Source organism: Rhineura floridana, chromosome 11 (assembly GCF_030035675.1).
Source record: "Rhineura floridana isolate rRhiFlo1 chromosome 11, rRhiFlo1.hap2, whole genome shotgun sequence".
NCBI classification, from domain to species: Eukaryota; Metazoa; Chordata; class Lepidosauria; order Squamata; family Rhineuridae; genus Rhineura; species Rhineura floridana.
In genome coordinates, this window is record NC_084490.1 from 5,598,469 (window position 1) to 5,659,704 (window position 61,236).

The 61,236-nt window shown below is 46.8% G+C and overlaps 3 protein-coding genes across 4 annotated transcripts; all 3 read left to right on the forward strand.

The window, feature by feature from the left end:
* The first annotated feature begins 1,040 nt into the window (after positions 1 to 1,040).
* IL25 (interleukin 25) lies at positions 1,041 to 5,994 on the forward strand. The gene is made up of 3 exons (XM_061590336.1): positions 1,041 to 1,052; positions 4,612 to 4,820; positions 5,709 to 5,994. Exons 1-3 carry the CDS (start codon positions 1,041 to 1,043, stop codon positions 5,992 to 5,994), a joined length of 507 nt encoding a protein of 168 aa, XP_061446320.1.
* A 13,989-nt stretch (positions 5,995 to 19,983) lies between these two features.
* Positions 19,984 to 38,170, forward strand: EFS (embryonal Fyn-associated substrate). The gene is made up of 6 exons (XM_061589950.1): positions 19,984 to 22,779; positions 28,439 to 28,771; positions 29,613 to 29,711; positions 32,231 to 32,914; positions 35,477 to 35,566; positions 36,302 to 38,170. Exons 1-6 carry the CDS (start codon positions 22,774 to 22,776, stop codon positions 36,713 to 36,715), a joined length of 1,626 nt encoding a protein of 541 aa, XP_061445934.1. The 5' UTR covers positions 19,984 to 22,773; the 3' UTR covers positions 36,716 to 38,170.
* A 2,052-nt stretch (positions 38,171 to 40,222) lies between these two features.
* SLC22A17 (solute carrier family 22 member 17) lies at positions 40,223 to 59,098 on the forward strand. 2 transcript variants are annotated; one of them, XM_061591116.1, is made up of 10 exons: positions 40,223 to 40,469; positions 41,844 to 42,189; positions 43,687 to 43,790; positions 44,562 to 44,716; positions 47,601 to 47,766; positions 49,226 to 49,359; positions 49,901 to 50,006; positions 52,764 to 52,987; positions 55,886 to 55,997; positions 57,084 to 59,098. In XM_061591116.1, the coding sequence occupies exons 2-10, from the start codon at positions 41,854 to 41,856 to the stop codon at positions 57,397 to 57,399; spliced, it is 1,653 nt and encodes a 550-aa protein (XP_061447100.1). In that variant the 5' UTR covers positions 40,223 to 40,469; positions 41,844 to 41,853; the 3' UTR covers positions 57,400 to 59,098. The 2 variants fall into 2 exon arrangements, with proteins under 2 accessions (XP_061447100.1, XP_061447099.1); XM_061591115.1 differs by lacking the exon at positions 40,223 to 40,469 and adding an exon at positions 40,521 to 40,833.
* Positions 59,099 to 61,236: the final 2,138 nt, after the last annotated feature.

Genomic DNA, 61,236 nt, shown 5'->3' on the forward strand with positions numbered 1-61,236 from the left:
AAGGCACATGACCACTACTTTGCTGAAGCTAAGCAGGTCTGGGTCTGGTCAGTGCCTGGATGGGAGATCGCCTGGGAACCACATGTATGCCCCCTTGGGTTCCATGGTGAAAGAAAGGCGGGGTATAAATGTATAAATAAATATAATAAATAAATAAAGAGAACCTCCAGGTTCAGAGGTAATATATCTTTGAATGCTATGTGCCAGGGAGGAAATGGCAGGGGAGATCTCGTGCCTTTGCGGCTTCTTTGTGGTTTCCCGTTGCAGTGTCCACTCGTGGAAGGGAGGACCCGGCTGGACTCGTTGAACAATTTGGCCTGGTCCAGCACAATGCTTCTTATGTTCACAGAGAGATTGCAAAGTGAGCTTGTCACGGAGGTGTCGTTCGAACTGAGAATTTCTAGCTCATCCTATCCAGTGCTGCGCCAACAGAAGCTTATGGGTGAGACTCTGAAACCAGAAATTCTCATAAAAAGGCAAAACAAGTTACGAATAGCTGGAGGAATCCTGTGATTTGAAAGCCAATCCTGACCGTTCCAGAGCTGGCGGAAAGTATGATTTGAGTTTTCGTAGGTTCCTTTGCCACATCTTAATCTATCTCCTTTATCCCAGGCTACCCATTCAACAAAAGCCAGTGTGGTGTAGTGGTTAAGGTGCTGGACTACGACCTGGGAGACCAGGGATCGAATCCCCACACAGCCATGAAGCTCACTGGATGACCTTGGGCCAGTCACTACCTCTCAGCCTGAGAGGAAGGCAATGGTAAACCCCCTCTGAATACCGCTTACCATGAAAACCGTATTCGTAGGGTCGCCATAAGTCGGTATCAACTTGAAGGCAGTACATTTACATTTACCCATTCAACATAAAATAAACAAAACAATGGAGCCATTGATTATATGCGGGTCAGGGAACAGGTGGCTAGCCGCAAATTTTGCATCTAATAAATGAATAAAATAGGCATCCCAGGCCTTGGAGTGATAGACAGTCACCTGAGCTGTATACAGACAGGAGCGTGTAGGAGGGAATCTGATATGGACATGACTCTGCTGGTAAGTTGCAAGACTCTGTTTCTCCCAACTTGGGAAGGGGAGTGGGCTTTACGGAAAAGGCGGGAATTGAAGGGAGGCCATAGGAGACCCTTTGGGGTTCTACTGCTAGCTCTGTAATTTTGGGAGACTATAAATTATGGCTATTTCTTCCAAGTATGATGACAAGCTTTAACCCTTTCTTGTAAGGATGTAAGCAAGGCCCTGTTGGATACGGGGGGGGGAATCCATCTAGTCGAGCCCCCCAGTAGTGACCAACCAGATTGTCTTTTGGAAGCACACAAAGCAGGACACAGAGGGAACCTCCCTCTCCCATTCTTACTCTCCAATAACTGGCATTCAAAGGCATAGTGCTACTGTCCATGGAGGCTACGTTCTTAAGATTTCTCTAGTCCGAAACATTCCCTGGTCTTACCAGCTCTTGTAAAGTGCTGCCAGCCTAGATACAGGCACATGAGCTTGTGAGGGAAGGAAGGAAGCTGATGCACTCAAACTTCAGGGCATTTATTTATATAGATTCTGAGAACCTCATGTGAAGGTAATAAGTCACTCTCCCATAAATTAGGCTCACAGTCTAAATGATTGTTTCTGAACATTCCCACAATTTTAACATATACCAAGGTTTACTCATGCTCACTAAATTACTTTCCCTAAACGTCCCTAGGAGACAGATATATGAGATGCAAATATTTATTTGAGAGAAGGTGAATTCTAAATTTACTTTGTTTGTCAAGCCTTAAACCTAATATTAATGTATCACGTTTTTGGTTATTCTTATCATGACATCCATATATTCAACTTATTTTGTTTACACATTCTTTAACCTCAAATTTATTGACCAGTAATTGATGAACAAAACTTTACTAGCCTACCTTTATGATCCTGAACGATAGATTGAGCATTCCCCAAATTTCAGATAAACCTTTAACCTCAAACATTGGATTTTATGATCCAACATTCTTCTGTGTTTACAAAAACAAACCATTCCACCTTATGAATTAAGCTGATATTGGTTACCCAAAATTCATTCATTACAAGCTTGCTTTGAGTCAGTATCCTTCCTTAATACAAGTGTTGCTTTTACGTATTTACCTCTTCAGATTCTTACTTTGTTGTTGTTGTTATGTGCCTTCAAGTCAATTACGACTTATGGCGACCCTATGAATCAGTGACCTCCAAGAGCATCTGTCATGAACCACCCTGTTCAGATCTTGTAAGTTCAGGTCTGTGGGTTCCTTTATAGACTCAATCCATCTCTTGCTTGGCCTTCCTCTTTTTCGACTCCCTTCTGTTTTTCCCAGCATTATTGTCTTTTCTAGTGAATCATGTCTTCTCATGATGCGTCCAAAGTATGATAACCTCAGTTTCATCATTTTAGCTTCTAGTGACAGTTCTGGTTTAATTTGTTCTAACACCCAATTATTTGTCTTTTTTGCAGTCCAGGTATGCGCAAAGCTCTCCTCCAACACCACATTTCAAATGAGTTGATTTTTCTCTTATCCACTATTTTCACTGTCCAACTTTCACAGATTCTTACTTATTTCTCATGAACTATTCCCATTTGTCTACAGCTTGCTTTTGTTACAACAAAATATATTCTGTTCCTTATTTGGAAATTAATTAATAGATACTCCTATCAGTAGATGTTCCCAGCAATTCCTGGAGAACCAAAGCAGTTCTGCTGCGATATCTGTCACACCGTCATTAAGAACATTAGAACAGCCTGTTTTCACAGTGGCCAGCCAGATGCCCCAAAGGGAAACCCACAAGCAGGACCTGACCTCAAGAGCCACTCTCCCCTCCTGCGGTTTCTAGCAACTGGTATTCAGAAGCATAGTGCTTCTGACAGTGGAGGAAGAGAGTAGCCATCATGGCTAGTAGCCACGGATAGCCTTTACCTCCATGAATTTCTCACACTGGCCATGCTGGCAAGGGCTGATGGGAGTTGTAGCCTTAAAAAAATCTGGAGGGCAGCAGTCGGGTTGCCAGGTCCATGGCCTGAGACTGATCCTGTATCTTTAGGAGAACAGAAAGTCAGCCAAGTGCAGGTGTTCTTGCAACGCTGTAATGGGAAGAACCACAAGGTGGAATTCTCCCTTCCCCTTGCACAACTTTTAAAGCAGGGCCGGCGTAACACAGTAAGCAAGGTAAGCATGGCAGGAAGGCGCAATGCTTGAGCGGTGCCAGAGACGCCCCTAAGCCCAGAAACTTTTTTTAAAACACCTGGAAAAATTAAAAATAAATTACTAACATTTGAATTGAAAAATGAACACAAAAAATCATAAAAGGTAAGGGCGCCAATTTATAATTTGCAGGGGGCGCCAAACGCCAGTGCCGGCCCTGTTTAAAGATACAGAAGATTGCCAGGCCCAGCCTCCAAGAGGGCTGTCTGTTATGCTGGCCCGAGTGAGTGTCAATTGCAAGACAGACTTCATTAGTTCCGACTTCAATTTTGTGCCAAGAACATGTTGCAGAATGCACCCGCAATAAAACACCAGTCTCTGGAGGGGGCCTGTTTAATTTCTGTCCGCCTGGTTGCACCCTAGACCGGGGAGAGGGAGGGAGAAGATGGCAGCCATATTGTATTTTGGAGATGGGAAAGCAATAAAACTCGGGTCACACTGTCTGATGGCTCTGGGTCTACTTCCCAGCAACAAGCAGCCCTTGGCTTGTTCACATAAGAGAGAAAGTAAAGGCCAGTTTTCAACAATTGGCAACACCTCCCTGGATGGAGTGTACCATTTCAAACTGCAGGGGTGGGGTGTGGATTGTGAGTCTGAATCCCTCCCCATTGAAGCGTGAGCTCACTATATGTTATTGTTTTTTAAGTAGAATGCCAGGAAAATAGGACCAACCTAGCCTTGTTCCTGACATGCTATATTTCAATATGCAGGGAGTTGTGTTTCTTTTTCTTTTTCTTCCATCCTTCCCCTGGGGAGCATTCAAATTTCATTCCAAATGATTATCATTCAAATACATGTAACATTGAAAATATATTTTCAATCTATTTCATTTCAATTATTTAAATATTTTATTTATTTATTTATTTTAAATGTAGAACCCCAGTAGGTAGAAATGACACATTCCAGGAAAGACTGTACCATTTTATTCTCTCAGTTTTGCAAGCTGGCTGTAACTTGAAGCCAGGCATGCCGGGGCCCTTGGGCACCAGTCTGCCCCAGGCCTGGCACATGCATGCACGCCCCACCTACCTCTCCATGAAGGACCCCTCCTTAGGGTGAGTAGGTAGTGTTCCCTTCCGCAATCTGCACCACGGATCGTGGGAGGAAGCGCTACCCACCCACCCTGAGGAGCCCTTCAGGGGACCCAGGGGTCCTCGGCCAGGGCCCAACCTGGCCACCCTCTGGTGACGGTCCTGCCCTTGCCCAGATTTTTCTAGGAATGTTCCAGCCAACAAAGTTTGCATGGATGCAGGGGAGTGGAAAAATGGGCTACTAGATTTCTCTGCAAGGCAAGCTCAACTTTTTGAGCAGCCCAGTTTGGGTTGTCCCACCACAGACAGCTGGGAATGACGCCCCCTGTCCTCTCTTCCCTCTCACAGGCTGTGATGTGCATTGCGCTCTCAGCGTTTCTGCCCAGCCAGGCATTCAACTGCATCTCACACTGCTGTAACAAGAAGGAGATTGATGACATCGGGAACCGGCTCACCATCAGTTATCCCAAGCCCCCAAACATGTCTTCCACCCAGGATTGCCATGCCTTTTCTTCTGGAACCGACAACAAGCGATCCACTTCCCCTTGGAAATATGTGTAAGGAAGGAGAGGACGATCAGACCTTTTGTTCCCTGTCCCTTGGATAATGCTCCATTCCACACCTCTGCCTGACACAGCAATCCCGTATCTTAATGGTTATTAATTCCACCTGTCTTATCTATCCACCGCCCGCAGTATCCACCATAATAATAAATAAAACATCTGCCTTACCTGGCCTTACACAATGGATGCTGAAAAAATATTTGACTTGGAGGAGCAGGAGGAGAAGGTTGCTCAATGCCTGTTACCCATGGTGCCCAAGCAACAGTATAGTCGTCCGGGATCTCGGGGGTGTGTGTGTCTTAGACCCCTTACTTTTTTGGGAGCAGGGTCCCTAGGTCTCCAGCATTCTATGAGCCAATCAGCATGAAAGGGGAGTGTGTTAGTCGCTGACAAGAGTCTTCAAGCATGCTTGCTTGTCCTTTCCTGATGATCGGAGCCAATCAGACTGAAAGGAGGCGAGTCAGCCACTGAGAAGACTCTTCTCAGTAGCCAACACACTCCCCTTGCATACTTATTGGCTCGTAGGGACGTCTGTTGTTGTGGGAGAAGGCATTAACAAGGATCTCACTCTCAACTCAGCAGTAAAAAAGGCGTGTGTGTGTGTGTGGCTGTGACTGTCATGAAGGGACCGTGCACTTCTGAATTTGCCACTACACTTCTGCGGCTAAGAGTATTCAGTATGCCTCAGTTACTGCAGAGTGTCAGCAGGGAGGGGCTGCTGCCTTCACACTCTCTTTCCCAGAGGCGTCTAGGACACTGGACTCGATGGACCCTTGGCTGGTCCAACAGGGCTGCTCTTAGGTTCAAAAGGTTGCTGAGGTTTTGATCTCTGGCTGTTTGAAACCAAAGGGAAAAACCTGTCGTTTCTGTTTCCTCCTGCAGGGAAGATTTCAACGGCACACGGTACCCTCAGCGCCTCTGGAGAGCCGAGTGCAGCTGCCCTTCTTGCATTTCCTTGAGAGAGTTTGTACAAGAGGATCATCAAAGAGTCTTCAGTACGTGGGAACTGAATGGAAACAGCATCCTTGTTACGTGCAACACCCTCGTCTACAATCGGGTGCCCTGCAAGAAGAACCCCAACTTGTTCTCCCTTCAGCCGGCATATTATCAGTTGCCTGTCTCTTGCACCTGTCTGGCAGCTCGGCTTTCGTCCCACAAGAGGAAGTGAAGCTTTTTAACATGTGCATAGCAGGGGGCAAAGAGATCTTGACAGATGAAAGCTTTCCCCATCGCTGATTTCCATGTTGTGCATTTTCTATCTGTCATGATGCTGAAAAAAGTAGAGGAGCAATGGCAGGAAAAAAATTGGCAACCTAACCCAGTGACAGCACTCCTGTTATTTATTTATTTAGAAGAAAAATTATAGACCACTTAATCAGAAAAATGCTGAAGCAGTATACATAACAAAATAGTTGCCACCTTCCTTGCCCCCACGTGTCCTTGCTCCTATGTCTGTAAACCCCCCCTTTGACAAGGAGAAATGTCAAAATGAAGCTTTCCCCACCACTTTATCTCCATGACAGGAAAAATGCTTCACCTATTTAGTTTCTGTACATCAGGCAGGCTACCATTAAGGGCATCGGAGCAGGGCCCACAAAAAAGATGGCAACTCAGTGCGGCCTGAGAGTATATATTTAGTGAGAGGCAAATGAAAGGGCAAAGAAGGGTGATGGAGCAAATTTGGTTTCTTGTACAAGAATTGTTATGGGAATGACTTGTTATGGCAGAATATCCACGGATAAGCCATTTTATCAGCCATCCTGTCTTGTCTTCCTCACTCCTGTAGCCGGCAACACCTACATTTATGTGTCGGGATCACTTTTGACCAACTTGCGTGCGTGTACCAAATCCACTGTGTTTTGTGTATTGTCGCAAAGAAGCTGAAAATCCTGCCTTATTTGTTTTTCAATAAAAAAAACTTTTCACCAAAAGAGGAATGTGTCAAGCCTTCCTCATGCAGCAACCCCTACTGGTAGAAAATGGAAGTCCCTCTCCCTGAGCCTGATGCGCCCATGCGCCCTCCTCTGCTCACCACCTCCCCTTGTGTGCTGTTTTGTGGCATAATACTCCCAGATCTGCCTCCAGGTTCAGGGCTTATCAAACACACCCAGATAAAGAAATATCTCTTTCCCTCCACTTTCTCTCTCTCTCTAAAATTTGCTCAGTGGTCTTAGATGTTTCAGAATTTTAAATTTTAGATGATTCCCTAATAAAGGTCTAATGCTGTTGTTCCTTTTCGAATATTCCTAATGGGTGAGCACACCTACCAGCAAAATTTAATTTCTCCCTGCCTCATAGCTGATTAAGGCACCAGAGCCTGGCAAGGAATAAAGTGGTAACCTGCTGTCTAACCACTGGACCATGCTATCCCTCAAGGTATTTGCAGCCTCTACAGCTCTGGTAGCCCACACACAACAGTGTCGAGCCATGGACTGAGCTGGATCATTCATGCCTTAAGTTCTCCAGCATCTGTGATTAATATATATGCAAAGCAAGAGCAGTTGGAAGAGCCTGGAACCACCGACCCTTGTGTGTAGGTCACAACTACTCAGTGATGGGGGGTGGGGGTACTCTGCATGCTCACAGAGGCCCTGCCTGGGTTGCTACTGCATATATTCTGGGTCGGAGATTCGACTTGGAAACAGATTCTAGGACTGAGGCTTGATAAGTCAGCCCAAAGGCTGTTCTGGCCCAGAGAAAATGAGAGAGCACTGGCCTGCCCCCCATGCCCCATAGTTCCCACACACACACCCTCAGGGATCGCCGTCCTTGGGATCCCCCCTCTGTTTACTTTGCTAAGGTTACCCTTCCTGCTATCAACTAACTGCACAGGTATTTTCCTGCCCATCTGAACCGCGGAGTGAGATGCAAATCTCCTGCAATAGCCATGGAAAGCTGTCTGGGATTTCTCTCCGAAACAAAGCAAAATGCCTGTCACTGGGAGACGGGAGGGACCCACACGAGATTGGGGGGGGTATGTGTGGGGGAGTATATGGGGGAAAGGGCTATTTCTCACCAGCATCTTTTCTACAGAAATGCCTCAGTGACAGATAAGGAAACAGGACGTACAATTGTTCAAATACGCCTTTCCCTCCAAATAGGACGTAATGTGAGTGAGGGCTGAACCCTGGAGATGGACAGACAGGAATTATGTGGTTATGATGGGAGGCATAGGTTAAAAACCTGTTTTCCTCTGCCTCGTGGACACAGCCAATAGAAATACGTACATATTCTAATGTTGACTGTACGGGGAACAATCTCCACTCATGTGAAAAACTTCTCTTGGGCTGACATAAGAACATAAGAACATAAGAAGAGCCTGCTGGATCAGGCCAGTGGCCCATCTAGTCCAGCATCTTGTTCTCACAGTGGCCAACCAGGTGCCTGGAGGAAGCCCACAAGCAGGACCCGAGTGCAAGAACACTCTCCCCTCCTGAGGCTTCCGGCAACTGGTTTTCAGAAGCATGCTGCCTCTGACTAGGGTGGCAGAGCACAGCCATCATGGCTAGTAGCCATTGATAGCCCTGTCCTCCGTGAATTTGTCTAATCTTCTTTTAAAGCCATCCAAGCTGGTGGCCATTACTGCATCTTGTGGGAGCAAATTCCATAGTTTAACTATGCGCTGAGTAAAGAAGTCCTTCCTTTTGTCTGTCCTGAATCTTCCAACATTCAGCTTCTTTGAATGTCCACGAGTTCTAGTATTATGAGAGAGGGAGAAGAACTTTTCTCTATCCACTTTCTCAATGCCATGCATAATTTTATACACTTCTATCATGTCTCCTCTGACCCGCCTTTTCTCTAAACTAAAAAGCCCCAAATGCTGCAACCTTTCCTCGTAAGGGAGTCGCTCCATCCCCTTGATCATTCTGGTTGCCCTCTTCTGAACCTTTTCCAACTCGATAATATCCTTTTTGAGATGAGGCGACCAGAACTGTACACAGTATTCCAAATGCGGCCGCACCATAGATTTATACAACGGCATTATGATATTGGCTGTTTTATTTTCAATACCTTTCCTAATTATCGCTAGCATGGAATTTGCCTTTTTCACAGCTGCCGCACACTGGGTCGACATTTTCATCGTGCTGTCCACTACAACCCCGAGGTCTCTCTCCTGGTCAGTCACCGCCAGTTCAGACCCCATGAGCGTATATGTGAAATTAAGATTTTTTGCTCCAATATGCATAATTTTACACTTGTTTATACTGAATTGCATTTGCCATTTTTCTGCCCATTCACTCAGTTTGGAGAGGTCTTTTTGGAGCTCTTCGCAATCCCTTTTTGTTTTAACAACCCTGAACAATTTAGTGTCATCAGCAAACTTGGCCACTTCACTGCTCACTCCTAATTCTAGGTCATTAATGAACAAGTTGAAAAGTACAGGTCCCAATACCGATCCTTGAGGGACTCCACTTTCTACAGCCCTCCATTGGGAGAACTGTCCGTTTATTCCTACTCTCTGCTTTCTGCTTCTTAACCAATTCCTTATCCACAAGAGGACCTCTCCTCTTATTCCATGACTGCTAAACTTCCTCAGAAGTCTTTGGTGAGGTACCTTGTCAAACGCTTTTTGAAAGTCTAAGTACACTATGTCCACTGGATCACCTCTATCTATATGCTTGTTGACACTCTCAAAGAATTCTAATAGGTTACTGAGACAGGACTTTCCCTTGCAGAAGCCATGCTGGCTCTGCTTCAGCAAGGCTTGTTCTTCTATGTGCTTAGTTAATCTAGCTTTAATAATACTTTCTATCAGTTTTCCAGGGACAGAAGTTAAGCTAACTGGCCTGTAATTTCCGGGATCCCCTCTGGATCCCTTTTTGAAGATTGGCGTTACATTTGCCACTTTCCAGTCCTCAGGCATGGAGGAGGACCCAAGGGACAAGTTACATATTTTAGTTAGCAGATCAGCAATTTCACATTTGAGTTCTTTGAGAACTCTCGGGTGGATGCCATCCGGGCCCGGTGATTTCTCAGTTTTTATATTGTCCATTAAGCTTAGAACTTCCTCTCTCGTTACCACTATTTGTCTCAGTTCCTCAGAATCCCTTCCTGCAAATGTTAGTTCAGGTTCAGGGATCTGCCCTATATCTTCCGCTGTGAAGACAGATGCAAAGAATTCATTTAGCTTCTCTGCAATCTCCTCTGACCCGCCTTTTCTTTAAACTAAAAAGCCCCAAATGCTGCAACCTTTCCTCGTAAGGGAGTCGCTCCATCCCCTTGATAATTCTGGTTGCCCTCTTCTGAACCTTTTCCAACTCTATAATATTCTTTTTGTGATGAGACGACCAGAACTGTACACAGTATTCCAAATGCGGCCGCACCATAGATTTATACAATGGCATTATGATATCGGCTGTTTTATTTTCAATACCTTTCCTAATGATCCCTAGCATGGAATTTGCCTTTTTCACAGCTGCCGCACACTGGGTCGACATTTTCATCGTGCTGTCCACTACAACCTCGAGGTCCCTCTCCTGGTCGGTCACCGCCAGGAGCGTATATGTGAAATTAAGATTTTTTGCTCCAATATGCATAATTTTACACTTGTTTATATTGAATTGCATTTGCCATTTTTCCGCCCATTCACTCAGTTTGGAGAGATCTTTTTGGAGCTCTTCACAATCCCTTTTTGTTTTAACAACCCTGAACAATTTAGTGTCATCAGCAAACTTGGCCACTTCACTGCTCACTCCTAATTCTAGGTCATTAATGAACAAGTTGAAAAGTACAGGTCCCAATACCGATCCTTGAGGGACTCCACTTTCTACAGCCCTCCATTGGGAGAACTGTCCGTTTATTCCTACTCTCTGCTTTCTGCTTCTTAACCAATTCCTTATCCACAAGAGGACCTCTCCTCTTATTCCATGACTGCTAAACTTCCTCAGAAGTCTTTGGTGAGGTACCTTGTCAAACGCTTTTTGAAAGTCTAAGTACACTATGTCCACTGGATCACCTCTATCTATATGCTTGTTGACACTCTCAAAGAATTCTAATAGGTTACTGAGACAGGACTTTCCCTTGCAGAAGCCATGCTGGCTCTGCTTCAGCAAGGCTTGTTCTTCTATGTGCTTAGTTAATCTAGCTTTAATAATACTTTCTACCAGTTTTCCAGGGACAGAAGTTAAGCTAACTGTCCTGTAATTTCCGGGATCCCCTCTGGATCCCTTTTTGAAGATTGGCGTTACATTTGCCACTTTCCAGTCCTCAGGCATGGAGGAGGACCCAAGGGACAAGTTACATATTTTAGTTAGCAGATCAGCAATTTCACATTTGAGTTCTTTCAGAACTCTCGGGTGGATGCCATCCGGGCCCGGTGATTTCTCAGTTTTTATATTGTCCATTAAGCTTAGAACTTCCTCTCTCGTTACCACTATTTGTCTCAGTTCCTCAGAATCCCTTCCTGCAAATGTTAGTTCAGGTTCAGGGATCTGCCCTATATCTTCCGCTGTGAAGACAGATGCAAAGAATTCATTTAGCTTCTCTGCATTCTCCTCTGACCCGCCTTTTCTTTAAACTAAAAAGCCCCAAATGCTGCAACTTTTCCTCGTAAGGGAGTCGCTCCATCCCCTTGATAATTCTGGTTGCCCTCTTCTGAACCTTTTCCAACTCTATAATATTCTTTTTGTGATGAGACGACCAGAACTGTACACAGTATTCCAAATGCGGCCGCACCATAGATTTATACAATGGCATTATGATATCGGCTGTTTTATTTTCAATACCTTTCCTAATGATCCCTAGCATGGAATTTGCCTTTTTCACAGCTGCCGCACACTGGGTCGACATTTTCATCGTGCTGTCCACTACAACCTCGAGGTCCCTCTCCTGGTCGGTCACCGCCAGGAGCGTATATGTGAAATTAAGATTTTTTGCTCCAATATGCATAATTTTACACTTGTTTATATTGAATTGCATTTGCCATTTTTCCGCCCATTCACTCAGTTTGGAGAGATCTTTTTGGAGCTCTTCACAATCCCTTTTTGTTTTAACAACCCTGAACAATTTAGTGTCATCAGCAAACTTGGCCACTTCACTGCTCACTCCTAATTCTAGGTCATTAATGAACAAGTTGAAAAGTACAGGTCCCAATACCGATCCTTGAGGGACTCCACTTTCTACAGCCCTCCATTGGGAGAACTGTCCGTTTATTCCTACTCTCTGCTTTCTGCTTCTTAACCAATTCCTTATCCACAAGAGGACCTCTCCTCTTATTCCATGACTGCTAAACTTCCTCAGAAGTCTTTGGTGAGGTACCTTGTCAAACGCTTTTTGAAAGTCTAAGTACACTATGTCCACTGGATCACCTCTATCTATATGCTTGTTGACACTCTCAAAGAATTCTAATAGGTTACTGAGACAGGACTTTCCCTTGCAGAAGCCATGCTGGCTCTGCTTCAGCAAGGCTTGTTCTTCTATGTGCTTAGTTAATCTAGCTTTAATAATACTTTCTACCAGTTTTCCAGGGACAGAAGTTAAGCTAACTGTCCTGTAATTTCCGGGATCCCCTCTGGATCCCTTTTTGAAGATTGGCGTTACATTTGCCACTTTCCAGTCCTCAGGCATGGAGGAGGACCCAAGGGACAAGTTACATATTTTAGTTAGCAGATCAGCAATTTCACATTTGAGTTCTTTCAGAACTCTCGGGTGGATGCCATCCGGGCCCGGTGATTTCTCAGTTTTTATATTGTCCATTAAGCTTAGAACTTCCTCTCTCGTTACCACTATTTGTCTCAGTTCCTCAGAATCCCTTCCTGCAAATGTTAGTTCAGGTTCAGGGATCTGCCCTATATCTTCCGCTGTGAAGACAGATGCAAAGAATTCATTTAGCTTCTCTGCAATCTCCTCTGACCCGCCTTTTCTTTAAACTAAAAAGCCCCAAATGCTGCAACTTTTCCTCGTAAGGGAGTCGCTCCATCCCCTTGATAATTCTGGTTGCCCTCTTCTGAACCTTTTCCAACTCTATAATATTCTTTTTGTGATGAGACGACCAGAACTGTACACAGTATTCCAAATGCGGCCGCACCATAGATTTATACAATGGCATTATGATATCGGCTGTTTTATTTTCAATACCTTTCCTAATGATCCCTAGCATGGAATTTGCCTTTTTCACAGCTGCCGCACACTGGGTCGACATTTTCATCGTGCTGTCCACTACAACCTCGAGGTCCCTCTCCTGGTCGGTCACCGCCAGGAGCGTATATGTGAAATTAAGATTTTTTGCTCCAATATGCATAATTTTACACTTGTTTATATTGAATTGCATTTGCCATTTTTCCGCCCATTCACTCAGTTTGGAGAGATCTTTTTGGAGCTCTTCACAATCCCTTTTTGTTTTAACAACCCTGAACAATTTAGTGTCGTCAGCAAACTTGGCCACTTCACTGCTCACTCCTAATTCTAGGTCATTAATGAACAAGTTGAAAAGTACAGGTCCCAATACCGATCCTTGAGGTACTCCACTTTCTACAGCCCTCCATTGGGAGAACTGTCTGTTTATTCCTACTCTCTGCTTTCTGCTTCTTAACCAATTCCTTATCCACAAGAGGACCTCTCCTCTTATTCCATGACTGCTAAACTTCCTCAGAAGTCTTTGGTGAGGTACCTTGTCAAACACTTTTTGAAAGTCTAAGTACACTATGTCCACTGGATCACCTCTATCTATATGCGTGTTGACACTCTCAAAGAATTCTAATAGGTTACTGAGACAGGACTTTCCCTTGCAGAAGCCATGCTGGCTCTGCTTCAGCAAGGCTTGTTCTTCTATGTGCTTAGTTAATCTAGCTTTAATAATACTTTCTACCAGTTTTCCAGGGACAGAAGTTAAGCTAACTGGCCTGGATCCCTTTTTGAAGATTGGCATTACATTTGCCACTTTCCAGTCCTCAGGCACGGAGGAGGACCCGAGGGACAAGTTACATATTTTAGTTAGCAGATCAGCAATTTCACATTTGAGTTCTTTCAGAACTCTCGGGTGGATGCCATCCGGGCCTGGTGATTTGTCAGTTTTTATATTGTCCATTAAGCCTAGAACTTCCTCTCTCGTTACCACTATTTGTCTCAGTTCCTCAGAATCCCTTCCTGCAAATGTTAGTTCAGGTTCGCATGTGGTACCCTCAGCTTTGGGGAAAGACTGAAGCAGTCCAGAGTGGTTCAGATATATAGCTAAGCAGCCATCTTGAAAGTCAGCCAGAGCATCTTGGTGTGGTCATCTTGGGTGAAGACCAAGGAACATCTTGGTCACTGTGAGAACAGGATGCTGGACTAGATGGGCCACTGGCCTGATCCAGCAGGCGCTTCTTATGTTCTGATGTTAATGCTGGGTTCAAATCTCCTCTCATCTAAAAGCTCCTTTCAGCCAGTCACCATCACCATCACTTAGCCTGACCTACCTCACAGAGTTGTTGTGAAGGTGCGGGGGGGCTAGGTACACTTCCCTGAGCTCTTCTGATAAACACGAAATCAGGTGTGAGGTCATAAAAATGAAATATTTGGACGTTTTGCTTTTCCTCACCCTGTCGATCACTGTGGACAAACTCTGCTTGTGCAAGTTGCCACCATCACGGTGGCTTCCTGCCTGCATACTTGTGTGTTTTATGTGAACTGGGAAGGGTGATGGCTGTAAGGTTGTTTAGTTGCTACTAGGGAAGGAAAGGATCTGTCAGTTTTGGTCTTCTCCATTGCTCATTTTTCCATTCTCAAATTCAGTTCTCCACATTTCTCCCAGCAATTTGCAAAATAAAAAATACAAAATAATATCCTCATGAAAATTCTTTCACATTTTAGTGTGAATTTCTCCTAATAAACGTATTTTTTTGCATGCGGTTAATGTACACGTTTGCAAGCAACTTCTCCTATGATAATGCATTCTTGTACGTTATTTTCACAAATATATTCATTTTTTACACACACTTCCCCCCACCCCCCTGCAAATATATGCATTTTTGTAAACATTATTTGGTTGGAGAACCGCATCACAAAATAAGTACACATTCGGGAGGATGCCTGTGTTTCAGTTCTCATATCATTTCAGAAAATGTGAACTTGATAGATTTGAACTGAATCAATTTTTTTCCCCATCCATAATTGCTACCATGTATTGATTGATGCTTTCAGTGCATGGGTAATAGTGCAGGCACCAGTGGCGAGCAACTTCAAGATTAGTGAAGGCCCTGGCCATGTCTGTCAATGCTGCCTTCGGTGCTTTGGCAAACCATAAGATTGCCTTTTGTCCAGGTTCTCATTTTACTAAATGACTCAGGGGCAGCCCTGTTATCTTTTAGGGAAGTGGCCTTGCTGGCGGGGGAAGCCTTTTGAGAAGCACCTTTGCCCAAGGGAATCCTGGAAAAACAAACTTTGTGATGGAACCTTAACCAGACTTTTCATAACCACAAGGAAACCCCTTGTTTATGCCCACACATCGCCCTGGTTGCTCCAGGGGACATCCCATCACACACATAACCACCTAGTTACCATACTGCCTAGGCTTTCTGCCAGATCCACGTGGGGTGTGGACTGTGGCCAGAGCAGGTGGACGGGCAAGCTCAGCTCCTGGGTTCAGCGGCTAGCTCTTTCCAGGGGGATGGGATCTTAAAGGCTCCCCCTTATTAGTGCCATTTATATAATCCATGCTGTTTTGCTCAAACAGGGAGGTGAAGAAGGAAGGGTGCAAACCTTGGTTTCCCCCTGCAACAATAATAGCAGCAGCAGCAGCAATAGCACCACTTATCATTTTGGATGTTTATATGAAGAAGCCCCTCTCCAAATGCTGTCGAATAGAGCCCTTCAAGGTAGACCAGTGTGCTGGTTCTCCTGCTACATATGAGGGGCAGAGGTGATCCCGAGACATTTGACTACCTGTGACAACTGTCAGGAGGCTCTGCCAGGACTCTGACCTGGTGGCACCTCCTTCGACGATGTTGGGAGCAGCAAAATATTGCAGGGACCTCTAGCACAAACTCTGGAGTCTCCCTGCCACTTGCGGCACAGACTTAGACAGCTTCCCCAGACGACACCCCACCCAAGGGAGCCCCAACAGCTGGGAATGGCACTGCCTCTTGTCAGGACCACCATCCTGGCCCTAGCCCTCCCCTGCATCACCCCTGGGAACTGGGGGGGGGTGTGGCTATGGCACCAAAGGGCTGAAGGTCATGTCTGGTGACACAGTGTTCATCTGAAGGCGCAAGGCCTCCCATCCATCTGGTCTACCTTGGGGCGGGGAGGCAAACCCCATAGAACACACATCAGACCATGGCTCCATGCAGCCCTAGGAACAGGCAGGGCCGTTAGGCTTTCTGTAAGTACTAGTGCAACAGCTCAGAGGCAGAGCCTTGCATAGCCCCCCCTCATCTCCAGCAAGCTGTGGAACAGTAAAGAGAACCTCCAGGTTCAGAGGTAATATATCTTGGAATGTTGGGTGCCAGGGAGGAAATGGCAGGGAAGATCTCGTGCCTTTGTGGTTTGCTTGTGGTTTCCCACTGTGGTGTCCACTTGTGGAAGGAGGAGGACCCAGCTGGACTCGGTGAACAATTTGGTCCGATCCTCTTGTGGTCTGTGTATGTTCTCAGAGAAAAGTCCAGAAAACACATAGTTAAATTGTGAAACTCTGCCTGATTAGTCACCAGCTTGGATGTCCTTAAAAGAGGATTAGACATACTCATGGAGGACAAGGCTATCAGAGGCTAGTAGCAACAATAGCTGTGTACTCCAATCCAATTATTTATTACGGTCATAGACCAAAACACATACATACAAATTAATACATAGCAGTAAAAGTAGCAAAATACAATAAACATTTAAAACTCTAAAAACAGTTGATCAGTTAAAAGTTTCAATTAAGAATTAAACTACAAATATCTCTACCCCGTGGTTATCAAAGATCTTCTACAAAGAGCAGCAGAACAAAAGCTGGCAACCTTAGCTGTTACCAATGGGGAATAGTCAGATAAAAGATAATCTACATAAAAAGTTTCAGACCTACCAGGGAGATCTTGCAGAATGGGAGAAATCAGATGGGGTCTAAGATCTCGGTAAAAAGGACAGAAGAGTAGTACATGACCGATTGTTTCTACTTCTTCATTACCACATGGGCACAATCTATTTTTATAAGGTATTTTTTTATAACGCCCTGTGTACTACCTCCAGTATCAGAGGTGTGATTACCAGTTGCTAGGAATCACAAGTGAGGAGAGGGCTGAGGTCCCGCTGGCTGACTTCCCACTGGGGTATCTGGTTGGCCACTGTGAGAGCAGGATGCTGGACTATATGGGCTACTGGCCTGATCTAGCAGGGCTCTTCTGGATCAGACCAGAGTGGGTAAAGAGGGAGGTGGGGTAGGACGATAGTAAACAATAGTGGGCCAAAATCCCATTAAATGCAAGAAGTCCAGCCTGGAACATTTCCATGCAAAGCCCAAATATACACAAGATAAGCGCAGTCACCACGTGGAGGACTTAATCAAGACCAAGGTCATCTCTCCTGCTGGGGCTGTTGAACCAACCGGGCAAAGCTAGGGAGATTGTTTTGCCGCCAGTGACAGCTGCTGTGGTGACTGATCATTGTGTGCTTATCTCATATGCATTGTAGCTCAGCACCGAAATGTCCCCAGCCTGGATAGCTTGGAGATCCTGCCTCTATTGAACTCACTGTTTACAATTCCCCCCCTCTCCATTTAGGCCCCTGTGCGCACGCGTTTGTGGGTCTGTGTGCGTGCAGATCTGCCAGCCGAGGATAATATTTCACGTTATGGGCTGTAGCCAGCAAGGCCGGCCCTATCATTTGGCAGTAGCTCAGCAGCAGAACATGTGCTTTGCATGCAGAAGGTCCCCAGTTCAATCCCCAGTGGCCACTCCAGATAAGGCCTGGCAAACACTTCCTGCCTTGAAACCCTGGAGAGCTGCTGCCAGCCAGTGTAGACAGCACTGAGCTAGATGGACCAATGGCCTGACCCAGAAGAAGGCAGCGTCCTACGTCCCTCTGTGCTGGGTGAATCAGCTGCATCAGGCGGCAGATGCTGAGAGGCAGGGCATGGAGAGCGGCAGGGGTCACACAGGGCCTGCCCTGCTAACCTGCTGCCTGCAAGTGTCGGGAAAGATGCTGTCCCACCCCCTAGTGTGGTTGAGGTGAGGCTGGGCACACACTGTGTGTTCATGTGCATTCAGTGCAGGATGAAGGTGCAATTTGGGGGTGCTGCAAAGGACCCTCTTGTCCTTTGCCTGAGGCAAGCAAAATGTTTTTAGCTGGCTCTGTTGGGCAAGTTTCTGCCAAATGGGCAGGGGTGCAGTCATCTGGAGTCACGGGGGGGTCACAGACCATAGAATCATAGAATAGTAGAGTTGGAAGGGGCCTATAAGGCCATCGAGTCCAACCCCCTGCTCAATGCAGGAATCCGAATCAAAGCATTCCCGACAGATGGCTGTCCAGCTGCCTCTTGAATGCCTCCAGTGTCGGAGAGCCCACTACCTCTCTAGGTCATTGGTTCCATTGTCATATGGCTCTAACAGCTAGGAAGTTTTTTCTGATGCCCAGTTGAAATCTGGCTCCCTGCAACCCTTTTGTTTTTTGGGAGCAGGGTCCCAGGCAGGTCCCTAGGTACGAGCCCATCAGGATGATAGGGAAGCATGTTGGCTGCTGAGAAGAGTCTTTGGCCTTCCCTGCTGATTTATTTATTTATTATTTCATTTATATCCCGCCCTTCCTCCCAGCAGGAGCCCAGGGAGGCAAACAGAAGCACTAAAAACACTTTAAAACATTATAAAAACAGACCTTAACATACATTAAAACAAAACAATGTTAACCACATTTTAAAAAAGCTTTAAAAACATTTTTTTAAAGAGTTAAAAACATTATTAAAAAAACATATTAACAAGCAATTCTAACACAGACGCAGACTGGGATAGGTCTCAACTTAAAAGGCTTGTTGAAAGAGGAAGGTCTTCAAAAGGCGCCGAAAAGATAGCAGAGATTGTGCCTGCCTAATATTCAAGGGGAGGGAATTCCACAGGGTAGGTGCCGCCACACTAAAGGTCCGTTCCCTATATTGTGCAGCACGAACCTCCTGATAAGATGGTATCTGGAGGAGGCCCTCACCTGCAATGAGAGGGAAAGGAGGTGAGTCAGCCACTGAGAAGACTCTTCTCAGTAGCTAACACACAACCTCTCCTTTCATGCTAGTTGGCATGAAAGAAGTGGAGTGTGGACTTGGAGGGAAAGTGGAAAAGTGGGCATGGCTATGAGGAGGCATGGTGTGACTATCATGAAGGGACTTGCTCTTCTGAATTTGCCACTACACTACTGCAAATCACTTGAAGTACTAGTTCCCCCCAGTACAGCACTGGTTCGGCCTCATCTTCAGTACTGCATCCAGTTCAGGACACCACACTTTAAGAAGGATGCAGACAAATTGGAATGAGTTCAGAGGAGGGCAGCAAGGATGATCAGGGGGCCAAAAACAAAGCCCCATGAGGAGAGACTGAAAGAACTGGGCATGTTTAGCCTGGAGAAGAGAAGACTGAGGGGAGATATGATGGCACTCTTCAAGTACTAGAAAGGTTGTCACACAGAGGAGGGCCAGGATCTCTTCTCGATCGTCCCAGAGTGCAGGACACGGAATAATGGGCTCAAGTTGCAGGAAGCCAGATTTCAACTGAACATCAGGAAAACCTCCTGACTGTTAGAGTGGAACGAAAATGGAACCAATGACCTAGGGAGGTTGTGGGCTCTCCAACACTGGAGGCATTCAAGAGGCAATGAACAGCCAGCCACCTGTTGGGGATGCTTTGAAATGGAAATGGACTGCCTTCAAGTCGATTTGCCTCCCTCTGAGCCTGAGAGGGACTGGCCCAAGGTCACCCAGTGAGCTTCATGGCTGTGTGGGGATTCAAACCCTGGTCTTCCACAACACTCTAACCAAAACGCTACACTGGCTCTCCAGGGATGCTTTAAGTTGGATTTAAGCTGCATTCAGCAGAGGGTTGGACTCGATGGCCTTATAGGCCCCTTGCAACTTTGCGATTCTATGAAATGTGCTGCTAGTCCTTAAGGTTCCCAAGACCCTCCTTCTTTTCTTTTCTTTTTCTTTTCTTCTCAGGGAGCCGGGAGCCTCTAGGACCCAGGACTGGGAGGCAGGCGGAAGGTCTGGAGGAGGAGGAATAGACGTGTGTGTGTGTGTGTGTACCCGAGGAGGGGAGGGAGGGAGCTGGGCTGCAGGCCAAATCCAGCTGCTTGCCCCCCCTTTTTTTCTCTCTCTCTCCCCTCTCCCCTCCCCCCTCTGCCTTTTTCTAAAGGTCTCTCTCTCTCTCTCTCAGCACGTTTTGGTGGGAAAGAAAAAAGCGGGGGGGGATAAGAATGTGAAAGAAGAGAAACTGATCACAAGAGGAGGAGGAGGAGGAGGAGGCGGATCGCGGCGAGGCGAAGGAGAGAGCGTGGCGCCCCACCGCCCTCATCCAACAGATGGGCGAGAGCCGCGGGCTTTCTGTGCCCAAACTGGGAGCGCGCGGGGGGGGGGGGGAGAGATTACGAAGAGGGAGGGGCGTGGCGCGCAACCATCCGCCCTGGCGAAAGACGGACAGACAATGAGAGAGCTTTGAAGTCCTCCACCCGCCGCTCCTCTCTCTACTTTTCTTCACCAACTCTCATTCATTCCTTTCTTCTCGGCTGTTTCCCCGACCTTTTGCCCCTCTTTCGCTTTGCGTGCCTGACCTTTGAAAGGGCCCGTCCTCCTTTCTCTCACCTGATCCCTTCTCCCTCCCTCTCTCTTCCGCCTCGCCGTCCTTTCCATCGCCTCCTTTCTCCCTTCTCCCATCCTTACGCCCAGAACATCCCCCAGCTGTAAATTTTCCTTCCCCGCCGGGCCTTCCCCCACCCAGATTGCATCCAGCGATTTGGTTTCCATCCTGGATCGGCCTTCTCCCCGGGCCTGATTCATTGGTGCTTGGAGGAAGGAGCTCACCAGACCCTTCCATTACTGGCTTGACTGGGGGCCAGGATCCCAGCAGGGTGGGAAAGCCTTGCGCCTTAATTCGTGGGTGTGCGCGCCTGCTTTCCATTTAAAAGAGAGTCCCCTAAAAGCCTGCAGCCAGCCAAACTCGTCTGCCTCAGCAGAAAATATATTCGTGTATAAAAGAGCCAATACTTTTTTTTTAAGATGGGATCTGTGACATTTTGAGAAAACACCTGGCATCCCTCCAAAATGCAGAACATCTGGAAAATGAACCGTCAACCCCTTATTTAAACCCACAGAAGAGGGAAACACAGCTTTTGAAAACACAAGTTTTGAAAGAGAAAATTGCTACTTCAGGTCAATACAGAAAGCCGCCCTAGATCTGTGTCACCCACTGATTGACTGTTCTGGACTTTGCCTGTAGCAGAATGATAGAAAAGGACGCAATTGGTTTTGGATTGGTTGGCTGTCAACTGGATTGTGCAGTATTTTTCTGGATGTTGAAGCTGGCCTTCGTTTGACAGTAATTCTACTTGGAGAGACTATCTGCATTTGTGGGTCTGGGGAGTACAGCATCTACACTTTTTTCTGGATTTTGGAATTTGTAGTTTGTCAACACTGTTTCTGGATACGGTCTGGATTGAGTATTTGGTCTAAGTACGTTTATAGTTTTTCAGGCCTCCAAGTGGCTTTTTTGTTAGCAGTTACACTGTGTGCTTGTTCTGGATCTGTCTGCTTGTTCTGAGGGGTGCGGAAACATCGTACAGAATTCCTCAAAGTTTACAAATTATGATTTTTTTCTGGAGAGTGTCAGGTTTTCAAAAATTCAAAATTAGGGGGTCATCCTCCCACCAAATTATATATTTTTCCAGTCGTTTGAGAGGGGAAAACATGCTTTTTTGAGGAAATAATCTTGCATTAATGTGTATCATGATTTCTGAAGTTTGATTTTGTCATTTTTTAAAGCAATAACATTTTCATGTTGCAGATTTCATGGAGAGTTTGACCTTTCTGCGAAGCAGTCTGGATTTGTGTGCAAACATTTTTGATTGGGGAGAAAATTGGATCAAACCTCTGCGTTTGATGAAATAAATGTTCTGGGGTGTGGAGAAAGTTTGCAAAGCATCTGGGTATTTGTACACATGGTAAATACTGCCTGCATTCTCAGGAAAAACTGAACTGCTGTTTGTTTGTTTTTAAAATCTATTTTGGATTTGCTCTCTTCTTTTGGACAAGAAGGAAAATTTGTTAGCCTCTGTGGATCTACAGACTGGGACTTCCTTCCCCCATGCCTTTTAGAGTCAAAATAATAGCTCAGGCTTTCTGGATTTCATGACGATGCAAAATCTGTGGTTCTGAGTGTGCCAGGTTATTTTTTTTACACAAGAACCTTTGGAGAGAAGTTTTGCAAATGTCTCCGCTCTGGTTTGCAATTCCACCCAGCGGTTGCAACACAAGCCCCTGTTCCGACTTGTTAGGCTTTTGCCCTGCCTCTTTCAATCCATGCAGCCTGAAAGCGGTCAGGCCTACCCAGATGGTTTTTCTGGGAAGCTTTTGCTGACCAAGAGATTTGGGAAGACTTACAAAAACTTGCTGGGGGGAAGGAGAGAACTGCAAATTGAAACTGGCTGGACTTCTAAGAAACCAGACTCATTGCAATCCAAGGATAAAAATTGTTTGATTTTTATTGGCAATTACCTCCACCCTCTCCTTTGGATTGGAATATTGTTTTGCAACGATTTTGCCAATGTTTTTCAAGGAACTCTTTGTTTTGAATCTGTTGTAGCTTCCTCCATCCCAAAAGACCTGGATATATATTTTTGCAAGGATATGTAAGAAACTGTTATTAAATTTCTCAGGAATCTCTTCTTCCTTTTGGAGCAGCCCATAGCTCGAAGGACAATAATGCACCTAGATATATTTTTTTCAGAAGCCAGAGGAATGGAGGTGTAATTTTATTCCTTATTTCCTTGGTCTGCAGCTGTCCCTTCTCAGCAAAGCAACATGTCTGTAAGTATGCTCAACTAGGAAAGAAATACGTGGCCAAACTCCAGGGGTGACTCAGGAATCAAGAGCTTTTATGACCTTTTACAAAAGATTTATGGTTCAGGGTTACTGGGCCATACTATTTTCCAGGTGTACGAACAGTGAATGTGGGGGCGAGGGAAGCAGAGAGGTATAAAAACTCCGGGAAATGTTTGCTAATCAAAAACTGTTTTAATTTCCCTCACAGCCCCTGCAAAGGTTTAATCTGTGTGTGCCTCTCCCGAATTCACCTGAGACTTTGATTCAGGTGAAATTTGGTGGGATGCTTAAGGAGATGAGAAGGATTTTGGGCTGGGCTTCCACTGAACCTGGGCCTTAGCCCAAAGACTTGTTTGTATGCTGGAGCTCAGACTAGTTTGCTTCACCGCTTAGTGGCCGAAACTTAACACATTAGGGGGCATAGGATCTGACTTCGTTGTTGCTTTGAACCCAGGGGACTTTCAACTTTCGCAAATTGACTTTCAACGTTCGCAAATGGCATAGATATTTTTTACTTTGCGCAGTTTTACCAGAAACAAAGGACAGGAATTGATAGCTCCATCAGCAAGGATCCTCCCTCTGTAACACACATAGAGAAGCACATGTTAGGTTCTTGAACATTCCTCTTGTTTCCAAGGGTCAAGCACCCAACTCCCTAATGAGATCATCCCTAGCAAAGAAGTATTTGTCAACACCCAAACGGGCTGTTTTCCTCCCTTGATTGCTAAGCACTCATCAGTATTTCTCCTGAATATTGGAATACAAAGAGCATATCCTATTAGTGGTCAAGATCTGCATTATATATTAATCTGATCATTGCTATGGGCCGCTTTAGGAACTTGTTTGGCTGAAAAAGCAGGTTAGGGATAGCCTCAACCAACTAGCGCTCAGGTTTGGACCCTTGCGGCTGTTTTATCGGGACCCTGACAACTCTTCCTAAAATTAGGAAACATTGCTCCATCTAGCCCAATATTGGTGACACTGACTGACAGCAGCACTTGGTCCAGCTAGCCCAGTATTGTCAACACTGACTGGAAGCAGCAGTTCAGGTTTGCAGGCTGGGAGTCTTTCCCTAGGATTGAACTTGGGACCCTCTGCATGCAGTCCAGATGCTCTACCACTGAACTACAGCCCCATTTTAATCAAAGGATCAGTTAAAAAAAAATGCCCCCAGGTTTCCTCATTGTTTTTAAAAGTTGCAGGAGTGAGGGATTTCCAGAGGAGTAGGCATGTTACTCTTTTGCAAAAAACACAGAGGCTTAAAGACTAACATATTTATTAGGGCGTACAATTTTGTACTGTGTATGGGAACACTAAAGTCAGGATCATTCAGACCATGGTATTCCCAATTTCTATGTATGGATGTGAAAGTTGGATAGTGACAAAAGTGGATAATAGAAAAATCAACTCACTTGAAATGTGTTGGAGGAGAACTTTGCGCATACCATGGACTATGAAAAAGACAAATAATTGGGTGTTAGAACAAATTAAACCAGAACTGTCACTAGAAGCTAAAATGATGAAAGAGATTATCATACTTTGGACACATAATGAGAAGACATGATCCACTAGAAAAGACAATAATGCTGGGAAAAACAGAAATGAGTAGAAAAAGAGGAAGCCCAAACAAGAGATGGATTGATTCCATAAGGGAAGCCACAGACCTGAACTTACAAGATCTGAGCAGGGTGGTTCATGACAGATGCTCTTGGAGGTCACTGGTTCATAGGGTCGCCATAAGTCGTAGTCAACTTGAAGGCACATAACAACAAAAATTATGTCTGACTCTACATTTCAGTGTTTTAAATGTCCACTTTTGTGTGTCACGGGGTGCCCGTACACATGTTCCATAACTGTGAAGCTCTTACTGATAGATGAGCCAGCTTGTATTATGGAGCCTGGCCACTTGTGAAGGGGTGCTAATTTGTGTTGCAAAATACAACTGTCGTCTTGGAAATGGGAAGATCCCTGAGCAATATAGAAATTGGTCCTGCCTCGTTTATTCAGTGCTAGTATTATTATTTATTACATTTATTCATTGCTTACTATGAAAAAAGTCTCAAAGTGACTTACAATGATAAAAGTATACATAATATAAAATTTGATATACATCAGTAATAATAATAATGTTTAAAAATTAACTAAAATGCTGCTGTTGCCATAACATAAAAAGGACAGATCCTACCCCACTCTGCTGAAGATGAACACCAAATACAGGCTTGGATATATTCATACCCTGTAACCCCAATTAAGACTGAAATACTTGGGTAAACATCTTTGTCTGGCACTTAAAAGTTGGTAGTCATGATGCCAGGCGTGTCTCTTTGGGGAGGGCATCCCACAATCAGGGAGCCACACAGAAGAGGCCCTTCCTTGTGTTGCTGTGCAATTTGGACAGGTCTCTTAAGAAGACATCCTTTCAGCTTCTCCATCCTAGGAGAATTTCAAGCAGGCAATAGCTTGTACCAAAACAAAAAAAGAGGGGGGGTCCGTGTATACATTCAGAAAAATCTCATGGTACAGCCTTCCTTGGACTATACCACTTCTGAATATAGGTTTGAATCCTGCTCTGTAACTCTTTGCCTGCCATTTGAAGGGGTGCAGCTCCAGATGGCACAGAGAGCTGTGTGTGTGTGTTTGCATTTTCTCCCTCTCACACAGTACTGCCCTCCACGTATGTACTTTTGCCTGGCTATGTGGGTGGCCATGCAAGCATGTGTGATCAGCTAAGACTTGGGAGAAACAGATGGCATGGGATTTCGGGGGATTTGGGCGGCGAAAGGGTGGAAACCAGTGAGGACCACTTTGCTCCAGACCAGGTAGAGGTTGCCCTGAGCTTATTATCATCACCCCCAGGGTGCATTAACTGGGTTTTCAGTATCCAGGCCCTCCACTATCCAGGGTTAACATGACCGGGTGAAGCCTTGCATTCGGGACAGCTCTTTCTGGGAACAGCATGGATCTAGGAATGACATTATCAGCCTCCCTGTTGTGGGGGAGGGTTACAATAGATCCAGCATAGCGTAATGGTTAAAGTGTCAGACTATGACCAGGGAGACCAAGGTTCGAATCCTCATTCAGCCATGAAGCTCACTGGAGGGACCTTGGGCCAGTCACTGCCTCTTAGCCTAACCTACCTTGCAGTATTGTTGTGATGATAGAATGGGGAGGGGGAGAAGCATGTGCAGCATCTTGAGCTCCTTGGAGGAAAGGTGGAACTTAAGTGTGAGGAATAAATAACAATATAGCACAGATGGAGTCCAGCTGGTTTGAACTCCAGCTCTCATCATTCTCAGCCAGCAGGGCCAGTGGTCTCAGGCACAATCAACCTCTTGAGGGCCACAGGTTCCCTCCCCTGCAATATATGAAGGCAGCACAGACTGAATCCATTCTGGGGATCTGTTCTGGGCTCCTACTAGAAGCGGGGGATATAAAACTAATAAATAATAAAAATATTTGTCTCCCAGATTGGTGAATCCCAGGCTATCTTTAGGTCTGACTGTAGTCAGGAAGGGTGTACAAACCCTTGGGTTGTTTATGTGGAGGAACCTGTACAATGAAGTTTTGAGCGCCTGTCTCACTTGAATAGGGTTGTTGTGCTAACGGGGGGGGGGTGCCGTTTCTCACTGGATCTTACTGTCTAGGCATCCAAAGAGGACAGTGGGAGCCCATTTGCAGTAGCAACAGTGTCTGGGGATTGCTGTGTGTCTACAGTTGTGTGTTAAGGCCGCCACCCTTAAACTTTCACACCCAAGTGCATCTGAATAGTCACCTCTTCTGAATATGCTCAAATGCATCATTTGTAGCCAGGATGGGTGGGGAGCATTTTGCAGCATGAGGGCCAAAGCAAGAACTGGCCTGCCCTCCACAGGCCATTTTTGACAGGTGGTTGGGGCCATCACGTCTCGGTCACCTGACATCATTACGACATCAGCTGACAACTTCAGAGCGGCTCACTATCAGCGCTGATCAGTGAATCACCTTTATGGCACTTAAGCAAGCAGGCTCTTTCCTTTGATCTGGCTGTACCCTTCCACCTTACTGTTGACAGAACGACTGCTTTATAAAGCTGTAAGCCTTGTACCTAAGTGAAACCTCCATGCTCAGTGACAGTATATCTCTGAATATTTTAGTTGCTGGTGGAGGGGAGGGGAGACAGCCTGGAAGGGCTATTGCCAAAGCTTCCCAAAGGCATCTGACTGGCCATTGTAAGAAGCAAGATCCTGAACAAGACAGACCTTTGATATGAGCCAGCAGGACTCTTAGGTGCTGTGAGTGTGTGATCTGTGCATCCCAGGGAGAACACAACAGTCTCTGCTGGAAGTTTTGTGAAAAACACCTGATGTTTATGCGGCTGCATACACACTTGCCTGTTTGTAGCACAAAAATGTAGTTTTCCTCAATCCGGATCCAGAATCGTTCATGCTCGCCCTCAACATGATGCTTTCAATCTGGATTAATTGTAGATCCTGCCATCCAGGCGGGTGGGTATGATATACATTTGGAAACCCCTTGCGATCTTGGCATATGCCCACCCACAGCATCATTGGGGAGGTATAGATATACCACCAACCCATTGGTAGGGCAACTTGCATCTGTTTTCATATAGACACATGGGATGGGTGGGTAACGCAGAACCAATCTGCCATGAGTTTTTGTTATCGCAATGAAACCAGTGTGTCAAGAAGTGCTCTTCAGGAGCAAAGAATATGCAGTAGGTCTAGAGCAGCCTTTCCCAACTAGTGTGCCTCCAGATGTTGTTGGACCACAACTCCCATCTTCCTGACCATTGGCAATGCTGGCTGAGGTTGATGGGAGTTGTGGTCCAGCAACATCTGGAGGCACACTAGTTGGGAAAGGCTGGTCTAGAGCGTGTAGAAGAAGAACTCACTCTCCATTGATTCTAGAGTAAAATGTCATTTGTATGCAGCCTGTATCAATTACTATTGAGGCCACATTCACACCACACATTTATTCCGCTATTATTCCACTTTAAACAGTAATAGCTTCCCCCAAAGAATCCTGGGAAGTGTAGTTTGTGAAGGGTGGTGAGAGAGAGCTGTTAGGAGACCCCTGTTCTCTCAGAGCTACAATTCCCACAGTGGTTTCAGTCCCTCTTGAGAGAGCTCTGGGAATGGTAGCTCTGTGAGGGGAATAGGGGTCTCCTAGCAACTCTCAGCACCCTTCACAAACCACCCTTCCCAGAATTCTTTGGGGGAAGCCGTGACTGTTTAATGTGGAATAATTGTGGCGTAAATTCTTTTATTCTCACTCCCTCATATGTGTATGCACATATATAAATGTATGTATGTGTATGCATAATGCATTTTATGTATTCTAATTGTATTCTATGCATTTTAATTTACTGTATATTTTGTGTTTTCATTGTGTATTTTGTTATATATGTGTGCAATTTTATTGTAGCCGCCCTGAGTGCCCTATTGTAGGGTAGACGGGTGGGATAGAAATATTTTAAATAAATTAAATAAATATATGTATGGTGTGAATGTGCTCCAGGATGCCAGTCTTTGGCTGCATTTTGGGATTTGCTGAGCGGCTATCCCAGGATGACCATCTGAGGACTGTTGCTGGAGATGGGGGTGGTGGTCCGATTGCCTAACCTGCCCTCTGCTCCCCCCCCCAGGCCCAGTTGTGCCGTGCCCTTTACGACAATGCTGCTGAGTGCCCGGACGAACTCTCCTTCCGCAAGGGCGACTTGATGGTTCTGTTGCAACCTGAGGCCCCCGGCTTGGAGGGCTGGCACCTCTGTTCCTTGCACGGACAGCAGGGGATTGTGCCGGCCAACAGGGTCAGAGTCCTCCCGGAGCCAGGATCCCCAGGGCCGACCCCTCGCCGAAACCACACCCCAGCGGACATCTACCATGTGCCCAGGAAGGAGGTGGCAGGGGTTGGCACTGCCTATGAAGTGCCCCAGGACGAGCGGAAGAGGCGGGGCCCAGGCAAGGAAGAGCAGGAGGTGAGGAAAGGGACCGGTCACCCTGCTTGCTCTATGGACCGGGCGGGGAGCTCAGGAACACGGCCCAGACCGTTGGTCCATCTAGCTCAGTATTGCTTACACTGATTGGCAGTGGCTCTCCAGCGTTCCAGGCAGGGTTGCCCTACCTGGAGATGCCAATGGGGGTTGAACCTGGGACCTTTTGCGCGCAAAGCAGATGCTCTGCCGCTGAGCTCTGGCCTTCCAAACAGCTAGAGGGGCTGGGAATTGAACCCGGGGCCCCATGCATGCAATGCAGCTGCATCCCCCTCTGCACAAATAGCTCTGTGTCCCTGTGTCACGTTCAGAGTCAGTTGGGAACTGTGTAATTTGAGGTCGATATTCTGCTAGGAAGCCACTGGTGTGACTCTGGGGGAAGGGGAGGGGAGAAAAAAACTGTGGCGGTGAGTGTTGGTCTTGTAGCTCCGCCCTTTCACATTTACCCACGCCCCCTTTAGCACTGCCCCATCTTTCATCACACCCCCTTGAAATAAAGAGGACACGTGATTTATTGAAAGCGGTCTTTCCCAACCTGGTGCCCTCCAGATTTTTGGACCACAACAACAGCTGTGTTGGCATGAGCTGATGGGAGTTGGGGTCCAAAGCATCTGGAGGGTATGGAAAGACTGCTTTACGGTATTCCTCCAGTGCCAGGGCTAAATCTTAGGCTAGTCTCGTACCTGAGGATTTTTACTACAGCGAGACACAATTCAGACTGTGAATCTCAGCATTCAGGATGAATCTGCTACTTTGTATGTGTGTGTGTGTGGGTATTGTGTACATCCTGGCCTGATTTCTGCCCCTTCTCCTGCCCCCACCCCAGGTTTATGAGGTGCCACCACCTGCCCGGCCCTGCCCTCTGCCCCCGGAGGGGATCTACAGGGTGCCTCGGGGCACCAGGAGAGATGGGGACCCTACAGAGGTTAGTGTTTATGCACAATTGAAGAATTATGAGATAAAACCTGAGCAGCTTGCTGCATTAACTTTGATGCCATGTCGTATTGCATATATCTTGTTATTTGTTTTAATCCTGACATTTCTTCAAGGAGGCCAGAGCTAAGTACATGGTTCGTGCCCCTCCATTTCATCCTCACAACAGCCTGTGAGGTAGGTTAGGCAGAAAGAGCATGACTGGCCCATATTCACTCATGGAGCTTCACGGCTGAGTGGGGATTTCAACCCAGATCTCACCGGCCATAGTCTGGCACTTGGGTCACTACATCACCTTGGCTCTACAACTGGCATAGGGGTTGGGAGATTGCGGAAGCAGCATTTTAAATTGGAGGGAGGGCCTCCTCCCTGCCTCCCCTCCCCTTCCTTCATTTTGTTTCACTTATGAGGTGTTTCCCATAAAACAGTGATTAACAATTTTAAAAAATCAATAAAAACAATATTTCAAATCCAGTACAGATACAGACGAGGCTTCATCTGTTTGCTAGATTGTAAGCTCAATGGGGCAGGGATTTGTGCTGTCATGTTTAAAGTGCCATAGACGTGGCAAAGTAATGATGATAATAATCTTTTGCACTTTGGCCCCATCTGTACTATACATTTAAAGCACTCTTATACCACAAACAGTCCTGCCTTCCCCCAAAGCATCCTGGGAACTGTAGTTTGTTAAGGGTGCTGAGAGTTGCTAGGAGAGCCCTATTCCCCTCACAGAGCTACAATTCCCGGAGTGGTTTAACAATCAGCCTCTCTTCCCAGGGAACTCAGGGAATCACAGGTCTGTGAGGGGAATAGGGGTCTCCTGGCAACTCTCAGCGCCCTTCACAAAGCAGGATTCTTTGGGGAAGCCAGGACCGTTTACAGTTTTATCATAGTGCTCTAAATATAACATGCAGATTGGGCCTTTGTCCAGATAGCTGTGCATACTGTTAAAATCTGGGCCGTTAATTCCTATTATTATTATTAAAAAGCATTTATATACTGCTTAATATTTCAAACATCTTTTTATTATTATTATTATTAATCCCACCCATCCTCCCAGGAGAGACTTTTCTGCCACAGCCGCGTTAACCATTTCCAAGTGAGGCCTCCTGCCTCTAGTCCGATGGGACGCATTTGATAACCATGCCGTTGAAACCATTGGGATGCGGCTGAGCCATTGCAACTGCTGGCCATCGGGGCGCACCCTCCTCTGGAGGGCTGCCTTTGTGGACAGCTGGACCTGTCTGTTGCAGAAGACAGCTGCTGCCATGCTGGTCTCCAGGGGTAACTGGATCCCAGCCCAAATGTGGAGACGGCTGTCTCCGAACCAAATCAGTGTCCTTCTCGGCTTCTTCTGCTCCCACAGCCAAGGCGAAGGTTGCCCTAGATGGATGAAAACTTGGCGGAGAGTGGCAGGTGGGGTTGGGAAGGGGGGGGCCGCCGGATCGGGATTTGAAATGTAAGAGATACACTTGCGGGCTTGGGGGCGAGTCTCTGTGGAGCAACAGCCCAACAGAACTGGTTGCATGCATCTGCCGTGGGGCTCTTTGGATTTAGGGGGGCATCTCTTCTAGGTGGCTTTGTTGTGTAGGTTTGTATGGCCCTTGGGATGGGAAAACTGGGAACAATCCCTTAAAATCCGGGACATAATTATAAGAAGATGCCCTGTGCTACGTCAGACCATTGATCCCTCTGACTCAGAGTTGCCTCTACACTGACCGGCAACAGCTCTCCAGGGTTTCAGGCAGGGAGTCTGTGCCAGCCCCAACTGGAGATTGGACCTGGGACCCTCTGCATGCAAAACAGTTGCTCTGCCACTGAGCTATGGAGCAGCCTCCTTTGCAAGAACTACTTTTCGGTGGGCTGCTCTTTGAAGCATACTTGCAAGGGACTGAAACGGGTGGGGAACTTGCTGGGGGGCCAAATGCAGCCCTCCAAGCCTCTCTGTCTGGCCCTTGACCGTCTCCCAAGCCAGACACACACACGCCCTCTCCCCAGGCCCCACCCCTCACCCTTTGCACCAATGGCAGCTGGTGGCTCCATGTCAGTGGGACAATGGAATCCACTCCAGATTTTAATCTGAACCTTCAAGGAGCTGTCCAAGGTGCTAAAGCAAATTCCAAAAGCCCTCCCAAATCCTGCTCAATGAGTCATCTTTCATCCTTTCGCATTCTGTCTTCCATTGATTGATCTAGGTGTGCAAAAAAAGGGGCAGAATTCCTGGGAGTTTACCATTTTGGTCTGAAGTTAGGGGATTCTATCTCAAAAATTTTTTTCTTTTTTTTAATATCCCCACAAGTAGAAGGTGAGCCCTATAACCTTCTTCCAAACATGCTAGTTTTCAACAGGCAGGGAGCCCTTGATGAGATGGATGCGAACAGACTCAAGCATCTGATTCTGCAATATGAAATGGAGCACTCCCTGCAAGTGTGCAATATGCGTAGACTGGCACTTTCGCCCACAAATTGTCTCTTTTTTCACCTCCTTCAGGTATTCTTTTTCTGCTTGCAGGTTTATGATGTCCCCTCCTCCCTGATCCGGGACTCTCTGTCCGACACCTACGACTCGCCTTCCTCTTGCCCAAAGAAAGTGGCCCGTGTGGCCCCACAGCCCACAGCCCCTCTGCCCTCTGATGACCCCTATGACGTGCCCCTCACCTTCAAGAAGCCCCCAGGTCAAGAGGAGGAAGAGGAGGCAGACAACGAAGGCTCGGAGCAGCTCCTTGTCTATGCCACCCCATCAAACTTGCGCCGTGCCTCAGCCTTGCTTAACTTGTACGAATCACCTGAGGAAGTCCTGGCGGGAGGGAGGGAGGGGGAAGAGGAAGAGGAAGATGGGAGCATTTATGACATTCCTTTGCTGGCACCCGGCTCCCCGCCCCTTGAGGGGGCTCTGCAAGGGTTAAGCCTGAGGGATCCTGGGCCCCCTTCCCGCCCCCGTTTACCCTCGGCAGAGAGCCTGTCTCGTCGCCCGCTGCCCGCCCTCCCCAGCGAAGAGCGCCTTTCTGTCGAACCCCCGCCCCCGTCACCAAGCATTGTCCGGAAAGGCAGCATCCAGGACCGCCCACTGCCCCCGCCTCCACCCCGACTGGGGGGTCTTGGAGCGGGAGACCCACTGGAGCAAGTCGTGGACAACGGCCACAATGAGTATGAGGGGATCCGCCTGACAGAGGAATATGACTATGTTCACCTTAAGGTAAGGGCCGTGGTGGGCGGCAGCGGTGCTTGTGTCAACCTTTGACTCCAAGTCTAAGGTCACGTGGGTGCCATACGTTCAAAGCGCTGCTGTGCCACTCCACCCTGCCAAAGCATCCTGCGTAGTTTTTTAAGGGTGTTGGGAGTTATTAGGTGACCCTGTTCCCCTCCCAGAGCTGCAGTTTCCAGAGTGCCCTGAGAAGAGGGATTGATTGTTAAAGCACTCTGGAAATTGTAGCTCTGTGAGGAGAATCGGGGTCTCCTAACTACTCTCGGCACCCTTTGCAAACTATAGTTGACCAGGATTCTTTGTGGGGAAGCCATGATTTTTTAAAGTGATATCCCAGTCCTTTAAATGTTTGGTGCAGATGAGGCCTAATATCGCATGAGTTTTCCTTCTCTACTATTCTGGATTTGCACAAAATTGGGATTTGCAAAAAACTTAAAAAATTGTTTTCCTGCATTGAAATTAATAACTTTCACTTGTTTAATTGTCTGTACTGATGTTGTTATTTTTCATAAGGTTCCATAAGGCAGTGTGGTGAAGCTTTTTCTAGAATGGAGATGTGGTGATGGGGAAACCAACACTGCTTAACAACTGAATGGTAGGCAGAAATCCAAGAGGTAATGTTTTTCCCTGTCATTGTATCTCCGCTCTGTGACAAGCTTCTGCAGCAGTTAAACACACGAGAGCCCTGCTAGGGGGGGGAAAACAGGTGGCAAGCCTAATGTTGACCTCTGACCCCTGCCTTCAACCTCCAGTGGAGAATCCTCCCCCTCAGATAAAAATTTTCATTTAAAAACAAAACAACATATCCCAGAAACCAGTTTTGTTTTTAATGAGATTTGAGCTTCTTATGCTTCCTCCCCAGGGTATCCTAATTTTGATATATATTTTTTTATTTTTTAAAGTTACATTTCTTTAGAAAGAAAGACTTGCAGACCGCTTAATCACAAAAACTCTCTAAGTGGTGTATATAATAAAATTAACTATGAAATCCAGCTAAAGTTCACCAAACTGTTAACAAGCATTCATAAGATAATTATCAATAAAACACAGATAAAATCAGTAAAACTTTAGAAGAAGGGCCATAGCTCCATGGCAGGTTCAGTCCTCGATAGCATCTCGAGGTACAGCTGGGAGAGACTGGGATCTCTGCCTGAAATCCTAGAGAGCTGCTGCCCGTCCGTGTGAGCAATACTGAGCTAGATGGACCATGGTCTGATTCGGCAAAAGGCAGTTTTCTATATTCCTGTGTTTTAAAACAAACATACCTAACTAAATTATCTGTCTGGGTAGGCTTGCTGAAATAGAAAAAGGTTTCAACAGCATATAAAACTATATAGTGAGGGTGCCCGCCTAATGTCAAGAGGCAGAGTTCCAAAGCTTAGATGCTGCCACACTGGTAAAGATTGATTCCTCGCAAATGTGAAATGAAGATTATATGGCACTTGTGGAAGTACAGTGCAGCTTGAAGCAGTCAAATAAGATCATAAGAGCCCTGCTGGATTAGGCCACTGGCCCAGCTAGTCCAGCATCCTATTCTCAGAGGCTAATCAGATACCCATGGGAAGCCCACAAGCAGGACCTGAGTGCAAGAGTCCGCTCCCTTCTGCGGTTCCCAGCAACTGGTATTCGGAAGCATGTTGCCTCCAACAGTGGAGGTAGAACTTAGCCACTGTGGCTATTAGCCATTGATAGCCTTTCCCTCCATGAATTTGTCCAGTGCTCTTTTAAAGCCATCCAAGTTGGGGGCCGTCGCTGCCTCCTGGGGGAGCAAATTCCTAGTTTAACTCTAGGCTACAGGAGGGCCCCACTCATATGGCAGGTTACGTTCTGGACCCCCGCCCAAAAGCAAAAACTGCCCAAAAGCAGAACTCATTGAATAGAATGGTGCGCGATGCCCAAAAACCGCTGTAAAAGTGGAACAAGCGCCGTATGAGTGGGGTTTTAGTCTAATTGCATCTACTTGAGACCGCCACATTAGCGAAGCGCCATAAAGCAGGGCCCTCCTGTATATGAAGAAGTAGTTTGTTTTGTCGGTCCTGTATCTGAATAGGCACATATGGGGCAAGGCGATCCCTCAAACTGGTCTGCAGCCATTAAAGGTTTTATGTACCAATAGCAAAACCATAAGCTTGGCCCAGTAACAAATAAGTGGCCTGTGCTTAAGCACAGAACCTCACTCCTGTCAGCAATTTTGCAGTTTCTGGATCAAGGAAAGCCCCACATCCAAACATCCACTGCAAGTATTCTAACAGTTTTTCTATTCTTTTCATCAGTAAAAAGAACCTTAATGTTTTATTTCAGATCTAGTAAAGTGACGCATAACAAGACTGACACATATCACTAAACTTGCTAGCAAGAAGATGTGAAGGCTATCTGAATCCCATCATGGAAAAAACCTGTTGGATATATGGCTGGTTTCTGGGATATATTGTTTTGTTTTCAGTGAAATTTGAGCTTCTTAGGAGAGCACTACATCCTAGGCGTTTTGTTCCATGTGAATCACCAAGAGTATGCACAATTCTGCCTCTCCCTTCCACCTCTCTTCCTTCCTAGGGAGCAAATAAAATCCAGCCCAAAGCAGCAGCTCCTGAAGGGACCCTTGGACTCACCTTACCTGGAGACACAGCTCAGACTGAAGAAATGGTATCTACTGCTTTTCATTTTTATTCATGTATTCAGTGGGTTACCCTGGCAAGGGATGGTTGTCGGCATTTCCTTATAAAATGCATCTTCCCTGTGAGGTAGGCCCCTTCGCTTTTTTCAGATTTCTTTTTAAGGGACACCTGAGACAGAAAGGGACTCTCTCAAGGCTGCATGAGCCCCCTGTCCTCAAACCCCTCACCCTCGAGAACAGCCAAATTTCCCTCTTCTATTTTTGCCATCCAGGAATTGGGGGGGGGGATTTTGGTTCTGTCATAAACAGCTGAGGTTGTCATACTTTGGACACATAACGAGAAGACATTATTAACTAGAAAAGACAATAATGCTGGGGAAAACAGAAGGGAGTAGAAAAAGAGGAAGGCCAAAGAAGAGATGGATTGATTCCATGAAGGAAGCCACAGACCTGAACAGGGTGGTTCATGACGGATACTCTTGGAGGTCACCGATTCATAGGGTTGCCATAAGTCGTAATTGACTTGAAGGCACATGACAACAACATAAACAGCATGACGCTGAAATACATGATACTTTTTTTCCGGCTTAAATCCTCCCACATTTGAAGCAGTCTGATTAAATGCCCATTTCTCTGTTTCTGTGGAACGCACAGAGGAGAAAATTCCAGAGTTAGAGAGTGGCCATTTTGGTTAGGACCCACTCTGAAAATAGCCCCAGAAAGTGAACACCATATCCATCTAACCCTTTCTCTCTGGTTTATAGGCTCCACCTTCCCCAGAGGACAGCCAACTCTTGCAGTTCTATACGGGGCAATGCCAAACTCATTATGCCACCCTCCTTTCGGCCATCGAGGCGCTCCTTGCCAGCGCTGGTGCCCACCAGCCCCCTCGGATCTTTGTGCCCCATGGCAAATTTGTCATCATCACAGCACACAAACTGGTCTTCGTAGGGGACACTGTGTCCCGCCTAGCATCCTCTGCAACACTGCGAGCAAGGGTGGGGGCGGCCAGCAGCACCCTCTGCCAGGCCCTGAAGGAAGCCGTGCTCTCCGTCAAGGGTGCCGCTTTGCGGTATCCCTCGCTGCCTGCTGTCCGGGAGATGCGAGAGTGCGTGGTGGAGCTCTCCCGACAAGCCTTGGCCTTCACCTCCTTGCTGGGCACCCTGGTGCCATCTTGATCCAGCCTTCTGGGCCAACATCGATTCGTCACCAGCGAACTCCCAACGCCTGCCCTTAAGCTGTGAGACACGCTACAAGCCCCTCCTGTGGCAATAACGGCCACTTGATTGCCGTGGTGTTCTGCTGTCTCTGGTAACAAGGAGGCCTGAATATGGATTACTCTGGCCCTTGTATCGGTACTAATGTTTCCCTCGAGTTCTGACTACACATTTGTCAGGACCCTAAAAGGGCCTCTGGTTTCCACAGCATTCAGTGTTGACACTCAGAAAGCAAATTTTGCTACCTCCAACCCTCGGGTGCTCAGTTTTGACCACGGAGAAGATAAACTTTGCTCTGTGACCTTTAACCCTTCATGGCTTCTCTCCTGAAGAAGCTAGGCCCTTGATAGGTGTCTCAGCCCCTCCACTTTGTGACAAGAAATGGCTGTTGTGAGCACCAACTCTTTGCCTGCCTCTTCTCTTCTAATCCCTACCCTTGCACCTGTGAGCTACCACCCTGGATCGTTCTCCTAACCAAAGAACCTTCTTGACTGTTGCCCTCTGAGCCAGCGCTGTGCTTGACAGCGCTCTTTCCTCACTGCTGTTAGCTTCTGCTAAAGTGGCAGGACTCCAAGACTGGTTCATTCCCCAGTATTAAGAGCTTCCACACTAATTCCTCAGAAGTCCCTCGATACAGATTATGGCATGGGGTTGTCAGACCAAAGACATGAACTGAACTCTCTCTGGCTTGCCACAGACCTGATGATGGTTCTTAGGCACACTCCCTCCCTCCCTCCCTCCCTCCCTCCTCGAAAGAGCCTTAATGGGGAAGGAACAAAAGGGAGAAAGGAAAGAGAATTGGCTCTTTTCATCCCGTAAGAAAGGATTCTGGAACAATAGCTGGAGGAAGAGAAAGGGGGGGGGTGGAAGAATGGGCAATGTGGCCACAGCAGAGAGCATTATGCAAAAGGGGCAAAAGTAAACAAGTACAGAGAGGAGCAAAGTAATCTGGGGCAAAAGGGAAGAAGCCGAGGGTGAGGAGGAAATGATAAAAAATGGACAATGATCTCAAGATCATGATGCTCAAAGAGAAGGACCTACATGTTGAAAGGGTCCCAGTGGGCCGGGAGCGTTTGCGGGAGGGGGGTGGAATAATGAGCCACTCCTGGAGCAGCTAATGAAGCTAGCATCTGGAGGGGTTCCTTTAATTAAAAAATGAAGTCCTTCAGCTTGACCGACAGATTCATTCCTCAGGTCTGTTGTCTTCCTCTGAAAATGCCCCTCTAGACTCACATGCCGTCTTGGGTAGCTGCCAAACAAACTTGCAGTTTGCGGCATCAACCTGCACCCAACCCAGCCCCTCCCTCATCTCATTTCCCCACCAGGAAGCAAACGGGGTCTAAAACAACTCTCTCAGGAAATATTTGCCAAGTTATTTTCTAGGTTTGATCATAATAAAATGGGTGAAAAAACAAATGCCTGCGTTTGTTGCTTCCTCCCACATCCTGATATGTTTCCTGCCCTAATCCCCCAACAACTCTGAAGGGTTTTTTTTATTTCTGATTATTGATATATTACTGTTCATAAAACATAATCACAGGGATGTACAAATGTAAAATATAACAACAAAAATAATAAAGCAACTGCTGGAGGTAGGATGCTTCCGAGTACCAGTAGCTGGAAACCACAGGAGGACAGTGCTTTTGCAGGCATGTTTTGCTTGTGGGCTTATTCCCAGAGTCATCTGGTTGGCCACTGTGAGAACAGGATGCTGGACTAGATGGGCCATTGGCCTGATCCTGCAGGTCTTTTCTTGCGCTCTTAACTTTTTAAGCCAGGCACACCCACCCACAAGAAACAACACAGTAAAAAAGCCATAAAAAAGGGATATTGCAGTTACATTTCAAAGGCAAATGGAATAAATTGGGGGTTTTGTCTGATTTTACATGAAAATAAGTCTCCTGTACAAGTCCTAGATGTAGTTCAATAAACTTGACCACCTGGTAAGGAAGAACAACCCTGTGGGAGTCCAATACTAGAATGAGTTTCCAAGCTGCAGAATTAAAAGTAGATGAGATTTGGAAAGAAGAAAGATGTAGATTATATTTCTAGACCTCCCCTATCACCATTGTCAACTGGTGCCTTTAGAACAATGGTTTCCAAACTCTGGTCTGTGGTCCACAAGCTTAATTCTGGTGTGTGTGAAAAACACAATTGCAATACAGTAAAATACAATATACGAAAGGAAGCAAAATAAAAACCACAAACCATACAGCATCGAGCATAGTGCATCATGATGGATACAACGGGCAGGAAAAGAAATCATGAAATGGTCTGTCACACCCATGAGTAATTTTCAAGTGGTCCATGGGGGGCGGAGTTTGGGAACCACTGCTTTAGGGTAAACCCAGTCCCTGCTTTTGTCACGGGGTGTAGAAGAACGTTGTACCTGTAAACAGTTGAGCAGAAGTGAATGTAAGGGAGACGCTGGTGCAGTGCCACTACTTGGAAAAAGATGGCCTATAGCCAAGGGTGTAGTCGCCCAGGGTCTTGGGGGGGGTCTTAGACCCCTTATCTTTTAGGGATCAGGGTCCCTATGTTTCTAGCATCCTGAGACAATCAGCATGAAAGGGGAGTGTGTTAGCCACTGAGAAGAGTCTTCTAACATGCTGCTTTGTCCTTTCCTGCTGATTGGAGCCGATTAGAATGAAAGGTGAGTCAGCCACTGAGAAGACTCTTCTCAGCAGCTAACATTCTCCCCTTTTATGTTTATCGGCTGCTAGGGATATCTGTTGTTGGGGGAAAAGGTTCAAAAAGGATTTCATTCTTAGCCCAGCAGCAAAAAAAGGGGCCATGGCTGTGACTAATATGAAGGGACCCCGCACTTCTGAATTTGCCACTACACTACTGCCTATAGCACCACCTTTCAATGGACAGTTTTCCTGTCTGTAAGCCAAGAATGATTACAGAGGCAGCAGGAAGTTTGCCCAAGCCCAACATCTCCCCCACCCCATTCAAGACAGTGCTGTAAAATTAAGTGGCTGGATTTCCCCCACATTTTAAGCAGAGGGTAAATTCTAATTTCACACCATTTTTAATGTGTATTGAATTTCTTTTGTACTGAATATATTGCCCTTAATTAATTACCAATTTATATCCCACCCTTCCTCCAAGGAGTTCAGGGCAATGTACACGATTCTTCTCTCTTCTCCCCTCATTGTCACAACCTTGTGAGGTAGATTAGGCTGAGAAAGGGGAGAGACCTGCTGAAATGAATGAATCTAAATTGCCCATGCCCATTAACTCCGATGGGTCTGTTGTGGGTAGTGGTAAATCATCTGCTCTGCATGCAAATGGACCCTGGTTCAATCCCTGACGGCATGTCCTGGGGGTGGGTGAATCCTGACTGAAATCCTGCAGAGAGCTGCTGCCAGTCAGTGCCGACCATACCGGGCTAGATAGGCGCGGCCTTACTCAGTATAAGGGAGGTTCGTATGCTCCTATGAGAGGGAGTGGCTCAAAGACACCCAGTGAGCTTCAGGGCTGAGAGGGAAGTTGAACCTATACCTCCCCGAACCTTAATCCACCACTCCACCCCGCTGCCTTTGCGCCGAGGGCTGGCCTTAAACCCTTTCTACCCAAAACGTTTGATTTAGAGAGGTTTTGGCCGAGCCGATTTGCCCAGCGCCATATCAGTGCCGAACCTAACGCTATAGAAGTAAATCTGAACAGAACAAAGCAAAAGGGCTTCTGGAGCAGCAGCAGCAGAGGAGGGGTAATTAATCCGGATTAGCCGCCCCGGGCGAGGAAGCAGAGGGGGCCGGGCGGGTGACGCAGTTGCAGCCGAAGAATGGGGGGGGGCGGCAAATGCACCACCAGCCACCGACACTGCCCGCTCCGGCCAGGCGCTCGCTGGGCGGCCTCGTAGCGCCTCCCCGGATTGAGCCGCGAGGGCGAGGGGCGGGGAGAAGCTCGCTCCGCCCGGACCTGGGTGTCTCCCCCTTGCGCGATCCCAGCCGCCGGACCCAATTTTGGCAGGCCGCCGCCACCCCCTGGGCTACGCAGCCCTCGCCTTCTCCCATGGGGGTCCTCCTGGGGGGGCCGGAGTCCGCTGAGCCGCCCTTGCCCAGCGCCTGGTGGTGAGTCGCCTCCCTTCCCTGCCTCCCTTTGTCTCTCGTCTCCATTCCCTCCCTCTGCTCTGCACCCGTCTCCGTCACTCCCACCCCAAATCCTGCTGCTGCTTCCCACCGTCGCCGCCGTGCCTGACTTCGCCCGCCCCGCCTCTCGCTCTCTGCCCCCCCGGCCCTATAAAATTTGTATTTCCCTCCAGCGCCCAGTTCTGCACCTCTCCCCTTCTGCGACTCCAAATGCGTAAACGGCCGGCCTTCCCCAAATCTCCACTCCCGGGGGAGGCGGGGGAATCTTTCCACCCACTTCTCTCCTTTAGAAGCCCTTCACTCCCTTTGTTTGTTATGTGCCTTCAAGTCGATTTCGACTTCTGGCGACGCTATGACTCGGTGACCTCCAAGAGCATCTGTGCTGGACCACCCTGCTCAGATCTTGTAAATCCCCTTAACCGCTTTGTTTCTCACTCATCCGACACCCCTGCCCCCCATTTCGCTTACTCTCCCCGCACCTCCACGTCAGCCACCTGAGCAGAATTAGCCCTTGGCTTTTGGCAACCGGCAGTTTTTCCTTGCCTGTCCCCTTTGACCCGCTCCTCCCCCATCAGCTCACACTCTCTGGCTCCCTTTCATGCGCACCTTTTATTTACGTCCCCCTTCCGCCCACCCTCACCTTCTTCGCCTGCTTTTTTGCTTTATTCTTCGCCATTCGTTCACCTTGGTTAGAGTCTCAGATCTTGATTGTTTTTCCAGAAAAAATAATTGTAGGAAGGTAGGAAGTTGCCTTATACTGAGTTAGGCCATCTACCTCAGTATAGTCCATACGGACTGGCAGCTGCTCTCCAGAGTTTCAGGCAGGGAGTCTCTCCCTGCAGGTGCTCTGCCAGTGAGCTACTGCCTCCTTTATGAGATGTTCCAGGTTATCTACATTCCTGCCGCCACAACTTCCTTTCTTGCCTGTTCTTCATTCCCTCTCTTCCCCTCTCCTTGATTCATTCCATTGCTTTGCTCTTTTCTCTCTGCAGAGACCGCCCCATGGATACCAGCTCCCCAACTCCAGATCCCGGGGGCCCACGAAGGGACTTTGCGGTGCCCGCATCTGACCCGGGTCCCCCATCCTTTGAGTGGCTGCTGGGGCGCCTGGGGGCAGGGGGACGGCGCCAGCGCCTCCTGCTGGCCTTGAGCTGCCTGCCGTGCCTCCTCCTGGGACTCGGGGCTGGCTCGGATGCCCTCTTCACGTTGACACCCCCGCGCCACTGCCGGGATCCCAACAGCACCAAGTTTCCAGAGAACAGCACCTGCTGGGACCCCCATTGCCAGAGCTGGGACTATGGAGGACTCCCAGCCCTCACCAGCAATCCAGTTACTGAGGTGAGAGCCCCTCCTCCCCTATGACATTGTCATCGCAGTCTGTTTTCTCAGAGCCAGGATGGTGTAGCGGTTAGAGTGCCAGACTAGGACTGAGGAGACCCGGGTTCAAATCCTGAGGAAGTTCACTGACCACAGTCTTGGGCTATGCTATCTTGCAGGATTGTTGTGCCCGGAAAACGCAGAGTGGGAACAACCATGCATGCTTCTTCTGAATTATTTGAAAGAAGGGAAGGATACAAGTATACATTGTTTTTTTAAAAAAATGCTATTGTGCTTGAATTTTTTAGTTCCTGTGCATCTCTTCTGCAGGTCACGTTGCTTCATCCCCACACACAGCCGTTAAATTGAGCCAGGCCTGCACCAATTTTCCATGCTGGGCTCAGCCCTGGATTGTGTGATATCCTAATAAAGGGAAGAATGCCTCTGAGCGTATGCGGAGTGCCCTTTCTGAGCTCTGCCTCCCGCCCCTCTTGCTTTGAATTCAGCCATTACACCCCTTGCTTGAAAGCACTGGGCTCCTACTAGGTGGAAGGGCAGGATATAAATCAAATAATTAAATTAATTAATTAATTAAATAAACTGCTTGGTATTACCTTCCGTGGCTTAACTGGAACCTGAGCGCAGCACCCTGGATCATGTGATCAGGCTATGGTGTGAAGGCACACGAGGGCACTACCTTGCTGAAGCTACGCAGGTCTGAGTCTGGCCATTGCCTGTGTGAAGACCGCCTGGGAGCCACACAGAAGCCTTGGGTTCTATGATGAAAGAAAGGCAGGGTATAAATCTAAATAATAATAATAATAGCAGCAATGGCAACAAGAGTGCATCTGTGCATATGCAGAGTACAACCTCCCTATCAACTTACCACTGGATACCATTGCCAGATCCTGCAACCCTATTATTATATATCTGGTGCTTGTTGCAGCTATTGCATCCTAGGCCCCATGGCACTTTTATCAAGATATGAAGACCAGCACTCCTCCTCCTTTTTTTAACCAAAAAAGCACTAGATACATCCATCCGGGGCCAACCGGAGGCAGGGAGCAGGCCTCAAGCTCACATGGGGCCTCACATTTAGATAGACACCGGCTAATTTTTTGGCACTTGATAAGTTTCACAACTTGTTTTTATGCTCATCGGCCCAAAATGTGGCATGCTCTCTCAGTTTACAGCTCCAAATTTTTTGGGTGTGTGTGTCATATTGAAGAGTGAAAAATGTTTGTAAATATATCGGTGTTCACGGCACAAGATTAGACCATGACCATTGTTGTCCTCTCAGGTCAGCTGATGATAGAAACAAACCAGTCACTCTTTTTTCCTTTTGGGTGTCTGTTTTTGTTTTTGTGTGTCATCATTTTAAATTTCTGTTGTGGCTAGCGGACCTCAAAAGCTGGAAGCGGCCCAGGCCTCTCTGGACCTCTGAGAGGGTCTTCCCTCCTATATATGATGCTGTTAGTTGTTCGGCTATGGTCCGGCTTCTCATCTCTTCCTTTTCAGTGGTCCCTGGATTGTTCCCGAGGATGGGTGGTCCCCTTGGAGCAGCTCTGTTTTCTCCTGGGCTTTGTGGCTGGGGCGCTGTTGCTGGGTCACCTGGCAGACAGGTAAGGCAGAGGTCAAGGAGCAGGTTGGCATACTGAGGAGGGAGATGGCAGTGGTCAGCTAAAGAAACCGAGCCTTTGGTAATGCCTTTTGCAGTCAAACTGTGGAACTCCCTGCCACAGGAGGCAGTGATGGCCACCAGCTTGGATGGCTTTAAAAGAGGATTGGATCAGTTCATGGAGGATAAGTTTGTCAGTAGCTACTAGCCATGATGGCTATACTCTGCCTCGACGGTCAGGGGAAGTATGCTTCTGAATACCAGTTGCATCTGGTTGGCCGCTGGGAGAACAGGATGCTGGACGATAGACGGGCCTTTGACCTGATCCACCATAGAATCATGGGATAGTAGAGTTGGAAGGGTCCTATAAGGCCATCAAGTCCAACTTCCTGCTCAATGCAGGAATCCAAATCAAAGCATTCCCGACAGATGGCTGTCCAGCTGCCTCTTGAATGCCTCCAGTGTCGGAGAGCCCACTACCTCTCTAGGTCATTGGTTCCATTGTCGTATGGCTCCAACGGTTAGGAAGTTTCTCCTGATGTTCAGTTGAAATCTGTCTTCCTGCAACTTGAGCCCATTATTCCGTGTCCTGCACTCTGGGACCAGCCAGGCTGTTTTCATGTTCTTAATGGAGAGGGAAGATACTCAGACATTGGAAAGTTCAGGTCAAACTTTGAATCAGAACTTTTGTAGCGGACCTGGAACAGCTTGGGCTGGAAAGAAAGAAGGGTTTCTGGAGCAACGTCTCAACCTCTTTGTCTTTTTTTTCTTCCAGTGTGGGGCGCCGTGGGACTCTCCTCCTGGCACTCGTTCTGGGCTGCCCCGCAGGCATCTTGGCTGCATTTGCTGCCTCGCCCTCTTTCTTCATGTTGGGTCGTTGCCTCTGGGGGGCAATGCTGGGGGGCATGCAGCTTGCCCTCTATCTTAGCCGTGAGTATCCTTTCATAGGTGTCTTAGCTCACACACAGGCCTGCACTTCCTTGCTCTTTTGTTTATCCTTAGGCTGCATACTGGAATTGATTAAGTGGGGAAGTTCCTCCGTTGCTCGCCAGAACTCAGGAGGCTGTTTTATACCAAATCTGATGATTAGCCAGTCCAGCTCAGTATTGCCTGCACTGGCTGGCAGCGGCTCTCCAGGATTTCAGATGGGGTTCTCTCTCAGCCCTTTCTGGAGATGCCATTGGGGATTGAACCTGGGAATTTCTGCAAGCAAGGCAGGCGCTCTGCCACTGAGCAATGGCCCTACACAATCATACATCTGAAACAGGGCCGGATTAAGGCCAACTGATGCCCTAAGCCCAGCGCAACAATGGTGCCCCCCTCAGCCCTTCCATTGCTTAACTGACAAGACATTAAGACTCAATAAGTGCTGAAGGTGAAATAAGAGATTGAAAATTCAGTTTTCTTCCAGGCCAGACCCCACAACTATATTAAATAAAGACTGTGTTTTTTTTTAAAAAAAATTAACTCTAAATAGCAGTAAGCAATAGAAGCAAATTATTTACTTATAACTAGGGCAACAGAAAAAACGCAAATTTTCAACACTGTTTTATGCATTTCTTAATAAAATTGTTATAATGGAAAAAATGCAAATACAAAAATTTATTGAAAACGATTTTTAATCACCCTCCCAAAGATTATAAGGCAAAATAAGACCTGATATTATCTCTACTGAAATTACGTGAGCATACTTTTCAATTTTGGAAATCCTCTTTCTACAGAAATCGATGTTGGTGGACAATTTTTAAAAAAGATATTCTAATGGGAAAATATCATTATTTGTACGAAACAAAACATATTTTATTCCATTGCTTTCTAACCTTAAAGATACATAGCATTTCAGCATACATGGATCAAAAGATGCAAAATAATGCTTATTGACATTGTTGCCTACTTACAACTTTATTTATACTTTAAAAAGTTTTCTCCTAGATTTTTTAATTGCAAAGTCTTTGATCAAGTCCTCAAAACTAATCTGGCACCGCATAAGAAATCTGCTTCTATACTTAACAGAGACAAGGCATCCAGCCTGTCTTGTTGCATAGTTGTTCTGTTGGGATTTTTAATATGCTTGAGCTGAGAAAATGAACGCTCAGCTGTGCAATTTGTGACCATTAATGTTAAAAATATACGCAAGGCTATATATATATATATATTTATAATGATTAGAAAAACACTGAAATTCATGCAGAAAAACATTGGTAAGACAGTCAAACATAGTGAACTCTAGGTCTATGTCTGACACCTTCGAACTTTTAAACTTTAGTCACTCACCATACCAAAGAAAATGTTGTTTTAACAATTTAGATTAAAGTCAAACACTGCAGATAAGGAGAATTATAAAAAAATCAACTAAAGTCAAGTGTGGCAGTGAAAGAGTTGAGAGTTAAGGGCATGATAGCTAGGGGAAAAAACTCTGTGGTGCCTCTCTTCCCTTGGTGCCCTAAGCACGTGCTTATTTTGCTTAATGGTTAATCCAGCGCTGATCTGAAACCTCAAGGCTTTTGACGGAGCCCTTCTTCACATTCCTCCACATGCTGACCCTAGCTGCATGGGGAACAGAAATCGCAGGGCCTTTTCTGCAGTGGCTTCTTGGCTTTGGAATCCCACCCCCCTGGATTGTCTGCTTATGCATTTCCGGTGCCAGATGAAAATAGTTGTTTGTTTGTTTTTGCATAGGCCTTATAACTTGGGATTGTGCTGTTTTATATCAGCTCGTTTTTATTTAGCATTGCTTTATGCAGTGCTATTTTATTTCCTTTGATTTTAAAATGTGTGTGCGTACAGAAGTACACAAGGTTGTTGATAAAATAAGAAACATTGACTTGGAGGTAAAGGCAACTGACATGAAAGATGCTTAACTTCTCTGTAAATGTGCTTAGGTGGTTGTTATGTGCTTTTATGTCGATTACGACTTATGGCGACCCTATGAATTGGCAACCTCCGCTACAAACCGCTCTGTTCAGATCTTGTAAGTCCAGGTCTGTGGCTTCCTTTATGGAATCAACCATCTGTTGTTTGGCCTTCCTCTTTTTCTGCTCCCTTCTGTTTTTCCCAGCATTATGGTCTTCTATGTGCTTAGTGTGGTGTAGTGGTTAAGGTGTTGGACTACGACCTGGAGACCAGGGTTCAAATCCCCACACACCCATGAAGCTCACTGGGTGATCTTGGGCCAGTCACTGCCTCTCAGCTTCAGAGGGAGACAATGGTAACCCTCCTCTGAATACCACTTATCATGAAAATGCTCTTCGTAGGGTCGCCATAAGTCAGAATTGACTTAAAGGCAGTCAATATCCATATATGTGCTTAGGACTGGGCTGTAAATCAGGCTAAATTGGGCCCTCCAGGCCTCTCTATCCGGCTCTTGGAATTCTCCCCAGCCACACACCCTCTTCCCAGGCCTTGCCCTCACTGGCTCTTCTTCACATCCTCATTGAGCGTTTTTTGCCTCACTGGAATGTGCCCATAACGTCTCTTGCTTGTCTGGGTAAAGAAACGAGCCTCTTGTACAAAGGTAACACGTACATTTGTTGCCCTGTCCGTTTCGTTCTTTGGCCTGCTCACCACTGATGTGTGCCCCTCAGAAGGTTGTCCAGAACAGGTTGTCAGTGGGGCAAGGGAATACGCTCCGGGTTTTAGCCCCAACTGTCAAGGACTTGTCCAAGGTCCTTGAAAGTTTGTACTAAAACCCGGAGCAGATTCCAACGACACAGAGCTACCAGCTGTAGATCTTCCATTGCAAACTGGAAACTTGCTCTCTGTCACTTTTGGCTGCCTGCTCTTAGACCCACTGGCTGCCTCTCCTCTCTTCTAGGTTTGGAATTGTGCTGCCCTCCGCAGCGGCTGCCTGTGACCATGGCGGGGGACCTCCTCACAGTTGGGGGGCACTTTCTGCTTCTGGGGCTGGCGCTGGCTTGTGGCAGTTGGCGGACCCTGCAGGGTGTGATGTCGGCTGGGATGGGCCTTTGCCTCCTGTACAGGTAGGTCGCGGCTGCGCCACTCAAAAGCTCTCTGTTCCCGCCTCTCGTCATGCCCTTCCTCTTCCAAAACTCCATAGGCCCCCGCCCACAAAAAAGCACTCCCGTGGTAGTTTTCAGTAAGCCATTCGCAGGTCCTTCTCATAAACCTCTATCTCAGTGTTGGAAAACTCTCTGGTCCACAAGCCTGACGAGGCCCACCAGGCTGTTTTGGCGAAGCCACGGCCACCTGCCGTAGCCTTGATGTCTTCTGTGATGCTGGATACAGAGTAGGTAAAGGCTTGGCTAGGCTGAAAGGGGATTGGCAGGCACTGCCGACCAGCAACACCTGCAAAGCCCTTTTGCATGGGTTTCACAAGAGCTGACAATCAGCTGATGGTTGGTGCTTTGCAGGCTCTGATGTTATTGTGATATCTGCTCACCTATCAGACGTGGCCTGCTGGGAGTGGGGAAGATAATTATCTGTTAGCCAGATCCAGATCCCCACCTCTGCTCATCTAATCAAACTAGCCCCTCCCCTCATATCGTTTAACCCACACTTCCAAAAATTCTTTAAAGCTCTCTCTGTTAGTTTGCCACCAAAATTCTCACTCAGATGACGCAAGGACTTAATTAGAGCAAGGCTTAAACCCAGAACTTAGAAGATATGAAGCCAGAATTTTGAAAAGTTACTGATCCACCAGGGCTCTTAATGTTGCTTGAGCATGCAAAGAGTGCAAAATGACACAACTGCCATTATTTGTTTGTTTCAGGCATCTGCATCGCACTTTTCTTTTAAAAATAATGAAGACATCTGACAATATAAATTGAAAACAATAATACAGCAAGTTAAAAGGTTATTACTAATAGCAAATATAATTTGAACATTTGTAGAGAAAAAATACAGTTGTAGGAAAAAGCACTTCAAAAAAGGTCAGCTGGGAGAAAAGTGCTGCCCTTTGAAAGGTGATCAGAAATAGGCTGGGCTCCCTTGGGGGGGCATTCTGTAGTCTTGGCACCAACACCATAAAGGCCCTGTCCCTTGTGCTGAACTGTTATTCTTCTGTCAGCAAGGGGCACACAGAGTAGAGCAGGCTTTTGCCTCCAAATGAACTGCTGCTTAACCTACCCACTCTCAACAATTCCCCAATAATCCCTCCTAGCCTCTAGGACAGGGGTAGGCAGAAGGTGGAATTCAGTGGACTACTTGCCAGTTTCTGGTGGTCTACCAAGTACCTACTGGTTGCTGGGGTTCTGGGCTACGTGGGTCCCGGTTCAGTTTCCAAGGCACTTGGAGGGTTCTTTAGCCAGGATGTGTCATCAAGATGAGTTAGGCCTCAACAGTTGAAGAGATGTTGGCAACGCACTGCACCACTGCAGACTCCACAAGTCTGACATTAGCCCAGCCAGTGCTGTAGGATTTGCAGGATATGTGTCTCCACCCAATACTACTGCTTTTTTCCCACTCTCCATTCCGTCTTAGCTGTCCTGGATTGTACCCAGAATCACCCCGCTGGCTCTTGGCCACTCGCCGAATGGCCCAAGCCAAGGAGATTCTGATCGCCCTGGCCCAGGGCGGAGGTGCCCAGGAATCTGAGGCACAGGAGGCGCTAGAGGGTGAGTCTCCAGAGCATGTCAAGAGACTTTTTATCCAAAGTGTGCCAACTGGGAGCCTTTACGGAGGTCACACAGGTCTCTGGTTGAAGGATGGGGCTCTCAGTCAGGTATGGGAATCTTTGGCCCTCCAGATGTTGCTGAACTATGACCCCCGCCATCCCTGGCCATTGACCATGTTTCATGGGGCTGATGGAACTTGCAGTTCAGCAACATCAGGGTGTGTGGTCTGAAAGCACAGGAGGCCACCACTGGGATGAAGCTAAGCAGGTCTGGGTCTGGTCAGTGCCTGGATGGGAGACCACCTGGGAACCACATGCATGCCACCTTGGGTTCCTTGATGAAAAAAAGGTGGGCTATAAATGTAATAATAAATCGGTAAATAACTGGAGGGCTATGGCTTGCCTGCATCCTCCCTTTCCCCTACCCTTTTCAGGAAATAATATACCCATGTCAGAAACTGATTGCAACCGCTCCTCATTGATGGAACCCCCTTCCCTTCTGTCTCTTCAACTCTTCTTCTTTTTTTAATCCACTTGTGAAGAACTTGACAATGCCTGCCACCTTCCTGCTGCAACCCAGATCTCGCTCCGGGCCCTGTTGTCCTGCAGAAACATCTGGAAAAATGTCCTCATTCTTGGTTTCACTACGTAAGTCAATCTGCATGTGCCTCCTGAACCAGAAAGCACAGGGATCAGGTTGGGGAGGGGAGAGGTATATCAGCTGCTGTGAGAAACAAAAAAACTGGCAGCAGAGTGAGTCGGAAGCCTCTTTTACACGTGCATGTTCTCACCAGCTTGTGAGTTGGGTGTGAGGATCAAGATTTCGAACTTGGAGGCTCCTCTCTTGATGGGGAATGTAGACTAGGAGTAAGCACACATTTCCAGTTGTCTTTTCACGTATGGTCTACCATTTTAAAACTTTTAATCGAGTGTAGTCGTCACAGGGTCTCAGGGGGTCTTAGACCCCTTACTTTTTTGAGAACAGGGTCTCTATCTCCAGCATCCTATGAGCCAGTGTTTCCCAACCAGTGTGCCTCCAGATGTTGTTGGACCACAACTCCCATCTTCCTGACCATTGGCAATGCTGGCTGAGGCTGATGGGAGTTGTGGTCCAACAACATCTGGAGGCACACTGGTTGGGAAAGGCTGCAGTATGAGCCAATCAGCATGAAAGCAGAGTGCGTTAGCCATTGACAAGAGTCTTCTAACATGCTTGCTTGTCCTTTCCTGCTGATTGGAGCCTATCAAAGTGAAAAGAGGTGAGTCAGCTGCTGAGAAGACTCTTCTCAGTAGCTAATACTCTTCCCTTTCATGTTTATTGGCCCCTAGGGACGTCTGTTGTGGGAGAAGGCATTAACAAGGACCTTATTCTCAACCTAGCAGCAAAAAAAAAAGGGGGGAGGGGTGTTTGGCTGTGACTAACATGAACGGACCTTCCACTTCTGAATTTGCCACTGCACTATTGCTTTTAATCATCCACCACACTACCCAAGAATCTGGAACGCATAACAATTCCAGCGGTCCTCATCCGTTTGCTTTTCACAATGTATGATTTCATCTCAACTTTCCTTTTGGAGAGTTATGTACTATCATTTACACCTTTGAGATTTGTATATCTAAGCTGTTTTCTAAAAATTTTCTAGAGGAATTTGTCAGTTTTCTCAGTTAGTTATATTTTTCTGTCTTTGCGGAATTTGTTTGAACATACAAACTGAAAATCAACATTTAATGACAACAACAATAATTTTAATCAGGGCTAGGGAATTGGATCCGCCTGGCCAAATCTTTCTCTCTCACCCTTTCCCTGGCTGAGTTTGGCCTGGGAATCCCTGGAGGTTGACATGGGCGGGGCTAGCCACCTATCAAGCATGGAAGCTCCACCAATCAGCTGATTATGAGTGGTAGCAAAGCATTGTGCGGGTCCCCTTTTGGCCCAGCCACGGCTTTCTGTGTCCAACACCTGACATGATACATGACATCATGTGTAAGGGAGGTGGATGTGGCTTGGACAAAACAGCCTGGTTGGCTAAATGGGGAGGCCTGGTGGGCCTGATTAGGGTAGAGCGGGTGGAGGATCCCTACCTGTGCTTTTAATGCTGCAGCTGGGAGTTTTGTACAGTTGTCACTTTTTGAATTACTGATTTATTACTATTATATATCAAAAGAATACAGTGTAACAAAATAGTATGAGATTCATTTTTCTCCTTTTGCAATGAACCCAACAATGTTCGTTAGTTTCACCCAATAAACCGTCTGCCAGACCTTTCACATGCACTCTTCTAAGTTGGGGTACTTTCTGCCCCCAATTACCACAAAGGGTCATCTGTGCTGCTGTCAAGAGGTGTATAATCATTTCCTCTATCTCAGATCAGATGAGTTTTGTTACATCACCAAATAATACAACGGACAAATCTAGTGGTAGCAGTTCATATCCTGTTGTTATTTCAATTTTACGTAGTGTATGTGTCCAAAAACTTGTTAATTAGTTTTTTTGTTTTAAATTTTGTTTGTCTATTTTGTTTTCACATTGGGTCTCTTTCTGGTTTTATATATTTTCTTATTTTTTGTGTTTTACATTGTTATGATATTTTTAACATGGTTGTGGTATATTTTACATGGTTGTGACCAGCCCTAGGACCTTGGTCTAGTACTATTAAATGTGTTTACTTGTATTCAGAGGGACCTGAAGTCTAAGGAAGTTACTTCTCATTTGTTAGGTGCGGCTCAGTGCATTATTGCTAAAAACTGGAAACATTTTACAATCTCGGATTTGACACAATAGTATCAAAGGGCTTGGCACACTGCCAGGATGGAAGAGGTGATCCACAAAGTCAGAGCGTTGAGGGCAGAGAAGAAGGGAGATGGACTGTTTTCCAGTTGGTTTCATTTCATTGAGCATGTAAATGACTCGGAAGCAAGGATTCTGCACTTCGATTTGGTATAATTAAGTAGGGAGTCAGTGAATTGTTTATCTGTCTGGAATTTTGAAAGATGCACCCTTGAAAAACAAAGGGAAAGAAGTTAGCGATATTATACCCTTTACATAAGTATGACTTTTAAAAACATTCACTACTGATATGAAATTGTAATAATTCTTCTTTGGAGGGGCGATTATCATTGTCTGGCCTTACCAGTCCTGTCACATTGTGTCATATCTGTTTTGTTGGCTGTATCCCTATGGTATAAGTCTCAATAAAATATATATATTTAAAAAATGAAAAAATTAGCCCCACTCAGAGTAACGTCATTGGAGTTAATGCACATAACTAACTTAAGTCCATTAATTTAAGTGGATCTACTCTGAGTAGGATTTAGTTGACTACAAGCCTTTGATTTCTCCCCGAAATGTTGGATATAAATATGAAACTGCAGGGGTGGTGTTTTTCTATTTTTGGATCATCACAGATTCATAGCCCACTCCATCTGCCACTGTTACCTTCTGGCCTGGGAATCCCTGGAGGATCCACGTACCAAGTTCTACCTCTCCTACCTGCTGTCGACTGGCAGTGCCTGCCTGGCCTGCCTCTTCCTGTGCCTGAGTGTGGACCGGTATGGACGTCGTGGGATCCTGCTGCTCACCACCACGCTGGCCGGCATCGCCTCTCTTATCCTGCTGGGCCTGGGAGAGTGTAAGAGCACCTACTGGTGGGGACGGAACAGGAACTGTCCAATACATGCATGCCAGTCAGTACTTGCAGCAGGACACACCGACAGCCAAGCACCAGCACACAAGGGAGATTGCTGAGCCATGACAGCAGATCAAGCACACGGATGAGAACATAAAAGCCTTGCTGGACCACAACAATTGTCCATCCAGGGGTAGCCAGTGTGGTGCCCTCCAGATATTTTGGACAACAGCTCCCATCTAGCTATGGACTGGCTGATGGGAGTTGTAGCCCACAACATCAGACAGGGAGCAATGTTGGATACCCCAGGTCTAGTCCAAGGTCCTAGTGTCCGGAGTGGGCAACCAGATCTCACTAGGAAGCACACAAGCGGGATATGGACAGCACTAGCTGTGCCCCAACATTGCTGCTCAGAAGGCACACTGCCTCTGAACCTGGAGGTTCCATTTAGGTAGCCTTCCCCAACCTGGTGTTCCCCAGAGGTTGTTGGACTACCTCTCCCATCCCCACCCAACATGGCCAATGGCCAGGGATGATGGGAACAGTGGCCCAACATCTGGAGGCAGTGGCACCTGGTTGCTCCATGTCAGTGGGGCAGTGGAATCTGTTCCGGGTTTTAGTCCGTACTTTCAAGGAGCTGTCTAAGGTGTTTCAGCACTCTGGACAGCTCCTTGAAAATGCAGACGAAAACCCAGAACAGATTCCTCTGCCCCACTGACATGGAGCCACCAAGGGCCACTGTCTGGAGGACACCAGATTGAAGGAAGGATGACTTTAGGCATCCTAGCTAATTATAAGTGTTAAGATCCCTCCAGCTCCTTACCTTACCCCCCTACCCTGTGAGCCAACTTTTGAATTGGGTGGAGACTGCCCACCTGTCAATCTCCTGATGTCACGGTGACATTGGATGCCTTGTTTTCCTTTGTTGATGCAAGTTGAAATCAAACCGCGTGGGCAAAGGCACAGTGTGTTGCAAGTGCACCCGATCTTTGCGCTTGCAAAGGCCCAGGGCTTTCTTTACCTGTAATGCTGGTGGGTGTCATTTGGCCAAAATGGCTTGGTGGGCCAAATGGGGAAGACAAGTGGACCTGATTAGACATGCGGGCTGGAGCCCTGTAAGCCAGCAGCCATAAATTGATGACATGCCGTGTTAAGGACTTTCTTTTATCTGTCCTGAATCGACAGCCAAACAGTTTCAGTGGACATAAGAAGAGCCCTGCAACTGGATCAGGCCAAAGGCCCATCTAGTCCAACATTGTGAGTGCTACTCGGTACTAGTCCTACTCAGAGTAGACCCATTGAAGTTAATAAACATGACTGAGCAATCCAACTCAGGTGAAGCTGGTGGAAGTTGTGCTGGAGCAAGTAAAGCCAGCTTAAAGTTCTGCCACATCCAGTTGCTGTTCAGGAGCCTCTGGGTCGGCTGAACACTGGCTCAGCTCGGAGCTGCGCATAGGGACCAGAAAGTAAAAGTCTGCTCTCCCAAATACCCCTACCGGGGAGTAAGCCCTCTCCATTGACTTCTGTTGTATTTATTTTTGTAGCCTGACCTTTTTCCCAGCTTAACTTTTGTCTGAATTGGGACCCTCAGGAGCACTCTGAACACGAGTTGGATGTGGCTGAAGTCCCCTCGCTTTGGCCCCTCCCCTGACACGCCTCCTGTTTTGGGCCCTTACGCCAGCTCCATCTGCGCCAGTCTCGGCTGCGCCAGCTGGCTCCCGCCCTGACTTAGGTTCATTGATTTCAGTGGGTCTACTGTGTGTAGGACTTCAGCGAATACAACACTCTCACAGTGGCCGACCAGATGCCTACAGGAAGACCACGCGCAGGTCCTGAGCTCAACAGCGCCCTCCCCTGATATTCAGGGGCATTCTGCTTCCGACCTCGAAGGGAGAACACAGTCATCGTGGCTAGTAGCCATCGATAGACTCATCCTCCATACATTTGTCTGATCCTCTTTTTAAAGCCATCCAAGTTGGTGGCCATCACTACCTCTTCTGGAGCAAATTCCATAGTTTAACTATGTGTTGCATAAAGAAAGATTTTCTTTTGTCCGTCCTGAATCTTCTAACATTTAGCTTCATTGGATGCTCCTGAGTGCTAGTATTATGAGAGAGGGAGAAAAACCTCTATCCACTTTCTCTACCCTATATACAATTCTATACACCTCTGTCAGGGCCTTTGCTATCCTTTTTTTCCTCAACAAAAAAAATCATTTCCCTCCCCATTTTCTTTTTAGGAAGGAGCTCCAGCCCCCCAGGATCACTTTGGTTGCCCTTTGCTGCATCTTTCGCAGTTCTGATATCCCTCTTGAGAAAGAGGGGCTGAAATATGCTCTAAACAATTATGTAATAGCCCATGTGTACCCATACAGATCAGGCATGCCAACAACCTTGTGGGAGATGTACGAACAGCAGAGATGTCCTATCTTCAGAGGTTCATGCCTATGCGCACAGCTGGTTCAGCATCCACAAAATGCAACACACCGACAAGCTCATGGGTAGAGCAAGTGGCCATGGATTTTAGGACAGGCAGTTTGAATATAATGGCAATATTTCAGAAGATTTTTTCCTTGCCTTAATTTGCACGTTGGGGTGAGATTTTAAAAACAGAAAAGCACTGTTCATCTGTACTGGAATTCTTTTTAGAGGTTTTAATTGTTTTATGGTTTGTGTGATTTCTACCCTGGGCTCCTTTGGGAGGAAGGGCGGGCTATAATGTGAATAAATAATAATAAACAATAATTATTATTATTCTGTCAGTTTTATAAATGACTTGGTCAGCTTTTTTTTTCTGCTTTGGGGGCCAAAATACTTGGGTTCAGGCCTTTCTACGCACATGCTGGTGGCCTGTTGTCACGTTGTTTCTGCTTTTTAAAAATTTTCTTCCTCCGTGCTGCAGATCTCAACAATGCTGCACGGAGGACGTTCTCCATCCTTGGTCTCTTCTCCTCCCACGCAGCCGGCTCCCTCAGCATCTTCTTTGCATCGGAGGTCATCCCTACCATCATCAGGTCAGGTGGGGTGGGGTGGGGGTGAGAGTTGGACAATGAAGAGGCGGGCCATTTTTAAACTCTCTGCCTCAACTATATTTTCTTCTCTCCCTTCCAATCCACCCCTTCTTTCACCATCTGTTTGGCTGAAGCTCAGCTGTCCTCCCCATTTTTCTCTTTCAAGTTTCTAGCCCTCATACTGTTAAAGCTCTTTGCCGTTTACTGTTCTTCTGTAGCTCTCCTTATTCCCCTTCCTCAGTGGCAGAGCATCTGCTTTGCATGCAGAAGGTCCCAGGTTTAATTTCTCGCATCTCTGGGTAGGGCTGGGAATGTCCCCTATCTGAAACTGTGGAGAGCTGCTTTCGGTCAGTGTAGACAATACCAAGCCAGATGCAACAATGTTATGGCTCTGTGTAGGGCAGCTTCCTGTCTTCCTACAAATTCATCTGGTATTGGCCCCCTTTACAGCATCAAAACCTTCCCCCCCCCCCAAAAAAAGTGATTTCCTCATTCAGAGTTCTTCTTCAAGACTACAGCTGGGTGTTTTCCAGATCTGGGCTACAAAAGCACTAAATTTGATAGTGGTATTAGGACAGATCTCCACCTCATGAAAACTGTGGGGTCCATTTTTTTAAGAGTTTCTAGTCTTTAAGATCAAGATCATTGGCTTGAGTTCACTTGGGCATGGCTTGTTAGTCTTTAAAGTGCTGGGAACAGGGAACTCAGGTGCATGGCAGGACTGTGGTGCTCTAGTGGTCAGAGTCTGTTCTTTGGTGCTCTGCCCATAACTTTTTATCCTACCTTGTGACTTATGCAGGTAGAATGTTATGCTCCAAGGGGCGAAGTATATGTTTGTAACATACTACACACTTTGGGAGCTAGAGAATTAATAATATTAATACTAGTAGTAGTAGAAGTGATTTATGTAAGGCATTTATCTAACTGCTGCATTTCTGATGTTGATAATGTTGCTTAATTTGTGTCATTTCCCATGTTCCGTAGCCAAGTCTGTGTCCTTGCCACATGTTAAGGTTTTAGTTACCTCAGGATAACAATCCTTGTAACAGCCGATTCTGGCTTGCTTAACCAAGGCCATTCTCTCTGCAGGGGAAAGGGCCTTGGCCTCATCTTGGCGTTGGCATCCCTGGGTGAACTGAGCGCTCCTTTGCTCCGGTTGCGAGAACAGCATGGCTCTTTCCTCGAACATATTGTGTTGGCGTCTCTCAACATCCTGGCTCTCCTTTGCCTGATGCTTCTGCCCGAGAGCAAGCGGAAAGGCCTGCCTGAAGGCCTTCGCGATGGAGAACTTTACCGGAGGCCCTCACTGCTCCGCCGGGCTGGCGGGAGCGAAGGCCGGGACTCTGAGGGGGCCACCCGTCGGGATGACGTGCCCCTGTTGTCCACACCAAACCCTGCAAGCTGATAGATGTACCTGCCCTGGCTGAATGGGACCGCTTCTGCTACCGCTCAGGCTTCCGGGCCTAGAGGGAGGGACCACACAGCCAGGCCTCAGGCCAACCTAGCTGAGGGCTGGCTGGTGAGGCAAAAGAGAAGGGCAGAAAAAGATGTTCTTGAGCCACCTCCGCGTATTCCAGCTTTCTGTTTCCAGTGTAGTATTAGAAGCAGCAGGGGCCTGCCAGTCTCTTCATGAGATCTGCCATTTCTAGAAGCCACTTCCATGATACATCAGAAGTGTGGGAGAAAAAAAATGGAGAAACGCTAATCACTTTTGATTTTTCTTTTAGGCATGTGAACTGGCTCTTAGGGATGCCGCCCCCTGCACATGCACACACACTCTTTATTCAGTTGGCGGACATTGCCCACCTGCCATTAAATTTGCCATACCCGACTAGGCCTAAATCCAAGACCATACATCTCTTGCCCACAGACTTTCATAGGTGGGAGGGTAGGAGGATCAAATTAAGCTCCCAAACAGGCAGCTGCGTGTGCAGTAAACTCCTACATAGTATTTCCAGAAACCTACATTTTTCTCCTAATTCCCTACTCTGAAAGAACAGTTCCCTCCCTTGTTCCCTCAGCTGTAGGGTAAGTGGAAATTGAACAGGTGAAGCAGGAGAGCTTCACCTGCTACATTTCTGCCAATACATATTAAAGTCCCGGGAGCCCTGACAGAAATAATAGGTACCAGTACTAAAGAGGTGTTTTCTCACCTCCAGCCCTGTTCATTTTTCTAAAAATGCATGGCCGCAAGGGCTGCTCTTATATTTAAAGATCTGTCTTGGCCCATGTGATTTTTCTAGGGACCCTTTTGCTAACCACTTGCTGGCTCTGCCTCTGGAGATATCACTTGCCTTAACTGCTGAAGCCAAGGTCTGAGGTTCATTTAGATCAGCTTGTGTTTCTTTGTTCCCGTTTTGCAGATTTAGGAAACTGAGGCCAAGAGCAATGTGGAAAGTCTTTTGGTCAGGGTCAAAACTTTCAAACCTATGCACTACATTCCATTTCTTAATAATTGTTTTGAGAGTGCATCTCTACAAAGGGCTTTAATCTTTTTTGCTGGCCAAGCCCCCAAATGGAACCAAGGGCCTGATAAAAACTTTAAACATTGATTTCCAAACTCAGCCTGTTCTAAGCTCTTTTCTATGGTGTCGCAATGTCTAGTCATGTGACCCCTGTCCTACATAGGTCCTAATCGCATGATTCCTTCCTGTGCCCCATGGCCATTAGCCAAGACTGGAGCCTTTTACCACTTAGGGGTCAGGACTGCTTCATATGGCTGTGTGGTAAATAGAAACCAGCAATGGGAAAAACAAAGCCTGTCAAATTTCAGGCATCACACGGTCAAGGGTACAAAGAGCAGCTGTGTCTTAAGACATTAGAGAGAAAGAAATCTTAATTTCTCCTCCCCCATTTGAGTATTTTGCAAAGCATTGACACACATCTCTCTTCAGGTGTGTCTGGTTATTCCACTCCTAGGGGCCCAGAGAAAATGCAAATTTGTATCACCATGAGGAAAAGAGATGCCTAAATGTGTTTCGAAATGTACCCACACCCAAGACTCTTGGAAGATTTTTGGCTTTTTTTGACCTTAAAGGAGAACAAACTACTGACTGTTCGTAAACTAAATACAAATTAAAGGGGGCAAAAAAATGTCTTGAGAATTCTGTTTTGCTCCAGAGCATTTATTTAGACCCTGCCTAAATAAACATTTGTCCAGGTTACCCCCCCCCCAGTCAGGATCCAACCACAGCTTATACCCTTGCTCAGCATGGAGAAGTGGCTTTCTTGACACCTCCCCCCCCAAAACAAATTCTAGCAGCTCCGCAGTCTCGAAGGCATGGATGAGGAACCTATAGCCCTCTGGACGTTATTGCACTGCACCTCCTGTGAACCCCGGCCAATATGGCCAATGGCCAGGGACGATGGGAGTTGGGAGTTCCACAAGTTCTGGACAAGCTCAGGCTCTCCAGTCACGCCATAAGCCCTTTCCCAATATCTGAAAGCTGCGCTAAGGGCCCTTGTATGGACAAAAGTCAACTATGTCTCATGCAGCACTGCCTAGGAATACGCCTTGTACACTTACAGTACAAATGCCAAAATGGAAAGCTGTGCAGAATTTCTGGACAATTTGCTTTCATGTTTCTTGTCAGGGCAGTACAGAAAAACGCACAAATGTGCATACAGTTGAAGTTGCCAAACCCAGGAAAGGACATCAGGCTTTGGTTTTCAGCAGATGCATTTAACACAATGGAGCATCTTAACTCCAGCCTCCATGCTGTACTTTTTACTCTGATAGCGATTTAGATACAAGCCTGTATTTGTCAAGCTTCAGTCTGCAGTAAAGTGATTGGGGCAGAGAGATGTATGCTAGTCCCATCAGGCGTTTGGCACCACTTCCACCATGCTTCTCCCAAGACACCATTGCCCAGAGCTTGTTTAGCCCTTTGCCATGGGAGAAGGCAAGGCTGCCGGCATGATGCACTTGCACAAGGCCATGTTTTTTTAAAACAATCCCATATACCTTTCCTCATCCCACCGTTAACTTTCATAGTAAAAATATTCTGAAAACTTGCACACTTTAACGTACCTCGCCGGGGAGGGAATTCCACAACTTTGGGGCCACCACAGAGAATGCCCTCTCCCGGCCCACCACTCTGCAAGCGTCCGAGGCTCATACTGTTAGGAGTGAGCCTTCCAGCTGTTGACCTCCAACTCCCATCAGCACCACCCAGCAAGGGCAATGGTCCAGGAAGATGGAAGGTGTCCACTATCAGGACAGCCAGTTCCCACCCCCCCTTGTGTGAAAAGCTCCATGTCTGTAAGTGTAGCCTTATTTAGCTCTCTGACCAATCCAATACTGTCCTCTCCCTTGTTTCTAGTTTGCTGGGGCACCTAGCAGACCAGTTATGCAAAACACAGGTTTAACCTGAGAAATCTGTATTGCACAGTAGGGATTTCTTTATGCAGCAAAATACCAGCAGTTAGGAAGCTTTTAGCTTCCTTGAGTAGCAGGTATATTTAATCTCCCAGGACCCGGAACTGCAGTGCTTCTACCAATCCACGTTTTTCACACCCATCCAATCAAAAGACAAAGAACAGCCACTCAAAGAAGCACACAGATCAATAATCAGAGGGAAGGACACCAAAACCCAGCTTTTTTTACCCTATTGTGGACTTCAGAGGCAGAAAAGGCTCTCACTGTCCATCAGGCAGTAATTTCTGGGCCTGCCTTCTGCTTCTACAAAAGGAACCCCCTGCTGAAAACCTTACTTCTCTCAATGAGATGATGTGGGTGTTTTCAAAAACCTAACCTGGAAGCAAAACAGGCTTGCAAAAATATATGCAAGTTAAATTAAGCTACATTCTGTATTAACCTTGAGCAACCACCTTCCTTGCAGTAACTTATAGGAAATATGGAGGGCACTTCAAGTCACTAGTTATATTTGGAAACAGGTGTAGAGATGTTGACGTCTGCACTCCCCCCCACCCAGCGCAGCTTCCCAAAGATGGTCAGGATTTCTAGAACTCAACGCACCAGATTTGTAAAGCTAACAATGCTTCGCTGCAGGGCTAACAACATGGAGCTACTCCTGCTGCTGATTCAGCCATGCAACGTCCTTCTCGCTTGCTCACCAAAGAGAGTGGCCAGCACAGCCCCATGAAAGCAGCCAACGGCGTCTCAGCCACATCAGCACTGTGTTGCTCTGGCTGGAAATGGAGAGCAGCTGCCACAGCTCATTCGTAACACTGCAGGTGCTATATGGTGGTGTTTTCCTTCTGGCTGAAGGCAGCTCACTGG

What these genes read in the sequence shown, in the direction of transcription:
- IL25 (XM_061590336.1), top strand. An exon ending in ACTTCCCCTTGGAAATATGT is followed by an intron (nt 4,821 to 5,708) that starts GTAAGGAAGGAG and finishes TTCCTCCTGCAG; the next exon opens with GGAAGATTTCAACGGCACAC.
- EFS (XM_061589950.1), top strand. An exon ending in GAGATGGGGACCCTACAGAG is followed by an intron (nt 29,712 to 32,230) that starts GTTAGTGTTTAT and finishes TTCTGCTTGCAG; the next exon opens with GTTTATGATGTCCCCTCCTC. An exon ending in ATGACTATGTTCACCTTAAG is followed by an intron (nt 32,915 to 35,476) that starts GTAAGGGCCGTG and finishes CTTCCTTCCTAG; the next exon opens with GGAGCAAATAAAATCCAGCC.
- SLC22A17 (XM_061591116.1), top strand. Translation starts at nt 41,854, where the DNA reads ATGGATACCAGCTCCCCAACTCCAGATCCCGGGGGCCCACGAAGGGAC. An exon ending in GCTTGCCCTCTATCTTAGCC is followed by an intron (nt 44,717 to 47,600) that starts GTGAGTATCCTT and finishes CCTCTCTTCTAG; the next exon opens with GTTTGGAATTGTGCTGCCCT. An exon ending in GGCACAGGAGGCGCTAGAGG is followed by an intron (nt 49,360 to 49,900) that starts GTGAGTCTCCAG and finishes CCACTTGTGAAG; the next exon opens with AACTTGACAATGCCTGCCAC.